This window comes from Triticum aestivum, chromosome 3B, assembly GCF_018294505.1.
Source record: "Triticum aestivum cultivar Chinese Spring chromosome 3B, IWGSC CS RefSeq v2.1, whole genome shotgun sequence".
NCBI classification, from domain to species: Eukaryota; Viridiplantae; Streptophyta; class Magnoliopsida; order Poales; family Poaceae; genus Triticum; species Triticum aestivum.
This window is the reverse complement of record NC_057801.1, coordinates 112,892,651-112,964,739: the sequence shown is the minus strand read 5'-3', so window position 1 is coordinate 112,964,739 and position 72,089 is coordinate 112,892,651.

Sequence of the window (72,089 nt, the reverse complement as noted above, 5' to 3'; positions counted from 1 at the left end):
GAGACTAGCATATGCAGATATGGCCTCGGAACACTGAGACCGAAAGGTCGAACATGAATCGTATAGTAGATATGATCAACATAGCGATGTTCACCATTGAAAACTACTCCATCTCACATGATGATCGGACATGGTTTAGTTGATATGGATCACATGATCATTTAGATGACAAGAGGGATGTCTATCTAAGTGGGAGTTCTTTAGTAATATGATTAATTGAACTTTAATTTATCATGAACTTAGTCCTGATAGTTTTTTGCATATCTATGTTATTGTAGATCAATGGCCCGTGCTACCATTCCCTTGAATTTTAACGCGTTCCTAGAGAATGCTAAGTTGAAAGATGATGGTAGCAATTACACGGACTAGGTCTATAACTTGAGGATTATCCTCATTGCTGCACAGAAGAATTATGTCCTTGAAGCACCGCTAGGTGCAAGGCCTACTATAGGAGCAGATGCTGATGTTATGAATGTCTGGCAAGCTCGATCTGATGACTACTCGATAGTTTAGCGTGCCATGCTTTACGGCTTAGAATCAGGACTTCAAAGACGTTTTAAACATCATGGAGCATATGAGATGTTCCAAGAGTTGAAGTTAATATTTCAAGCAAATGCCCGAGTTGAGAGATATGAAGTCTCCAACAAGTTCTATAGCTGCCTCAGTGAACACATACTCAGAATGTCTGGGTACCATAACCACTTGACTTAATGTTCCTGATGATTGTGTCATTGATAGAGTTCTTCAATCACTGCCACCAAGCTATAAAGGTTCATGATGAAACTATAATATGCAAGGGATGGAAAATACAATTCCCGAGCTCTTCGCAATGCTAAAGGCTGTGGAGGTAGAAATCAAGAAGGAACATCAAGTGTTGATGGTTAACAAGACCACTAGTTTCAAGAAAAAGGGCAAATGGAAGAAGGGGAACTTCAAGAAGAATAGCAAGCAAGTTGCTACTCCCGGGAAGAAGCCCAAGTCTGGATCTAAGCTTGAAACTGAGTGCTTCTACTGCAAAGGGACTGGTCACTGGAAGCGGAACTGCCCCAAGTATTTGGCGGATAAGAAGGATGGCAAAGTGAAAGGTATATTTGATATACATATTATTGCACTACTGCAGGATGCTCCTAACACGACACTACGATCAGAGACCCTTCGACGAAACTGCGTGCGATGCAATAATCGCAAACGATGTTGTAAAAAAATCATCAAAAAGGTGCAAAACGTTTGCGATGACGGATGCAGCAAACACGGTTCAGATTTTTGTTGCGTGTGTGATTCAGGGCATACAATTCAGTTCAATTAACTGTTTGCAATGATGAGGAACAAAAGAAACAGGCTTCCAGATAAAGGCGTGTGTGATGTAGAGCATACGATTCTCTCAGACGAATGAGGTGGAACAACAGAAACGAGCAGCCAGATGAAGGCGTGTGCGATATACGGCATATAGTTCACTCGGATGAACTGTTTGTGTTGAGCCAAGAGAACAGAAATGGTTCAACTTAACAAGATGTGTGTGATACACGACGAATAGGTCTGTAATAAAAAATGTGTGGGAAGACCGATAAGAACATAGACGATTCCTGTAAACAAGCCGTGTGTGTTGTGAGCAAACGATTGCTGTTATACAATTGTCAGTGATTGATGAAATCATCACCGATGGGTTCCCTTGTTTAGTCCGTGTGCGATGTGATTTTCTCTGTCTACAGAGCATCAACATATGTACTTGAAAAGACAACATTGCATAACCAAATTCAGCATACAATTACACAAGTGACTACACACATAACATTTTCACACACCAAAGTAAGCAATTACATGCATACTAAACTAGGAGAAACGAGGATCTAATCATCTACTTCTTGTTGCGATGATGCTTGCCATTGCTCTGCTTCCGGCTGGATCCCTGGCCGTTTTGGGGAAGGAGGCACTTCCTCATGTCAAGGATCCGCCTGTACATGTCGTAGCACATGTACGCCTCCTTGTCCGCATACATGATGTGAGCTTTGTCGAGTTTCTCCATCCAGGCCGAGTGCCAGGCACGCTTGTCGTTGTTGCAGGAATCCTTCATGTCTCTGTAGTAGGGGTCGATGATGGCCTCGGCGAGGTGAACCAGTGAGTCCTTCTCATGCTCCTTGCTGCCCCAGATCTTGTATTGGACCTGGATGTCGACAAGATTATGGCAGGCAATGCCCGAATTCTTGAGCACCTTGACATCATTGGTGATGTCGACCGTAGCGAACATGTAGTGGGGGCTGTTGACAAACCTGGCAAAACGCTTGCAAGGCCTTGTGGCCAGGTAGTAGTGGTAGATGAGGACGTGATGGCGCACTCACATCTGGGCAACGACGACCTTGGGACAAGACCCGACACGAGCACGGGTGTGCTCGAGGTCGAACCCAACCACCTTGTACTTCTCGTCGGCAAGCAACAACTCCATGATGCGGATGGAGTGCTCTACCTAGACCGAGTTGTTGGTGTACACCACCGAGAGCTCTGTGAACCTTCAATGGGTGTCCACCACGGCATGCATGGTGAACTGCTGCTCGTTGTCGGCAGCCGCTCGAAGCGCCATTGGAGCTACGCAGGATACTCTCTAAGAATTTGTCATGGTGGGTGTGCTTATTGCAATGGTGGGGCAAGATCGAAAGGTTGAAGAGACAAAAGGGTTAAATGGCCACTGTAACAAATGGGGGCCAACCGACCTGTAGTCGTCACGTCTTATCACGACGTTCATAGCGGAGGATTGCAGTGCATGCTTGCCAACACCGCACCGCAGTGAGGATTCCAGTGCATGCTTGACAACACTGCACTGCAGTTTGACCACGTGTGGGCTCGAAGAGGTGCCAAATGTATCGTCGGTGAGCCTGTTCCTACACTACCGCGGAAGCTTCCCGCCCGGCTTGGTTTGCCCTGTGTCGGATAGAAGAGGGACAAACCATGGGCGTTTATTGGCAAAAAGCTTTGTAAAAACGAAGTGTGTGGAATGACTTTGGTCATAAGTTAACCCGTGGGTCATGAGGTCAAAGTTACGCAGAAGGGTGATGATGTACACTCGAGTGCGATAATTAATTCTGCGCTCTACAGGGCACATGGTGGAAGAAACCAACTGTGTGCAATAATGTCCAAGATCGCAGTCGAGTTAGCTATACAGATCGTGTGCTTTGAGATCGACAAGGTAAACAGATTCGAGAATGGTTGATAAAATCAAATCTAAGATCATTGCATATTAAGGTCAAAATAGTGCTACCAATATACGAGTCTCATACGATGCCATTTCAACGATTGTACCACAAAGTCTCGAAATATTACAAGGTTCAAATTCTAGAGTTATATGGCTCAAATTCGAAGATTACAAGGTTCAAACTGATATTAGAAATGAAATTCAGCTCATCAGCTGCAAATGCTCGCGCTGATCCGCTGAACATGGATATTAGAGAGGTTCAAACTAATATTACCATTTCTAAGTCTGGTTTCGAAACCTCACAACTTTTGCAAGGGGTCAGCCACTAAGAAGTCATGTATGGGGTTGACATGATGAGTTTCGATTACTCTGTCATCTAAAGTTCCAAAATGAAATTCAGCATTTTTGGAGCCTATTCCATTCTGCTGCAGGCGCCGGCGTTGATCAACAAACCATTCATTTTTCCGAAATAAATGTAGGGCAAACCTCATTACCTTTAGCACCCTTGCTCTGACAACAAAGAACCCAACAAATATAATCTCCGGTAAGGTCCCTCGGTAGGAGTTCAAAGTAATTTATGAGAGAAGCAGATCTAGGCATTCAACGTGATTGTTATATTATATCACATTATCCACAACTGGGCCTAATCTTATATGCAAAAGAAGAAAACGTGTCAGTGCCTAGATGCTGTTTTGAACACTACTACATGCCTATTTGGTTTGCAAGATTTGTAAAATGCACTAACATGCCATCTTGGATTTGACATAATTAACATGGGCATTAACATGCCATCTTCGATCTTCACAAGATGTTGGAGTGGATGAAAAGTTCCCTAAGAAAACTAGTACAGATGAACCCAAAGGAGAAATGCATATGGATTATAACCATATGGATCAAGCATTGTCATTGTAAACTTGGAAAAGGAGACATGTATGCACTGAAATCCTCCAAAAGAATCCTACAGAAATCGTAGTACATTGTCATTGTAAACTTGGAAAAAAGTGTCACAAACTGAACTCCCTTATGGTTAACGTTTAACAAGAAAGGAACATCACCTTGATATATAGCTTCTCCAGGCACGAAAAGCATCTCAGGAAAGTGACAACTTGCTCTAGGTTGGGGCCGATAGATTCTAGTGCCAAGACCTTCACTGTGCACAGTTTCATGGTCAGGCTTGTCGGAATCATTTTCTGAATGACAGACGAACAAACATCTTCAAAATTAGAAATAATGTTAATTTGTAGAAGGAGAGGTAGAAGGCGGCTGTTGTACCTGAACGGGTGTGGATCCAATAACAAGTTCGGAGTATGTCAGACGAGTAGCCCAACACTGTCAATTTCGGCGCAGAAATGACATTGATTCTTGTTGGACCTACTTCATCAAGTACAAGTAATCTCTCAAGTGCAGGTGTGTCCTCAATGACCATACCATGGTACACATCTTGTGATGTCTTCCTGCCGAACCAGCAACACACATAAATAGTCCGGAGAGTCATGGAGGTGATGTGGAATGTACTCAACCCATTGATCGCCTGAAGACGAAGGTACTCGAGTGTAGTATAGCCACAGAACAAGTGCTGCATGTCACCGTTTGAGAGGCAGATGGTGACAAGCTCAAGGTACTTCAGTCGTGGTAGAATAAGAGTGGGCGCGTCATTATGTGTGTGTGTGTGTGGGGGGGGGGGGGATGACAGTTCATGAACTTGGCAACATGCAGCATGGGCGCGAGGCATAGCACGGACGTTGGCAGCAAGCACATATGCCCATCATCAGAAGTGAGCTCCTTGAGCTAATCTAGGGCGGGGGATCCAAACCAGTCGTCAAGCTTGGCTCGGTCCCTGTCGTTGGAACAGAACTTGCCCATTCTAAGGCCTCTTGTTGGGCCAGGGTGACTGCCGAGGATCTTAGAGAATGCATCCAAGCTTTTGCAATAGACATGGCAGAGCTCGTGGGTGTCAATGAGGTCGAGAGGGGTGAAGTTCCATAGGGGGCGCCACCGCCGGGAAAGGGCAGTTGTCCGCGCCCCACATTTGATTGGGAGGAGGGAGATGATGACTCTCAACATATCATCGGGGAGGCTGCTGATGAAGTCTATGCCTGCTGGAGTCGCTTGTGGTTCTAGATCGCCCCACCTTCGCTTGTTGGCAGCACCGTTCTCCACCTTCGGAGTCTCCTTGTCAGCGATGCTTTCTGATAGAAATGAGAGTACATGGAATATTTAGTTAAAATAGGGCAATAGAAAAGTGTATTGGTAACTAGAAGTTATTGGGTAGGAATATAGTAAGAAAAGATTAACAATTGGTTGCGTAAATACTACACAATTCATTTAACATTGCTAGGTAAGTCAACATGCATATAGTTGAAAAGTAAACTTACTTCGAACAAAGTCAGGACGGATGATTTTGTCGGGGAAGTTAGCATATATCTCATGACCAGGCCCTTTTATGTGCAGTCCAATTTTAATACCAGCTTTCAGTACATAAAACTTAGAAATTTCTTTCCAAAAGCCAGCGCCAAAATAGGAGTCACCACGTTCATCAAGTCTTAGAGTAGCAACGATTGTAAATCCATGGTTTATGTGCAGTATGACATCCATGCAGCCTTGATCTATGTAAAGGGAAAAAATTGTGCACTACATAATCTGTTGCATAGCAAGGTATGCACTGCAGAAAATGGTAGGATTGTTAATTAAAATATGGTAACATGCAAATATGGGCCCAAATTGAAAGAACTGCACAACAGTTGAAATTGAAGGACAAAAATTCTATAATTAATCAGATAGGGTAAACATGATGTCATGGAAATATGAGAGCAATCGAAAGAACAATACATTATTAATTTGCGTAATATAGAAAGAAGAGGGGGAAAGATCCCCTTTGATGTATATGGTGCATGTGGCACCTTTTATCCAAATGTAGCAATATTTAGAATATCTTTAGGAAAGTAGGCCATGCCAACCGATTTAGGGTGAGATTGAACATACCGCGCACATGCTCAAGTCATCTGGTATGGTGAGATGGAATCCTTGGCGGAGGTCGCAAGGTCCTGATGTGTCAGTGCACTGTACACTCTATGAATGAAAGAAAACCCTCAAATTAGCTCGAATGAAAATGAATTCATGGCAATTTCCACTGGGTGATTAAAGGAGGCAGATGAACCGGGATCAGAGATGAGATAACATCTCATTAAATTAGTTACCTTGTCGTGCATGAGAAAAAACCCTTAGTATGGCAGATTCCCCAACCGAGCGGAGCTGGCTCGACTGCAAGCAACGCCGAGAAAGTCGATGGCGATAGGCGGCCGCAAGTGGAAGTGGCGAAATGTGGTGGGGTTTGTCGGCAGCCTGGCGGCGGCGGCATGCGTCGAGCTAAGTGGTTACCACCGCGATAGGCGGTGCCATGCATAGACGCGGAGGAGCTTGTGTAGGTGTGAATGGGGACTTTAGGCATGGGGTGGCGGGCGGGGGGTGAGGGTTTTTGTGACGTGGGGATGTTGAAGGTTTTCTTTTTTTTTCTTTTTTGAATTGGGTGGTGAGGGTTTTCTGTCCCACAAAGAATCTCGGAGGCAACGGTTTGCTAGAGCCAACCATGTGTGATTGACACAACAAGCAAAATGAAAGTCATTGCACATGGTTCCAATTTTGGGAACCGTGTGTGATTGAAGCAACAGGTAAAATGAAAGTCATTGCACACGGTTCCAATTTTGGGAACCGTGTGTGATTGACGTACTACCTACATCCTGGTTTATTGGTCCCCTCTGTAATTTGTACCAAATTTCGACCAAATATTTGACTAAGAAATGTTTATCCATGTCACCAAAAATTATATCATTGAACACTATGTTCATATATGCATCCAACGATATAATTTTTGCTAACCTACACTAACATTTTGTTAGTTAAATCTTTGGTCAACTAACACAAATTACAAAGGGGACCAATAAATGAGGAAGGAGGTAGATTCCATCAACCAAACTGATTGCATCCATATCCCATAGTTAGACATAAGTAAACATAGATTAAACATACTCAGACATAGATAATAAGCGTACACGTACACATGCATAGTTCTACCGTTGTTAAGCATGCTCAAGTGTACATAGTTTGATCCCACATCTCATCTCACATGCCGGCACAATCCTGAAGCTTCTCTAGGTACTCGGCATGGGCGTCATGCTCCACCCTGCGAGAATACTTCTACTTGAAGGAGCCAACGGCCCGTCCTCTTGCATGCACCAGAACAATTTGATACACATCATGAAGCTTGTGGTTGCAAAATGGGCATCAATAGCCGCCGTCCCAGGTCCTAATACGCCTCTTATGCATTCCTGCATAAAGCTCCCTCAGGATTTACCTCTTGTACCTCCTCTGGACATCTTCATCCTCGTTTTCCACATTGTCAGACATCATCTATACAAATAGGAAAAATGTGGCGTCAAATTAATGGTTACAAACTAATCTCTAGCGAACATTTGGCAGTTGCCAAAAATTGGCATCAAATCAATGATTACATGCCGTGAAGTAGGATTAGGAATTTATGGCTATTTATTTATACATATCCAGAGATTATGGTTCGATTTTGAAGCACATTCATCTATGTACATACCAATCTTGAAGAAAATAATGACACAAACATATATAGGTCATTCAAAATCAATTGTCAAGTCCTGGCTAGGCATTATTAGCACAGACACTAACCCTAGTCGGATTACTAGTAGAAATCATTTCCACAGATGAAACAACTAATCACTTATCACTTGTACCATTCAAACAATCAATACACTACATGGATCTAACGAAACTTACTCAGATTTCATGGATTGGGAGAACATAACTATAGGATTTCTATTCCAAAAAGGGGGGAGGCAAGAGTAACCAGAGAAACCCTAGGATCTATTTGACACATAAATGGGTATAGATGACTAACCAGTTGTCCGTCATCATCGAGTCGTCGCCAGAGTGGTCGTCGGAGTCGTCGCCCGAGTCGTCACCAGAGTTGGTGTGGAACTCCGCCTCCGGCTGTGGAAGCTCGACGCCGTCGACGACATCAGGTTACAGCAATAACACCCCGACGGTGACGGCAACCTCTGTCTCCATCTCCATGTCTTGCTCCGGTGCTTTAGCAGCCCCGGCGTCGCCATTCCCTTCGATGGGGCGCTTCGGTGGCATCCTCATACACTGACGGCTTTGATGACTAAGAGCGGCGTTGAGGATGCAAGCAGAGAGAGGGGGTTGTGTGTGTGGCGAGGATGGCGGTTGTGGCCGCTCGGGCGCACCATTAATATGGGAGAGCTCTTAATATGGAGTAGTTGGAGAGAGGCGGACGACGGTCAAACCACTGGCTCGCCTCCTGATGAGCCTGCGCACCAGACTGCTGGTATGCCTACCGTTGTTTCACACAGCTACTCACACGCCTCCCGATGACACTGCATAGCAAGCACACCTCCGTCAACACACACCTGCACGCACGCCTCCTGGTCTGCCTATGCGGTGGACTGCTCCCATGCATCCCATCAACTCACGCCTGCTTGCACGGTACATGGGTCGCGTGGTGGCACTTATATTGTTTTTCTATTTGGATGATTAATGATGACGCTTTATTTTTTGCTTAACCGAAGCATGACACGTATCCATTGTTGGTCTAACGCTCACGGTTCGAATAAATAGTCCGTTTGGGATATTGGTTCCCAATTATTAATAATCTCCCATTTGTAATTAGATAAAGATTACATAAAAAATGGTCTCAAATTTAACCAAAAAGGTATAATGCAACTTTGTATTGGTGTCCATATGACAACACAATAAGTTCGTGAACTTCAAATAAGTTTTGGATGTACTAGAATTTAAAAATCAAGATTCTCATTGTTCGAAATTTGTTGCACAAGGAGTAAACATGCACCCAGTGAGACACATGTGTTTTTGCAATCCATTTAGGTGCACTATCACGTCTGCATGTATCTCGAATTTGATTTCTGCACATTATACCCATAGAAAATCAATAATTAATGTACTAAAACGTCTTAATGATCTCTAATTTTTTTCGAAATTAAAACATCCCTCCTTTGGTAACATATATATGTTCACCGCGGGATAATTAATTTAACATGCGTCGTAGTTGCGATGGATTCGCGGTGTGTGCGTCTGGGGGTGGCAAGTGACTCGCAGTACACTACCAGTTGTGAGCCACCGTGTGGGTTGGACGTTTTGTTAGGTAGGCCAGTGCCACATTAGAGTCGCGAATTCGTAATTTAAAACACAACCCTTTCATACATACATGTTTTGTCCACATGCAGTCGATGGTTGTCCTACACGACACTCGATACTCGCGTATGACGCTTTCTATGGGCCCGCGAGGTCATCGTCCATCACTTTGACGAACAGCCGGTAGTGAGGTTAATTTGACCAGCAAGGTAGAATCTTTTTTGTTTGTGTTATGGTGGTATATAGTACACGTCGAAGAGGTGGGAGGGGGACTATATATATATGTACGAACCCGACCTTCGGGCTATCTTCGCAACCGTGGCTTCCCCCGCGAATTATTCCGGTCGGTGGTGTTGTCTGGGATGTGACTGTAATCCAAATACCCATACTTGCATCTAAATGCTCGTTATGATTCGTAATTTTGCATTTTGGCGAATTCGCTCTCGGGGTGGATGAACTTGTGTCTGTTTACAAGTTTGATTCATTCACTAGATGTTCTCGAACCTCTAACATGATGGGAATTTGGTGTAGGTACGAGTTTCATGGACAATTTTTCGTTAGTTTTCAACGGATTTGATTTCGGGTTCTGTGTTCTTCGTCCGAGGGAGTGCTTTCTGCGGCTTTTGTGGATTTCTTGTTTTTCTGTGAATATAGAGGGCGGATTTGCTTGCAGTAGTGAGATCGGATCCTTCATACGTTGTTAATTTGGTTGGGCAGGCGAATACACCCTGAAATCGGGCGATTGGATCTCGTGTCTGCCCGTGTTGGTTCGGTTCTTTGATGAGACAACCTGGTGGCTTTATCGTTTTGATGTTAGGGCGGAGTAGGATATCCTTTGAGGTCGCGGACTAAGAAGGTGTAGTCACCCAAGTGATTAAATCCAAAAACCAAATTCGATAGTGTGTATTTTTCCAATGATTCTATTGTCTGTCTTACACAGTTGGACTTCTGCACCTTTTGTGCTTGAACTTCCCTCATTTTTATGCATGCTATTAAGGTGATGCTGCAATGCGATATGTTCAGTTGGTGTTGTTATAAAAATTTTGTGTATGTTTTTTTGTTTTTCAGAGTACTCATATGTGTAAATGTGGAGTTGGTCTGTAGACACACCGATCCTATTTTTTATATTTTATTTTGTCTTTGGGATTAGGTTTTTGGATCATCCAAGTTCTCTGGTAGTAGTTGGACTTGTATGGTACGAGTGATTGAACTTCCTGGTTTCCACATTGCAAGGCGGTGCATCATTGCGCTCTATATTTTTTTTTGCTTTTTTTGTAATTTTCAATTTTTGAATTTGGATTTGAGTTTGTTCCTGGGAAACTATGGGATTATTCCCAAATATGCATGCATACCTTTTTATTTTTTTGTAACATGTTTGCATACTTCGAACAGTGGTAGAACTTCAGTATGTGTTTAACCTGAACTTACAAGATTTTCGCTTCTGTTTAATTTATTTTTTACATGTTCATTTGATGTTTTTTCAAACCCCCAAACTTTTGTGTTTTTACAATTTGAACTTCATCAATAATTGTTGATAATTTTTTTTGGATTTTTTTAAATCATTGATAACCGCATTGCGTCCTGTCAAAACGTAGCGCGTAGCAATGCGGTAGCGCGAGGCCGAGTAGGGGGGAAGGGGGGAGGGACTCCCTCCCCTCCCCCTTGCGAGGCCAAGACAGGAACGAGCTGGAGTAGGCGACGACGTGGCGTGCCGCGTCGTCGCATGCGGAGGTGAGTCTGTCACATCCGTGACCCCACTATCTATCTTAGGGTTTAGGGTTTAGGGTGCATGCGGTGGGGGTGGAAATAGAATAACTGCATTGTGAACTGTCAAAACCTAGCGCGCAGCAATGCGGTAGCGTGAGGTCGAGCAGGGGGAGGGGGGGGTCGGGACCCCCCTCCCCTCCCCCTGCGAGGCCGAGATAGGAACGAGTCAAAGCAGGCGACGACGTGGCATGCCGCGTCGTCGCATGCAGAGGCGAGTCCATCACATCCGTGACCCCACTATCTATCTTAGGGGTGTGGCTCTGGGGTGCGTGCGGTGGGGGTGGAAACAGAATAATCGCATTGCATCCTATCAAAACCTAGCGTGCAACAATGAGGTAGTGCGAGGCCGAGCAGGGGGGCGGGACCCCCCTCCCCTCCCCCTGCGAGGCCGAGATAGGAACGAGCCGGAGCAGGCGACGACGCGGCATGCCGCGTCGTCACATGCGGAGGCGAGTCCGTCACATCCGTGAACCCACTATCTATCTTAGGGTTTAGGGTTTAGGTTTTAGGATTTAGTTTCTAAGTTGTGTATTTTACTTTGTTATATGGACTTCATATGTTTCTGTATTTGAACTTCTTCTGTTTGTTTATTAGTGTTTATTTATTTATTTATCTTACTTCACTTGATAGTGTACTTGAACTTCTGTTATTTATTTTGAATTTTGAACTTCTATATGTTTTCTAAGTTGTGTATTTTAGTTATAGATGGACTTCATTTGTTTTTGTATTTTAACTTGTTTTTATTGTTTCTTACTGTTTATTTATTCATATGCCTTGACTTCCCTGATTAGTGCACTTGTACTTCTGTTCTTTATTTTGTGTACTTCTTTCTCTTGTTTATGTAGGTTCATATTTGTGTATGTATTTTTATTCCCTTGGTAGTGTATTTGCCATCAATTTTTGGTTTTAAGGATACCAGCAGTTTTGTTGTGTGATCTTATCAATTTATAATAGATGCATTCAAATGGTGCATTCATTTATCAATAGGGCAGTTACTTTTTTACTTGTTGGGGGGGGGGGGTAAAACTGTAATTAATCCGGCGCTCTACACCCCACTACATGGAGGCATTAAGTGCCCGACTCCCTCACCACCACCTGTCAGAAAACCCCCCTGCCACGCGCTCTCTTCTCCCTCTCCGACGCTCTGCTGCTCTCGTCTCCTCCAACCTCCCCAACTTCTCCGCCGCTGTCCCCTACGCTCGTTTGTGGAGTAACTGCCACGCGCCACGCTCCTATTTCTCCCCATGCCCCGCTCTCCCTCGCCCAGTCTGCACTTTTCTGCTCTGAAGCGAAGCCGCAACTGCCTGCGCGGTTCCAAACTGTGCATGGCATTGTGGGGGTGGAAGAACCACCGCGGATTCGTGCGTGCCGGGGGTTGTTTGGAGAGGTATGAATGCTCCCCCCTAATGCTTGCTCTTAGTTTCGCCAGATCTGTGGAGGCCTGCCTGTTTCTTCTGTGTGCTCTCGCATCCGCCTCCTACTCCTTCTGATAGTTGGGTGGGAGATTAGGTAGGGTTCTTGTGTTGTGGTGGGTGGATTCCATCCCCCCGTGGTGAGATTTGTCTGTGAGATGCTTGTGTGTTCTATTTCTCCCTTGAGACTTGTGTGGATTTATTCCCCCTTTGGTTATTTCAGCAGTCAGATGCATGTAAGAGAGGGTGCAGTGTGATGGTTGATGCTGGATCTAATGTATCTCATTGCATTAGTTGTTGTTGATTTCAAAGTCTAGATTGTGTCTGTGACATGCTAGTTAGTTTATGGATACTTTTGTTGTTGTGCTTGCCTAGTTGTGCTACTGTTCATGTTTTCATACTTGTTGGTATGTTCTAGTTGTTTCATCCTATGGTTTGATTTAGTTTCTTTTTATATCTCTTGTATGATTTTCTACTTGCTAACTATATGCAATCTATCCCCTGTTTTTAGTAGGTTGTTCTAGGGTTTGGAGGTCCATTCATCAAGGGGTTCTGTTCTCATGGCTTGAAAACCTTCTCTAGGCATTTTAATGTAGTTGGATCTTGTATTTTAAGTAGCAGTTTTCTTATATATGTCTACCCATATCTTCACTTAGTTGTCTTGTTGGACTACCCTTTCTTAATAGTGTCAACTTCTAACAAAGGTCATGTGTATGCATTTTACCCTTAGTTTAAGTTAGTAGAGTGTTGCTTAGTTTTTATTTGATGAATTGCTGGTGAACTATGTCACTAAGTGTTGTTGGACTTCCCAAATGTTTCATATTTATAGTGTATATCTTTGTTTTTTTGTGATCATTTTCATGGTATTGATATTTAGTTTGTGTGTGAAATATTATTTCTTCTCATGCTACATCTTTTTTATGTGGTACTTGCTTGGTCACATAGTTGAACTTCTGGTTTTAATTATGTTTGTTTATAATGAAATTTGGTTGAACTTTTGTTCTGCATATTTGTTTTACTGCTTTCTTATATCTTGTTGAACTTCTAGACATTCATCTTATATGTACTACCCCTTTGATGTAGATTGTTCTATATTTAGTAGGTAAATTGTAAATTGTTCATTGTGCTTACTTCTTTCTTAGGTATTGTTGAACTTCTGGGTATTGGATATTGATGCAAAAGTAGAACTCCCTTTGGTGTAGGATTGTGGATTAGAACTCAACTTCCTTTTTACTTGCATTTTTTGTAGTTGATGATGAATTGAATAGTTCTGAAAAAATGCCTGTGATCAAGATGGAGCTTCAGAAGTTAATACTGATGCTCCAATAGCTGATGTGTCTAAATCACCTATTATTCCTTTTACTTTGATTGCTGAGGTTGCTTCGAGACTTGAGAATAATTCAAGCCTCGAGGAACTTGCTTCTGCAGCTCTTGCTTCACCTAGTATGTGCAACTCCTTTTCTTTTTATTTTAAATTCTTGAGCCATGTTTTTTAACTTGTTCCTGTCATGTGTTTTTGTCTTTTGTTACTGACTATTTTTCTTTTTTGCTATGCTTTTTGTGTTCTTTGCAGATGTTTCCACAGAAGAGGAAGCTGTGAACACCATCAACGATATTCTATCTGAGATGGGTTTATCAGAAAACACTGCTGTTGCCGAGCAGGGGGCTTCATCAGTCGAAGGTTGTGATTCCGTTCCGGATACTTTGTGCTCTGTTCAGATGTCAGATACACAGTCGCAGTCTGTTGATGGCACTGAACCTGTCATGCAACCTGAGGATGTGCCTCTTCAGCTTCTTCTGGAGGACCAACGCAAGAGGAACAAGCAAGAAGATTTTGACAAGAAGATGGCGGCCCGCCTTCGGAAAGGTTCTGATGTTCCTGAATCTGTTGATGTTGTTGAGCTCACGGTTGGGCATTGCTCTGTTGCTGAGGAAGACGTGCCGTGTGGCACTGATGGCCTGGCTGTCCCCGTGAAGAAGAAAATCAAGAAGACCGTTGCCAGGAAGAATTTAGTTGGTGAACTTACTCATCGGAGGAGCCCACATGTTTCAAGGGCTGCAGAACTTCCTGAAGAGGAAGGGCTAGCCCTCGGTGGTACGCCATGCCGTAGTTCTCGTGTGCTTGCCACTGCGGCGCCTACACCTTCTCCGCTTGGTCCTGGTGCATCTGGTAAGGGGAAGAAATGCGGCGTTAAGCGCAAGGTTGCACCTGCAAAGGTCAACAAGGGTGTGAAGAAGCATTCTCGTGTTAATCCAGAGGACAAGGATGATGCTGATTTCAACGCTGATGACGAGGATGACGATGATGATGACGCTGCTGCTAATCAGGTATGAATCTCTCATGTTTATTGCTTTTGAGAGCATTTGTAGATTTGTTGTAGTTTTTGTGTTTGTAGCACTGCCTTGTCGTACATAGTTGACCTTCTACTTCATATAGACGAATAAATTAGCTGAACTGTTGGCTTATATGGTATTGCTGTCTTTGTGTACATAGGTGAACTTCTAGATATATACATAAGAAATTAGCTTAACTTGTTGTTGTACATGTTTTACTACTGCCTTTGTGTACATGGTTGAACTTCTGCTATGTAAATTTCTAACATTTTGAAAGCATGTTAACTTCTGGTCATACATGGTTGTACTGCCTATGTAGACATGGTTGGACTTCTGAAATGTACTTTGTATATAGGCATTAGAGGAATTTTGGTGTAGTTTCTGTATCTCATTGTTCTGACTTTTTTTCCTTGCCATTGTATTTTTTTCAGTATTAGCTTGTGGAGCGGCCTGAGAGGAGGAAGAGAGGAGGCAAAGCGCCCAAAGAAGGTGACGAAGGAGGAGATGAGGCGAAACGTTTTAACAAGATGGTTCGCTGCTCACTGAAAGAGGTCAAGACGTGTGCGAAAATGGTACAACTTAGGCACACGACGAGGGCTATCAAGGCTGGTTTTGGTTGTGTGTTTGACTTGACGGTTGATTCCAACATTTCTCGTCCTTTGATGGGCAACATCTACACGAGGATTGACCCTACAAACATGATTTTGGACATGGGTGAGACGAATAAGGTTCTGCATATTACAAGTGATGCTATTCACCATCTTTTTGGATTCCCTCAAGGTGATCGTACCCCTCCTAGGCCCTCGAATGATGGGTTTGATGATGCTGTTATGAGGCTGAAGGCCAAACTTCGCTACGCTAGGAGTGACGACATCAAGACAAAGGATCTAGGGAATATCCTCGGGAAACTTGTGAAGGATGAGACGAATGGTGATCTGGCTCTGCAGATGTTTTACCTGATTCTTTTCATGAAGGTGGTTATTCCTGGAATGTCTACACGAGTGTCCAGAGAGGCAGCAATGGCTGAGAACCTTGTCTCTGAAGATATGGCGGATATGGACTACTGCCAGTTGGTTGTCGATGACATTTAAAGGGCTGTTGTTAGGTATCAGCAAGGGACTAGCATAGGAAAAGCTGTCATAGGCTATGCCATCGTGCCGTTCCTTATGTATTTGGACTGCCTTATCATTGGCAAGAAGCCTATTGTTAACTTGAGGACCCTCACATAAATTTCATGGATCAGGCCAATCTTCTTGAGCTTGCTGCAGCTGACTTGGTCAGGAAGGGTGATGATGACCCAGCCAACTGGGTGTTTGGGAAACTGCCTGTGAGTGTTTCTTCTTTCCTGTGTAGTTTAACTTGAACTTCTGGTACTGTCTTCTACATTTTTGTTTCCATGTTCTTTCATTTGTTTTCTGACTTGTTGACTTCTGTTTTTGTTTGTAGTGGAAGACACAGGCTGAGGTTGTGATCTTTAGGCGTATTGGATGTCCTGTTCTTACTATGCCTCGTGCCTCTGGCCTAGGGAGTGGAACTTCCCCAAGATTTGAATTCGCCCGGGATGTTAATACAGGTGCCCCTATGGATCCAGGAGGTTCTTGTGCCCGTGTGAGTGCTGCAGGTGGTGTGTCTTCCGATGATGCTGCCAATTTTTCCCTGGTTAGGATTGACGGTCTTCTTGAAACTGTTTGTGGGGAGATGGCCCGTGTTCCGATGACTGTTGAGCATCTTAGTCGCGTCGATGGGATTCTTCCTCCCGACCACAGTTTTGATGCTGAGTCTTCGAAGGAGGTTTTTTCAATTGAAGCTAGATTTCTTGCTGAGCTTCGTCACAGCGCATCCCACCTCTGGACTAGCTTTGGGCTATTCAAGGAAATGCAGGATGTTCGTTGCAAGCCTTTTCAAGATGAGGCAAGTGTTGTTGTGAGACAGATTCAGAGGCAAGATCCTATTCGTTTGGGTTGTGAAGGAGGCCATGTGGAGCATACCGAAGAGGTTTGTTTATGTTGGATTTTTGATATTTTTGTGCATTAATGTTCATTGTTAGCTTTCAGTTATTACTGTTTGTAGTCATAGGTGACCCTTATTGATTTCATGTGTCCTAAACTTTTTCTTTTTAGTGCTTGTGTTTCCTAGGTGACCTTCTCTGTTTAGAGTACCTGAACTTCATGGGCTATAGCACCCGAACATCTGTCATTTCCATAACTGGCCCTTTTTGTTACCTTTTGTATTAGAGTAGTTTTCCATCTAACCTTCTATGTTTACTATATTTGGACTTCCACTATGTGTCAGTTGTCATAGCTGACCTTCTTTTATTATGTAATGTGAACTTCTGCTGATTAGGCATTTGTGTTCTACATGATTTTTTTGTAGGCTGTTGATGATGGTGCTAGGGTTGAGGAGGATGTTTTACCTGAAAGCGCAACTGCTCCTGTGCATGAACCTGTTTCCGCGAGTGATGTATTAGTTGATGAGATTCATGGCAGTGAAAATAAAGTACAATTTTTCTTGTCCATTTGTCTCATTTTTTATTTTACTTTTTTTTGCATTTTATCACTATGTGCCCATTTGTAATGACTTTCTGTTCTTTGCTGCAGAATGATGATGCTAGTGTTCCTTAAGAGAAGGCTGCAGACAAGACCGTGTCAGGCACCGACGGGGTGGAGCCAACTGAACCTTAGTCGTCCATTGGCACTGTGGTTTCTGATGTTGAGCAGGGCAAGACAGCTGGAGATATCATTTTGGAGAAAGATCCCATCGAGGCTGCTGTTGAGACTGGTGGTAGTGCTTTTGCACGCCCGGAGAAGTCTCTTGCAGCAGAGCCATCAGTTGTTGTTGATGCTGGTTCTCCAGCTCTTCCTAGTGCATCGCAACCAATAGTTTTTGTTGTTTCAGATTCTCCAGCTGCTCCAACTGCTGCTGGTGTCCTTGCCGACGATGCTGCAATGTCTACTGGAGATGACGATGAAGAGACTGAAAGCGATAGCGTGGGAGAGGAGGATGATCATTCCAGTGCTGCGACTAGAGTAGGCAAGAATCCATAAAGAGAGGAGCATGCTTCTCTCTTTTCCCCCATCCCCGTACCTTTTGTTTTTGGTTTTGGTCCATGATATCCCTGTGAACTGCCTGTGTGGTGCAAGTTGAACTTCTAGTTTGTGCTTTGTCATGTGGTTTATAAATAAAGTTAAGTGAACCTGTTTCTATGTGGGGGAAGGTCTGTAATGCATGGGTTGTGATGTTTATAATCCTGTGGTTTTATCTTTTCTGGTGTAGCAGCTGAGATGTGCTTGTGTTTAAATGTTGTGCTCGAATGTTGCTCTTAATTTCTATTTCTTTTGCTGAGCAGATAGTGAACTTGCTGTCGTCCGAAATAAGGTTGATGACTTTTATTTCAGTGTTAATAGGATAAAGAATGATCGTTCTAAGAGGCGAGTGCAGCTGGCCAGAATTTACATCCATCTACCACTATGAACTGCCTGTTGTTTCATACCTGGACTTCTTTACTCTATGTTGCTAAGCTTCTATTTTCTTCTCTGGTGCTGAACATCTAGTCTTTTTTGTACAGCCTGTTGTGATCTAGCCGAACTTCTGTACTTATATGTGTGATGAACTTCTTGAGTTCCTGATGCTGAACTTCTTTTACTTTCTATTGCTTGTTTTAGATCAAATATCATGTTCCAAAACAATGAGTGTGAAGCTACTATTGAAGATGTTGCAATATCTTTTTTTTGCTCGCGGAATGCTTTTATCTAATGTAGCTGAGATTACATTGTATTGTCTACGTGCGAAATACCAGGGATCAGATAAACTCATTCTGCCGTATTGGGTTTGTGTAAGTCAACCCTATAGTGATATCTTCTCTGTTTTGTTCCTTACCATTTTAGTTCAAACTTGTTTGTCTCATTTGTATTTTCATATGTTGTTGTTGTCTGCATTATTTTAGAGAAGATTTTCAGAGGTCAATTTGATTCCTGTGTGAGGAAGTACTTCTTGGCGACTGGTCCAGATAGCATGGATGCACTCGATTCTGTAAGCAATATCTTGTTCTTTGTCTTTGTATTAGTTTGCACTGCGATCCACTCTGTTTATTTTGTTTTATTTTTCTTTGTACCGTTTGATATTAATTTTCAGTTTTTAATGATTTGTGTGTTTATTTGCTTCAGGTTGTTTTCCCCACTTTTGACCCACCTGAAATGCCTTCTCACTTGGGTGATGTTGGTCATTGGGTTTTGATATTTATTGAATGAAGAATTCAAGGTTCCAGCTTCTTGACTCGTACTATGGACCAAACAATGACTCGTACTATGTACGCCTGTTTCGGCGGATGACTGATAACATCAAGAAGCTTTGGAATGATGCCAGCATTGACAGGGAGAAACCCTTCAGTCCTCCTTCTATTGAACATTTCCCTTCGGATTGGATTGATGTGCCCCAGCAGCAAAACAAGTATGAGTTCCACTTTTTCTTTCCATCTCTTCTGTTTTAACTGTAGTTGTACGTAAGTTGCGACGTCTTTTATTCCTTTGGCTTTGTTTTTGTTTTAACACTGTTATTTTTTTGTTTGTTGACAGCATCGACTGCGGATTCTTCATGCTTACAAATGTTAATTCATTTCATGAAGGGGTTCTTGCAAACTACTACCATCATAATATCACGGATATCAGAAAGACGTGGGTGTACTCTATTGCTTCTTCTAACCTGTTTGAAACAGACTTCCAAGTTCGTTTGGCTACTATACATGTAAGCCTTGACACTTGGACTGCTTGCATGTACTTTATCTTTTATTGTACATGAACTTCATTTTTATCCTTTTTATTTTGCTTGTGTGTTTTGTTTCAGCAATTTTTTCCTTTCATTCCTTACTTGGATAGGAGCATGTCTTCTATTTTGTAATTTAGGATATGATGCCTTTTTATGCTTTTGTTAGCTCTAGTTGATTGTTTTCTAATTCATCAATTTATGTTGAACTTTGCCTTTGGTTGTCCCTAAACTTCATTTAGTTTTAAATGCAACACATTTTTTAGGTCGGCTTTAGTAGTGACCATGTCATCTATATTAGTGGACTGTACATTGTGTTGTACCTGAACTTCAGTTATAATTAATGGTCTTTTTTGTCTTCCTTTTCTTTGACAGTGGATCTGTTGGACTTGACCGATTACCACTACTCATTCCTCGGGTCACAGGAATACCAACCTAGGGAGGAATCGATGAGTACAACTCCGAGAGAAGATGATAGCACTTGAACCCTTATTCCTTCCAAGTTGGGGAGGCAGGTTGTCGGTATTTGTGGTGCTCCAAACACCCCTTACTCCAGGAAGGTTGGTGCAGTCAAAGCAGAGGTGATTTCATCAGATGATGATTTTGAGAAGGTTGCTTACCCGAAGAATGGTAAATCTGCTGCAGGTACTATTGCTGGGAGAGGTGGGAAGAATGCTATCATCACCAGGAGGAAACCAACAGTTTAGTCTGGCAACATAACTTCCTCCAAGAGAGCATCGAGATTGCCTTTGAAGTGCGTTCTGCTATCTCTTCCCTAAATAAGTACATTTACCGTCATCTATCCGAGGCCCGGAGTGTGAAACAATATGTGCTTAGTGATGATGGTCTGGAGAAATATTCTGAGTGAGTTTTCTTCTTATTATTTTTGTTGCCGCCAGAGATGCTACTTTGTTCTGAACTTCTGTTGTATTAGTATCTGAACTTCTGTTCATTTCTCCTTGCCTTTGGAGTTCTAGTATCTGAACTTCTGTTGTATTAGTATCTGAACTTCTAATATTTTTTCCCATCCTTTTAAATCTGTAGCACAAGCTACTGCATGTTTACCATCCTTGGGAATGTGATTGACCTCACATGACGTGTCCTTTATACTATTTTTGGTGAAGGGCAGCAAATGAAAGGAGATGTAATGGATTATCTCATAAACTTGTGGAAGGATAAGCCGGAGACCTCTGATATCTTCTCTTCTACTGACAGGGTTGTACTTAGTCCCTACTTCATACAGGTTTTAGTTCTTTGCACCCTTGTCTCCCTTTTTTGCTCTAGTTTTGTCGTAGTGGCATTTGGGAGGCTGTTTTAATTCTGTTTTTGTGAATGCACAGTACTGCCTGGAGTATGATTTTTTCGCTGCAACAGTTCCAAAGTTTGATGCAAAAAAACGTCTAAACTCCTCCCAATGTTTGTTCGGAAGGAAGAAGACCTTCTTAACGCAAAGCTGGTTAGGTTTTCATAACTCTTTGCTTTTTTAATTTTATGTACATCCTTTTGCTGAGTTTGTCGAGAAGTTTGTGTTCATCCCGGTTGTTCAATACCTATGCTTTACAGTTTGTGTTCACCATTTATTTCATTCTTGGCAGTTTTTTTGATACTATTCAAGCCAATTAACACAGTAGCGCACTACAATGTGTATGTGCTGAATAGGTATCGTGGGAGCATTGACATCCTTGATTCACTTCCTTCTAGTAATAAGGGAATGTCACAAACAACTTTCCATGGAGACTGCCAAAATATCGTGAGTGTTTCTTAGACTGAACCTCCTTTCATATTTTCTTGTTTGACATGAAGTTTATTATGCCTTCCGATGACAAAATATCTTTCTGTCTCCGTCTTGGTAATACTGCTTGAACTGACTATGATTTGACAGTTGAACTTCTGGTATTTTGTTCAGCTGGATCTTATGCAAGTGTCGCTTTTATGTACCCGAACTTAACAATTTTGGTTAACATGTTTTTGATTTCATCTTATTTTTCATTTCTGGAAGATCAAGAGATTTGTTGGGTTGCTTGAGGAGGTGTACGACAAGGCTGTGTACAAAGAAAGCAAGCAACCTAACTGGGTGAATATTGCAAAGAGGCCGACCTTTATCGATGTTCCAAAGCAAGTGAATAATGATTGTGGTTTCTTTGCCGTGAAGTTCTGCTCTACATATGATGGCGATGAGCTTGTTGATGATTTCAGTGATGTGGAGGTATGTTTTGTCTCATCATCCTTTTCATTTTTGTTGTGTGTTTTTGCTGAGATGCTCCTGCTGTGGTTTTAGTTATCCTTTACTAAACCATCATTTCATTTCTTGTTTGCAGGCTGCTGCAGATGACTGGAAGGCCGAGTTCATGCACACTCTAATCTTTAGTGACAAGAATGAAGTCTTGCGTACAGAGCTTCCTAAAGAGATCCAGTCCTTGTGCCCGTGAATTCGACGCATTAGTTTCAGTGTAGATTTGATTTCATAAAGATTTAGGATTGATAAGGATGGGAACGATTCGGTAAAGATTTGATTGTAAGAATGGTGTAGTAATTTGTGTATCTATAGCTGCAGCACTATTATTTATGATACTGAGGACAAATGTATCTGTTGTGAAGAATGATTTGGCTTTGTGAATTTCAATGTACTGCATCATTTTCAGTATCCATGTGTTGTCTGTTTTTCCCTGACATATGTACTTGAACTTCTCTCTGGGCTATGGTTGAACTGCTGGTTTTTTGTGTTGTTTAAATTTGGGCCCAAACATATGATCTTTGACTTGAACTGATGCTTGAGATCTTGCTGGGCTGCTGGTTTCAGATGGGAGAGGATTTTTTGTGTTGTGTAATGTATTGTTATTTTTCAATTCAACCTATATGTAGCCTTTTGCAGAGAATCTATATGTGCTCTTTTGTGATTTTTCAACTGCAAATGGTTTTAAATTATAACTTCGTGCAAAAATATTGTCGTACACTCCTTTACATTTCTTTATCTTTTTGTTGGCATTCAACATGAACTTCTGCACGTATCCAAACAGAAACTTCACATCTGAACGTGTTGTCTTAGGCTTGCTAACCTTAGTTCATACGACAATACTTTTTTTGTAAGCATATTTTTTCCTACATCGATTTATATACCAGAACTTGTTTTGTAAGCTGACCTGAACTTCAGACTGTATAATTATTCATGCTTGCTTGAACTTCTTATGGATTACAACACCAGCACATCCTGTCATAATATACCAGAACTTCCACTGTAAGCTTACTTGAACTTCATAGTGTATATTTTTTTCATTTGTATTCTTGCTTGCACATTTATGGAATACATCACCAGCACAACACTTCCTCTCATAATATACCAGGACTTATGCAGAAATATTACTTGAACTTTACAATGTATTTTTTCATTTTATTACTACTTGCTCTTTCATGCAATACATCACCAGCACCTCCTGTCGTACTATACTAGGACTTCTACAGTAAGCTTACTTGAACTTCTACTATATAATTTATTTGAAACTTCAACAATAGAAGTTCAAGTAAGCTTCTTCTCCTAAAATACTGTTTCAAAAGTGGAATAACATTCTGCACATTGACATGACATAAGTTTGCTTTGTTTAATTGACCTAGTCTAATTGTTCATCAGCCTTGCGCTCCTCCTAGGCTTTGGTTGTAGTGGTTTTTGCTTGACATGTACCACTTCCTTTTCCTTTTCATCTTCCTCTTCCTCTTCCTCTTCATCGTCCTCTTCCTGTTCATCATCCTCTTCCTCTTCCTCCTCGTATTCCACTTCCTCTTCCTCTTCGTCTTCCTCTTCTTCGACGGTGTCTTCATCTTCGCCTTCTTCTTCATCTTCCTCCACTTTTTTGTTGCTGGCTCTAGGTTTTGCTTTCTGTTTCTTCTCTGGCTTTTTGCTTGTCTTTTCAGCATCAACGTGGTTCCGGCATGTTCTTGCATTATGTGGTTCATACTCCTTGCATATGCTACAATGTCTGCTGCTTGCTTTCTGTGGGTGTGGTCCCTTGTTTTGTTCTATAACTTTGGGGTGCTGTTTTTGAACTTTGGGTTGCTTGACCTCCTCTGCATCGTTTCTTTCTAAGAGTGTTGGACATGTGAGCTTGTTGTGTCCTGCAACCTTTTTGCACACACTAAATTTCCTATGTCCAAGTGGAAATCTGTTCCCATCAAGCACGACGGTTTTTCCTGCAGATGGTGCCTTTATTTGAGATCCCTTGTCACTTTTCTTTACTGTAGAAATTTTCTTCCCACCCTTTGTTTTAGAGTACAATGGCAGTTTCATCATCTCTTGCTGCTGCTGCTGCATTAATTGGCCAACACCCTGCTTGAATTAGTTGGCTTGAGCAACGGCCTGGAGCATTTAAGCTGCATAATAATGAAGGTCATCTTCAATTTCAGCATCCTCTTCAGCCATCCTTTGGTCAGCATCCGGTCGATTTGCTGAATGTATTGCATCAAGCTCTTCCACTAGCCTCTTGAGAACATAGAAGGCTCTGTCATATTGCTGGTCACATCTCATCGCTTTCTTGTTAACCATCAAATTTAGCTGCAGCAAGATGTCTTGCTTCGATAGTCTTGAGCTGCCATCCGATGCAGTCGTGTTGTAGTCCCTTGTATCAAATGTTGGTTGTGATTCTGTAGTCTTTGTGTACCATTTGAGGATATACTTGTCTGGAAATTTGTCAGGCTTCAGGTAGTCCAGTATGTTCATGATGTGAAGGTAGAACAGGCCGACATTTTTGTGATGAATGCAAAATACATAGTTTGTGAGCCAGCAATGAGTTTCATATATTTGATATGATACTACTAGTTTAGGTATTTAATCAGTTTGTTTTTCTGCTCACCTGTGTGTGTCCAAAGCTTGCATTCACACTCGTATATTTCATTATCTAGTTCAGCTACAACCTGGAATTCATGCTTTGACCAGGAAAATCTTTCTTCATCACCATGACCAGCCTTGTTGTGGTAGTACACAAGGTACTTAGTGGGCTCTGCTATAGGCTTTGCACGAAATAGCATGGCTTTTCTCATCCTAGTCCTCATCTTGATGTACACGGCTCTCGTGGACTTGATAGCCATGTCTTCCTTGTAGCCGTAAGTTGTTTTTGTCACAGGATTGGTCTGCACACATGTCAAAAAAATAAGATATTAGTCGAAGCAGAGTCATGAGTTTCATTTTTTAAATACAGTGTGCACATGTTGAAGGAAGTCACAATATGATAGGGGTGTTTTTTTGTCTTAATACCATGCTGGTCATTGTTTGCTCGTTCTCCTTCTGCATCCGAGTTTGTATGCATGCATTTACCCGCCTAGCAAACTTGTGTAGGTTCTGGGTCCCCTTGACAAACCCTCTCTTGAGCATGTGATTCATGCTCTTGCTTCGTTGTGTGGAAGTCATTCTAGCACAGAAAATGTTCTTGTAATATGCTGAAATCCACATCTTCCTATCATTCCACAACTGCATCATCATCTGGTTGTTCTACAGGTTGTACTTCTGCACGAGTGTAGCCTAGGCAGTTTCAAACTCTGTAGGCATTAGCGGCCAGTTTAAGATCACCGTGAAGTCCTCTTTGAATGTTCTATACTTTTTGTACAACAACGCGAGGTATTCCTTGAACTTCCTCAGGATGTGCCATCGACATAGCTTGTGTATGGTGTTTGGGAATGATTGTGGTATGGCTTTCGCCATCGACGGCCTCTGGTCTGCATGAATTAAAAAAAAATGAAACTTGCTTCTTTTTACCGACGGTGAACTTATGTTATACAAGTACTTGAACTTCATAGGTAGCAATAGGACTAACTAATAATGTCACATATTTTTTTCTTACAGCAGTGTTGCTGAACTTCTGTGGTACCAGTGCTTGAACTTCACATACATAACTATATTTTTCCTGAACATGTTTCATATGTTTTTTCTAACATCAGTGTCCTTCAACTTCTATGGTTCCTCTATTTGAACTTCACATCCAGAACTATATTTTTTCTAAACATGTGACATATAATTTTACTTCTTATATTGTTTTGTTGGACTACTGTGCTAACAGTGGTTGAACTGCTTGCTTTACATTATTTTCAGATAAAACCAGTGTACCTAGATACAAACCCATAGACTGAAAAATTGATGAAACTTGTAGAGTTTTTTTTGAACTTACCAGTTAGAATGCAAGTTGGGTGTTTGTTGTTCATGCACCATACAAATGTATCGAACAACCACTTGAATGACTTTGCATCTTCGTCTCTAATTAGGGCAACAACAAATATCGTTGACTGCAAGTGATGGTTTGTTCCAACAAACACTCCCAGAGGCATATGAAATCTGTTATTCTTGCAAGTTGTGTCGAATATTATGCAATCACCAAAGTCTTGATATGCTCCTCGACAACTTGCACCAGACCAGAAAATGTTTTTAACTGTTTTGTCGTTGTCTACTTGTATGTCATAGAAAAACTCATCATTGATTGCCTTCATGTCTTTAAAGAAAGATACAAGTTTCAATACGTCATCCAAATCATCTTTCCTTGCATTCATTTCTATCCTTCAAATTATATGTGTCGGTGTTCTGGATATGGGGGTATCCAGCCCTGCCTGCCTGTGGCCCACAACGTGGCTCCATCGACGGCCTGGTACGGCCCAGCTTCATCATCAATAGCTCAAGACCCTCGCGAGGAGCCAAGCCTCGCGAGGCGGACGACGCCAAGACCCCCGAGGGAATCGACCTCCTCAGGCTGGTTCCCAAGGGGCGGAGTGTTCTATGCAAGGTTTATCTCACGAGGCTCAGCTGACGTGAGCCATGACAACCAATGCCAGGCAGGCGCAGAGCGCAGGTTTCCTCTTCGGTGCAAGGGAGGCAAGCCACAGGCGCGGAGTCCCGAGGAATCATCCAAAGGTTTCTATTCTGGTGCAACGAGACCAAGACTGCCAGGACGGCAGGACGGAGGTCATCACCGAGCCCATCGCAGCGTCATGACCAGATGTTTTGCGCACACGAAGACTACTTTTGTCAAGATAAGCTGCACTGCTTGTCCCCTTTCGAATCCGACCATTGTGGGATAACTTCCAGCCAACATTTGGGAAGTGGACCAAGGCCACTATAAATAGGACTGAGCCACCACCATAGAGGGGAATTAGATCAATTCTGACCGAACCACCTCACCAGCTCTCTTGAGCTCAAGAACACCTCACCTCCTGAGGCCAGTTCATCCACTGTACTAGTTCATCCTTAGCCCTCCGAGGCAATCCACCAAAATACTGGAGTAGGGTATTACACCACAAGGTGGCCCAGACCAGGATAAACTGCTGTGTCTCTTTGTCTCTTCGAGCTCGTCGCGCTAGGCTTAGAAGGATGTCGAGTAGGCAGGCTGGGTAGGTTGAGATCGCTGCACGCACCCCAGAGTTCAAACCTATCAAGGGTTTGCGGAACCTGTAATCCGACATTTGGCGCGCCAGGTAGGGGTGCGTCGGAAATCTTCTGCCCCGACCGCCAGATCGTGCCGCCAGCTCCGATGGCGGGAGCTCCTCCGTCGACCCGGCAAGCGCGAGCTTCTGAAGAAGCGCTGGGGCAGTGCTGTTTCACGCTCTCCCTACGGCAGGTGCAGTGGCCACACAAGTTCCGACCGGAGATCACGCTACGACGGTGTGGCGGATCCGGCCGCCTTCCTCTATGCTTACGAGGAAGCAGTCTGGGTGGCCGGCGGAGACGACAAGGTGAAGGCCAACTGGCTCCCCATGGCCCTCATAGGTGCACCACACGCCTGGTTACTCAATCTGCCGGCATCCTCTATGGCCTCCTGGGAAGAGCTACGTGACCTTTTCCTCGCCTGCTACGCGGCATCGCTCGCCTGGTTACTCAATCTGCCGGCATCCTCTATGTGGGCGAAGGTCTTCCATCCGCGACAGAGATACATGACGTGAGGGGCTGGGAAGTCAACATCAACCCGCGTGCCGCTATTCCCACAACCTCTCATGTGCAATCTCAGTGTCTGCAGCGGGTCGAGCTCCATCTCCCGAGCAAACGGTGTGGGGAGACAAATACGGCAACGTGCTAGCCGGCGTAGCCTGATGAAGAACTCACGAGGCTGGTCCCCGACGTGACCCTCCATCGGGGGAGGGACTGCTGGCGGAGGCGAGGCCGATGCACCACCCCGTCCTCCTCTTCCCCGAGCGCCGGCGACTTCGGCCTCGCCCCTCCCCCTTCCCCTTGTGGATTGCTCTGCCACCGCGAGATCTTGGGAAGGGGGGGCGCGTTGACGGGCGGCGACCCTCAACGCCACCGACGAGGTACCGGTGCGTCCTCTCGTCATCGCCGAAGGGGAAAACATGCCAAGAGGAGAAGAAGCAGATGGCGAAAGATTGTGAGTTGTCACCCCTCCTCACCCCTCCTTACAAAGGAGCAGGGTCGGGGTATGGCCGCCTCTCTCAACTAGACCAGCCCATTAAGATGGCAGCAGGCGGAGCCGTCGACTGCCCTCCTCGCCCAATTAAAGGCACGTGGGCGTTGACCCGCGCACGCACGCCTTCCCATATTCCATGCGCAAGTCGCCCACCCCGTGCCATGCATGCAGGGTACATGGCACGAGGGGCGGGCGTAATGGGAGACGTGGAACGGCGGCCCTGCGGTTTCCAATGGACACACATGCTTCCCCTTCACTGTTCACTGCAGGGTGATGCATGCGTGCTTTGGTCATCCCCGCATGTGACCCCCACGTCACGCACGATCCCCATGTCGCGCGTCCAACGCGGCTCGTGGGGAAGCGCAACAGACAACAAATTACTATGCTAAAAACCGCCCCACCTGCCCCTACACCGTTCTGGGCCCAGCCCAACAAAGCGTTGCGCTTATGTGTGGCCCAGGCCCGGGGGATCTTGTCAGTGTACTAAAGCAGGGGACTACTTTGTACCCCTTACTAAGTGCACGGGCAGTCAGAGCTGCGCCCACAACCACACTAAGCAGGGAAGAGGGAGGAGTCAAAGCCACAGGATGGTCAGAGCAACGCCAAGACCAGAAGGGCAAGGAGGCAAGGTGGTTCTCCCCAGCAAGATCCATGCCAGGGCAGCCTTCGCGGCCCCGGCAGGAGCCTTGCCGGGGCAACTTGCCCAATCCCACATCAGCAGAACGCACCACCTTTGAGCCCAAGGTTTCCAAACACGATCAACCTCATTAGAACCAGGGCTCGGGAGGCGCTTCTGTGGTGGCATGCAGATCTTTGTGAAGACAAAGAATAGAATACGACGATCCTTGGCAAGATCCTTGCCAAGGAAACCCACAAGACCTCCGGCAAGATTCTTGCCGGGGACGACCACAGCGCCACGGCAAGACCCTTGCCGGGGCCCCGGCAAGGCCCTTGCGAGGACATCTGCGAGGCCACAGCCAGGCCCACGCCTGCCATGATCCCACTACTCCCATGCAAGTGCCAGCCCATCAGCTAGGCAGGCACTTGCGTGTCAACAGAAGGCCTCTAGGCCAACTCAGCGACGCCTACGTGGTGGCATGCAAATCTTCATGGAGACCTTACCACCGTGCCACCTCAGTAGCCTGCCAGCTTACATGGCACCACATGCCCCGCTGGCTTGGACGCGTGTCGGAGCAGGGTGGAGCAGTGACGGACGGGACGGGGGTTAGTTTCCGTCCCCAATAAAGTGAAGGGACACCTAAGGGATGCATTAAATGCATCTTGTCCCGTAATGGCTAGAGATAAGCTTAGCCGTAGTTCACTGATGCCACTTCCTGTGTGCCACTGTGGCAATCCCCTTGACTATAAAAGGAGACCCGAGGAATACTTGAGAGGGATTCGGACCCCTTGACAAGTTACTCATGGTAGCTAGCTCAAGAACTCCAAGAACACTCAAATAGACACCAAAAGCAGGACTAGGGTATTATGCATGTCGCGGCCCGAACCTGGGTAAATGATATGTGTGCTTGGACTCTCTGTTGATCCTGCTATTCTCTCAACCCTGTGCCCCGCAACCGTAGTAGGGATCCTAGTTGATCCCATAGGTGTGGTTTCCACCGACAGTCTACTTGAACTTCACTCTGTTTTTCACATGCTTTTTTTTGCTCGTAGCTCTCCATCCACTGCTTGTAGCTCTCCATCCACTCACTGGAATTGAGCAAGTGATATACTGATGGAAGGCTGCTGTAAACACACAAGTTTCCCGTGTTGATCATTTTTTCATAGTCGCGACGATTTTAAAAGTTTTTTCATCTGAAATTTGTTCAGTGTAGTAGTTGAACTTCTTGCTGTTTACACGTTGAACTTCTATGATGTATTTTCTTTTGTAATTTTCTCATCCATTCATTAGCGTTACACAAATGATATTCCTTCTGTAGAAACCACTCTGACAATGATTTTTTTAACTTTCTCCGTCCAAGTACTTGAACTTATAACAACAACAAAATTGGACCTTGACTTTTCATTCATTTTTCTCGTATTAAACAAACACCATGTAGTACATGAACTTTTTCCATTTTTATAATTTGTATTTTTATTTTCTTTTTGAAATCAAATTGCTCCTAAATAATAACTAAACTTCTTTATGGATTGAGAGAATTATTTTAAAACGCAAAAAAAAAACTTCTTTGAACTTATCAAACTTCTCCATGTTTTTAATTAAATATCAAACTGCTCCACGTTTTTAAATTGAACTTCTTGTTTTCATTCTTCAGTAACGAGAAAAACTGAGTTTTTAATGTACATTGAATTACTCTTTTTTAAAAAAAAAATTGAACTTCTTGGTTTAATCTTTAGTATCGGGGAGAATCCAAATTTAAAAAAAAACAGGGAAAATCTTTTTAAATCTTTTTTTGTTGTTCCCTTATTTTAATTTTAACTTATTAGTTATTCTTTAGAACGAGAATCTAAGGTTTCTATAAACTTTGAACTTCTATGTTACTTTAATTCAAACTTCTTAGATTTATTCTTTAGTAACAAGGAAAATCGATTTTTTTGAACTTCTTTGTTTTAAAATTTTGAACTTCTTTGGTTTTATTTTTTGATAATGTGAAAAATCCAAATTTCTTATAGACATCGAACTTCACCATTTTGAAAAATTGAACTCCTTAGTTTTATTGGTTAGTAACGGGGAAAATGTTTTTTATATGAACAATGATACCGCGCCATTATTTTAACTTGAACTTCTAGTTTTTATAGAATATGGAATATCAATTCTATACAATCTTTTGAAACGCTCCTATTTTTAATTTGAACTTCTTTGATTTTTTTACAAACCCGGAAATCCGTTATAAATGTTTTTGAACTACTTTTTTTACTTCTTACTCAAATGTTTTTGAACGTCCAAATTTTTCTTTTAGATATTAAAATGTTCATTTTTTTAATGTTGACCTGCTTCGGTTTTTAAATTTGAACTTCCTATAGAATTTTGTTGCGACATTTTATGCATTTTTTGCTTTTCGGTGAAATGGCCTAGGTGGTCCCTTTTTTCATTTTGATAACTTTTCTTATGTATGTGGTACACATGTACTTCGGAATTTCTGAAACATGAACTTCGTGTGCTATGATTATTATTCATGAAACTCCATAGTTTTTATTCTTTTAATTCCATTATGATTTTTTTACATGTTTTTGGTTTGAACTTCGATGTTCGTTACACCTGAACTTTTGAAATCACACCTTTTTTATACACATTTCCCTTGAATCCAACATGTGCAAAAACAATAGGAAATTTTGGGCATGAAAAGCAACATTTTAAAACATCTAGTTGGAGGTCAGATATCCCGCACTAGAAATTCTGAACCGTGCATGGAGGTGCACGTGAACTTCTTACTTTTATTTTTCCTAGAAAATGAAAAGAATTTGAGTTTCTTGTAAACATCAAACTACTCCTTTTATTTTAATTTGAACTTATTTAATTTTATTCTTTAGTAATGAAGAAAACCTGTGTTTTTTTATAAATATCAAACTTCTCTATTTTTATAATTTGGACTTCTTGGTTTATTTGGTGCCAGGAGGAGGCGGGGGAGGCGGCGCCAGGAGGTCATGCGATGGTGGGATCTGGCAGAGTGGCGCATGGGGTTACAGGCGCTAGCGGTGGCGGTTCCATGGGCTGGTGCCGACGGGTCGGTGGGGATCGAGGGAGTGCGGGAGGTGGGGAATGGTCATTCTTTTTTTTTTCTTTGTGCCGGCGGGTTCAGGAGTTCGGGAACACTGAATCGGGCCTATATAGGGTGATCGTGATCCAAATAACTATTCTAATCCTGGGATTAGAGTAGTGTTGTGCTATATACGCATACTATATACACATTATACGTACACGTCCGTGAACAAGTACACCTCACTCAGTGTCGGCACTTTTCGGTTTTCGAGGCACGTGCCACATCAAAATTGTGAAAATGGCTATTCAAACATCACACAACACCTCTTTGTGGCACATGCATGTAGGCCGTGGTTATCCTATCTAGGAAACTCACGTGTGATGCTTCCATCTGTGGGCCCATGAGGCCATCGTTGATGCATGTGCATCACTTTGACCTACATTGGGAGAGGTTAATTAATTTCACCATCGATGAGTATTCTTTTTGGGTTTTATTACGGTAGGATCATATAGTATGTGTTGAAGAGGGGGAAGGGGACCATCGTATGTAGTACGCTTCATGAACCTCGGTCTGTGTGGGTGCATGGTTTACGGTTTTTGAGGCATGTGTGGCATATCAAAGTTGTGCATTTTATGTATTATATTCAACATATGTTTGGCCCACTTGCAAAGCGATGGTGGTTGTCCTCTCGCACCCACTTAAGCGGTTATCAGCGATATTAATGCTTTCCATTTGTGGGTCCGCTTGGTCCATCACTACTTTTTGCCTGACAACGAGAGTGGTTAATTTGACTTAGGAGGGGGTTATTTTTTCTTGTAAATAGGGTGTATATATATTAGCACACACGCATGCATGTGTACTCATGAATCCCTCCCATCGAGTCGAAGTGGCTAGTACAATGACACGTCATGAACCGATCTCGCTCTGTGTGGGAAGAGTGTACAATTATCGAGGCATGCACCACATCAATGTTGTGAAATGGTATTCAAACATGCATGCATGCATCACCTCCATACATATGCATGTAGTGGCTGTCTTTGAACGGTACACTCCCTCGCGTGGTTATCAGAGACAAGCCTATATATTTATGGGCTCGCGTGGACATCCATGATCACCTTGACCGACAACAAGATAGGTTACCATGGCATATTCTTCATTTGGTTTGTTTTATTGTAGTATAGGTCATGGTGAGATTCAGACCTAATTAAAGTTTGAGCGCATATACTATGCCCGCATGCATGCATGCATGAATCCCTGTTGTCGGCTTGAAGTGTGGTGTAACATACATATGCATCATCAACCTAACCCTCACTTAGTGTGGGGATTTCTAGTTCGAAATCACGGTGCCACATCAAAGTTGTTCCATTGTGTACTAAAAAACACACCTGATCCATACATATGTTTGGGCTACACACATGCAGTGGTTGTCTTCGGGGACTAGCTACTTGCGTGATTATTGGCGAGCTAGCCTATCTGGGGTCGCATGGACGACCATCACTTTGACCAGCAACAAGAGAGAGGTTGTACGACCAAGGTGGATTATTCTTGGTCCGTTTTACGATCAATCTTGGTGAGATGCCTCTCTGATCTTCCGACTAAAAGTGTGTGTGTGGGGGGCTACTACTTTGCACTTTGCTAGGTGAACCTCGGCTGGGGGGTGTGTGTGCATTCATAGTTTAGAATTCCCTTTGTGCCGACACGAGGGGGGGATGCTAGCTACTTCACACTTTGCTAGGTGAGGTGAACCATGGTTGGGGGGGGGCATCCACTCATAGCTTAGGATTCCCTTCATGCAGACACGAGGGGGGGGGGGCTGCTAGCTTCTTCGCACTTTGCTAGGTGAGCCTCGGTTGGGGGGCATGCATTCATAGCTTAGAATTCCCTTTGTGCCGACACGAGGGGGGGATGCTAGCTACTTTGCAGTTTGCTAGGTGAACCATGGTTGGGGGGCATCCATTCATAGCTTAGGATTCCCTTCGTACAGACACAAGGGAGGGGGGGGGCTGCTAGCTACTTCGCACTTTGCTAGGTGAGCCTCAGTTGGGGAGGGGGGCATGCATTCATAGCTTAGGATTCCCTTCGTGCCGGCACGAGGGGGGGGGAGCAATACCATGTGCTTTTCGAGATAGGTGTGACATCGAAGTTGCATTTAGTATTTTAAAATCAAACCACCCTGTTCATACATAAATTTGGTCCACACACAAGTGTGTACGTGTTCTCACCCTCTCCCGCGTCACTTTTCGCCAAATTTATGAACATTAGATAAGTCGGATGACGTAACAGACACGGTTCACTCAAACTAACCGTGTGCCACACTGGTGCCCCTATCACACACACATCCGCACAGTACATTGGGCTCCCTGAAGCTCCCCCTCTCAAAAATATCTGCCCGCCTCGAGGGTTTTTCTGTTTCATGACACATAGTTGTTATCTCCGGACCGTGTGCGATGTTTCTTCTTCCCAATCCCACCTGCATCCCTAGAAAATATTTGCTTGCCTGGAGGAAGGTTTTTCTGTTTCATAATACGCGGTTGTTATCTCCCGACCGTGTGCGATGTTTCTTGTTACCAATCAAGCCTGCCCCTGGAAAATATGTACCCGCCTCAAAGGTTTTTCTGTTTTATAACACACGGTTGTTATCTCAGGACCGTGTGCGATGTTTCTTGTTCCCAATCCCGCCTGCCCCTAGAAAATATATGCCCTCCTTGAGGGTTTTTCTGTTTCATAACACACGATTGTTATCTCTGGACCGTGTGCGATGCACCATCATCAAAATTTTCAATAGCCCCGGCATTACACTCCCGCGTAGTAAAAGTTCCAGTACCCGCGTCATTTCCTCAAACACACCCCGCCCCCCTCCACACACACACACACACACACACACACACACCAAAACCTCCTCGGGTTCGCACGCGCACACACACCCCCTCCCTCACTCGAAACCCTAGCAAGGTCCCGGCCACCGATGCGAGACCTCCATTATCAACATCTGCCGGTTTGCCCGTGGAGCTTACCCATCGATCTCCATACCAAGGATGCCCTGAGTTTCTTAGATGACGCCTGCCAAACGCCCATTTTCCCTTAGATCCCCATCCCCATCCCCATCCCCCACTCTAGAGTGTCGCAGCCTAAGCCCGGCTATGCTTCCCATGGAGCTCAAGGAGCGAATTGCCCAAAAGAGGTGTATCGCGGTCTCTTCGCCCGATGTCGCCGAGGAAGCTGACGACCATTATTGGTGGCAGGCACTCAAGCAGCGGGCTAGAGTATGTGGGTATGTCACGGACGCTGGCTACGACATCGAGGTCTTCGACAGCGATAGCCTGAGGCAGGCTGTGTCACAGGTTAAGTGGCCCACCCCCAACCCCTTGGGTTCAACCGCCGTCGATCTCATCCATGGCCCCGCCGTTGATCTCCTCCGGCTCGATGTCAACAACTTGCCATCCTACATCACCATCGAGTCCTTTTTCATTTCTAGAGGACACGTTCTACGGCGCTCGCTTGGGATCCACAACTTCCGAGTCAGACCTCATCAACGGCGACCACGAGGAGGGCACCCTCTCCGGCTCTTCCAAGGGGAAATAGCCCATCTGCTCTTCCGAGGGGAAATAGCCCGTCTGTGACATCACGGAGGGCACCCCACAACCATGCTCTTCCAAGGGGAAGGAGCCCATCTGCGACAACATGGAGCACATCCAGGGTCCGTGCTCTTCCCATGGGAACGAGCCCATTTGTGACAAGTGAGGAAACCCATGATTTGTTTTGACGTGCCTCTTCACAGGGGGAAACCCATGATTTGTTTTGTCGAGTCCCTTTTGTAGTGTAGTGAGAATATGTCCAATTTTAATTGCTATATGTGGTTGTTTGCAGTATGCCTTTTTTATTTCAGTTGTTAACAATGCGATGCTCTGTATGTGCAATTATTTAATGTGCAGTACATTTCATCAATCCAGTTTTAAACATACCGATCGGAATGCATATATTTTCTTGTTGTTAAGCCTGTTATAGCTAGCATATGCCTCTTTTAAAGTTTTTTGATTGTTCTGTTGTTTGTAGTTAGCATATGTCCAGTTTCAAATGCTATCTTTGGTTGTTCATAGTATGCCTTGTTTATTCTAGTTATTCACAACGTGATGTTCTATATGTGCAAGTATGAAGTGTGTAGTTCAGTTTCATCAGTACCAGTTTCAACAATACCACTATGGCCCTATTTGTTTCGAATTCTGGGACCAGATTCAGCTTTCCAGTGAAGCTGAATCTGGAATCCGAAACAAACAGCTATTTGGAATCACCTTTGCCAGTGAAGCCGAATCTGGATTTGGGTCATTTTTAGTGCAATTTCCTGAATCACCTCAAAGTGTACTTCGGTGGTGAAGCTAATTCGCAGAAACAGCTTCGCCACTGAAGTGAATCATAGGTGATTAAAATCCAAGCGAAGCTGAAACAAACAGGGCATGAATGACTACATTTGGTTGCTGCATCTTGTAGTTAAACATGCCTTTTCATTTTTATTTAACAATAACCAGTGTACTTAGACCGGCACAATACCAATTTGAATGACTATGTTTGCTTGTTGTTAAATGTTAGGCCTATTGCAGTTAACACACCTTTTCACTTGTTTTGCTTTACTAGCGTGCTTAAACCTGCACACTAAAGCTATCTTTTGGAGATTATTTTGTCTGCCATGGATAATTTTGGTCGATGTTTAGCCTGTTGTGCTTAACATGCTTCTCGATGTACCTACACAGGACAATTTTGAGAACGACTGCTGTTTTCCATCGAGGTTAGTTTCATCCCATGGCTTATATATGCTCACTATTCAGGATATTGGTAGCTGGTACCATATAGACCGAGGGCTATTAAGGGACTAACCGGTGAATCAGACTTTTAACTGTATATATCTGCAACCCATTTATCCTTAGGTTAAATAGGGCCATATGTAATATATCTGAGGCTACATAGCAACATGCACTGTACTTAATGTCTACATATGCAATCCTAGGCTACATAGCAACAAGGAAGAGTGTTACCTTAATGTCTGATGATGTCTAGATACACATAGAAGAGCAGCAGCAGCAACAACAACAACAACATCACAACCCTGCTTGGATACTCAACTTAGCTTAGAGGTTAGAGTTAGTTTGTAGCTCATGACTAACCCTAAACTAACTCCATCCAAAGAGGTGTTTGGATGACAGGGTTAGATACTTAGATTGACAATAAATGCACTAGGAGAACTAGCTCCAATTAGCACCTCTTGGGTTGGATAGTTTTTTTGGGTGGGTTATAGATGCAACTAGCTCAAACTAGCCCTCATGTTTAGATATACTTTAGGGCTATTTGAGCCAGAACTATCTCAAACTAACTCTAACCCACAGATACATCAGTAGTTAATCAACCGATAATTTGTAAGAATGGAATAAACTCCTTCCGGCCCATAATATAAGATGTTAATTCATCTAATATGTGAGTATATTGGATGTTATAAGATATTATAAAAGAGTGTTGTACTACATCATTGTGTAATTGGTGTTTAGCTTCTAATACTAACTTAGTGCTTTTAGGTACATATGTCATTGGTAAAGATCCGCGCTTCGACCTTTTCTGCGTATGGAGAAATGAGATATTGATGAACCACTATCAAGTGAGGAAGCTGATAAAGATTGTTAGTAAAATGAGTCAAAAGATGGCAATTAAACTATTTGTTTACACTTTATCCAATACAACAATAGACTGCAGGATGGTAAGTAAGAACTCTGCAACCTTATTTTTACTGCCCATAATGAGTTGTGTTAGATGACAATGTCTGAATCTTTTTTCCTTTGAAGTGGTTCCCAAAGCAGCTTACTAAAGATTACCTCTCAAACTACATGATTGGTGGGCATGCAAAGGTTAATGTATTTCTACCAGAACACGATGATTATCTAGGTGTTTTCATGAAGACCGTGAAGGATGGGCGGTCGGCCATTACAAGGGGTTGGACTAGAGTCGTGCGTGCCTTCTGCATGGAGGAGGGCACAATATGGGCATTCTGCTTCACCTTGTTCAGCAACCAGAATGTATTTCGCCTCTTTCTTTATTGTCTTTAATAGTACAAGTATACAACAGTGGTTAATCATTCTTTACTTGGTTCTTATGTAATTCTTGATGTGTACCTATGAATCGTATAATGCATTGGTTGTCTAAACCTGATGGATATGAATAAAGCTATAGCATACATTCAAATTCAAATTCAAATTCAATTTCAATTTGATATAGCAGCAATTAAATTACAGTGAAATTACGCTCTCCAGGTTGTTACGGCACACACGGTTGGTAAAACACAAACGTTTGTGATATACACCATAATCCGAGACGGTTCACAGAGAGGAAACGTGTGCAAGAGTGCACACAGTTGCTGTTTGCAAAGCGTGTGCGATGTCAGACAATATCACAAATGGTGCTGGCAAACTAACCATTTGCGATAGTTGCCTTATGGTACACGATTCACAACCATGAACTGTTTCTGATGAAGTATGCATCGTAAACGTTGCACCACAAAATAGCGTGTGCAATAGTTGCCTTGTCGTACATGATTCACAACCATGGACTGTTTCTGATGAAGTATGCATCGTAAACATTGCACCACATAATAGCGTGTGCGATAGTTGTCGTGTACGATGATGTTACGACGGTCCGATGTTTCGTAATTCTATCCAACACTCATATGATGATTAGCTAATATTCTTAATTAGTTATCACATACGGTTTGTGAAAAGCGAATGTGTGTGATTGTATGCTTATCATACACGTTCTATAATAGTGAACCGTTTGTGATGGGCCGCGCATCGTAAACGTAGCACCACAGAATACCGACTACGATGGCAATGCAAGCACAAACGAGTATGAGTACTATACATGCATCTTGGCTCCATATCCCTGACGGTTTCTGGGTCGTGTGGGAAGGACCCCCCTATTGCCCACACTCGCTTGGCGACGGTTCCAAATGCCATCATGGAAAGGGGTTAAAAACCGTTTGTATAGCACCGACGCTTACCAGTGTTGATGTGTACTTTACTAATGCTCGTAGTAATGCCTGGGTATTTGATACTGGTTCAATTGCTCATATTTGCAACTTGAAACATGAGCTACGGATTAAACAAAGATTTCCTAAGGATGAGGTGATGATGCGCGTTGGAAATGGTTCCAAGGTCGATGTGATCGCCGTCGCACGCTACCTCTACATCTACCTTCGAGATTAGTTTTAGACCTGAATAATTGTTATTTGGTGCCAGCGTTGAGCATGAACATTATATCTGGATCTTGTTTGAAGTGAGACAGTTATTCATTTAAATCAAAGAATAATGGTTGTTCTATTTATATGAGTTATATCTTTTATGGTCATGCACCCTTGATGAGTGGTCTATTTTTGTTGAATCTCGATCGTAGTGATACACATGTTCATAATATTGAAGCCAAAAGATGCAAAGTTAGTAATGATAGTGCAACTTATTTGTGGCACTACCATTTAGGTCATATTGGTGTAAAGTGCATGAAGAAACTCCATGCCGATGGGCTTTTCGAATCACTTGGTGCTTGCGAACCATGCCTCATGGGCAAGATGAATAAGACTTTGTTCTCCGGAACAATGGAGCGAGTCGCTAACTTATTGGAAATAATACATACTGATGTATGCGGTCCGATGAGTTTTGAGGCTCGCGGCGAGTATCGTTATTTTCTTACCTTCATAGATGATTTGAGCAGATATGGGTATATATACTTTATGAAACATAAGTCTGAAACATTTGAAAAGTTCAAAGAATTTCAGAGTGAAATGGAAAATCATCGAAACAAAGAAAATGAAGTTTCTACGATCTGATCGTGGAGGTGAATATTTGAGTTACGAGTTTGGTCTTCTTTTGAAACAATGTGGAATAGTTTTGCAATTTACGTCACCTGGAACAGCACAGCCTAATGGTGTGTCCCAACATCATAACCGTACTTTATTGGATATGGTGCGATCTATGATGTCTCTTACTGATTTACCGCTATCGTTTTGGGGTTATGCTTTAGAGACGGCTGCATTCACGTTAAACAAGGCACCATCAAAATCTATTGAGATGACACCATATGAACTGTGGTTTCACAAGAAACCTAAGCTGTTGTTTTTTAAAGTTTGGGGCTGCGATACTTATGTGAAAAAGCTTCAACCTGATAAGCTCGAACCAAATTGGAGATATGCGTCTTCCTAGGATACCCAAAGGAAACTGTTGGGTACACCTTCTATCACAGATCCGAAGGCAAGATATTTGTTGCTAAAAGTGGATCATTTCTAGAGAAGGAGTTTCTCTCGAAAGAAGTGAGTGGGAGGAAAGTAGAACTTGATGAGGTAATTGTACCTTCTCCTGAATTGGAAAGTAGTTTGTCATAGAAATCAGTTCCAGTGATGCCTACACCAATTAGTGAGGAAGCTAATGATGATGATCATGAAACTTCAGATCAAGTTACTACCGAACCTTGTAGGTCAACCAGAGTACGATCCGCACCAGAGTGGTATGGTAATCCTATTCTGGAAGTCATGTTACTAGACCATGATGAACCTACAAACTATGAGGAAGTAATGATGAGCCCATATTCCGCAAAATGGCTTGAGGACATGAAATCTGAGATGGGATCCATGTATGAGAACAAAGTGTGGACTTTGGTGGACTTGCCCAATGATTGCCAAGCCATAGAAAATAAATGGATCTTCGAGAAGAAGACTGACGCTAACGGTAATTTTACTGCCTACAAAGCTTGACTTGTTGCGAAAGGTTTTCGACAAGTTCAAGGAGTTGACTATGATGAGACCTTCTCACCCATAGCGATGCTTAAGTCTGTCCGAATCATGTTAGCAATTGCCGCATTTTATGATTATGTAATTTGGCAAATGGATGTCAAAACGGCATTCCTTCATGGATTTCTCAAAGAAGAGTTGTATATAATGCAACCAGAAGGTTTTGTTGATCCAAAAGCTGCAAACAAAGTGTGCAAGCTCCAGCGATCCATTTATGAACTGGTGCATGCCTCTTGGAGTTGGAATATATGCTTTGATAATGTGATCAAAGCATATTATTTGATACAGACTTTTGGAGAAGCCTGTATTTACAAGAAAGTGAGTGGGAGCTTTGTAGCATTTCTAATATTATATGTGGATGACATATTGTTGATTGGAAATAATATATAATTTCTGGATAGCATAAAAGGATACTTGAATAAGAATTTTTCTGTGAAAGACCTCGGTGAAGCTGCTTATATATTGGGCATCAAGATCTATAGAGATAGATCAAGGCACTTAATTGGACTTTCACAAAGTACATACCCTGACAAAGTTTTGAAGAAGTTCAAAATGGATCAGTCAAAGAAAGGGTTCTTGCCAGTGTTACAAGGTGTGAAGTTGAGTCAGACTCAATGCCCGACCTCTGCAGAAGGTAGAGAGAAAATGAAAGTCATTCCCTATGCCTCAGCCATAGGTTCCATCATGTATGTAATGTTGTGTACTAGACCTAATGTGTGCCTTGATATAAGTTTAGCAAGGTGGTACCAAAGTAATCCAGGAGGGGATCGACAACGGTCAAGAACATCCCGAAATACCTGAAAAGGACTAAGGATATGTTTCTTGTTTATGGAGGTGACAAAGAGCTTGTCGTAAATGGTTACGTCGATGCAAGCTTTGACACCGACCCGGATGACTCTAAGTCGCAAAGCTGATACCTATTTATATTGAATGGTGGAGCTGTCAGTTGGTGCAGTTCCAAGCAAAGCATCGTGGCGGGATCTACGTGTGAAGCGGAGTACATAGCTGCTTCGGAAGCAACAAATGAAGGAGTCTGGATGAAGGAGTTCATATTCGATCTTGGTGTAATACCTAATGCATCGGGTCCAATGAAAATCTTTTGTGACAGTACTGGAGCAATTGCCTTGGCGAAGGAATCCAGATTTCACAAGAGAACCAAACACATCAAGAGACGCTTCAATTCCATCCGCGGTCAAGTCAAGGAGGGTGACATAGAGATTTGCAAAATACATACAGATCTGAATGTTGCAGACCTGTTGACTAAGCCTCTTCCACGGGCAAAACATGATCAGCACCAAGACTCCATGGATGTTAGAATCATTACCATGTAATCTAGATTATTGACTCTAGTGCAAGTGGGAGACTGAAGGGAATATGCCCTAGAGGTAATAATAAAGTTGTTATTTATATTTCCTTATATCATGATAAATGTTTATTATTCATGCTAGAATTGTATTAACCGAAAAATTAGTACATGTGTGAATACATAGACAAAACATAGTGTCCCTAGCATGCCTCTACTTGACTAGCTCCTTAATAAAAGATGGTTATGTTTCCTGACCATAGACATGTGTTGTCATTTGATGAACGGGATGACATCATTAGAGAATGATGTGATGGACAAGACCCATCCGTTAGCTTAGCATAATGATTGTTAAGTTTTTTTGCTATTGTTTTATTCATGACTTATACATGTTCCTCTGACTATGAGATTATGCAACTCCCGAATACTAGAGGAACACCTTGTGTGCTACCAAACTTCACAACGTAACTGGGTGATTATAAAGATGCTCTACAAGTATCTCCGAAGGTGTTTGTTGGGTTCACATAGATCGAGAATAGGATTTTTCACTCCGTGTATTGGAGAGGTATCTCTGGGCCCTCTCGATAATGCACATCACTATAAGCCTTGCAAGGAATGTGACTAATGAGTTAGTTGCGGGATGAAGCATTACGAAACGATTAAAGAGACTTGCTAGGAATGAGATTGAACTAGGTATGAAGATACCCACGATCGAATCTCGGGCAAGTAACATACTGATGACAAAGGGAACAACGTATGTTGTTGTGCGGTTTGACCGATAAAGATCTTCGTAAAATATGTAGGAGCCAATATGAGCATCCAGGTTCCGCTATTCGTTATTGATCGGAGATGTGTATCAATCATGTCTACATAGTTCTCGAACCCGTAGGGTCCGCACGCTTAACGTTCGATGACGATTTGTATTATGAGTTATTTGTTTTGGTGACCGAAGTTTGTTCGGAGTCCCGGATGAGATCATGGACACGACAAGAAGCCTCAAAATGGTTCAGAGGTAAAGATTGATATATTGTAAGGTTACATTCGGACACCGGAATGGTTTCGGGAAGTATCAGATAAGTTTCGGAGTACCCGGAGGTTACCGTAACCCGCCGGGGGAGTATTGGGCCTTCATGGGCCCTAGTGGAGAGATGTGACGCCCGGATAATTATGCTACAGTAAATCTATGCTAATGGTGCCACGTCACCCCTGGTTACTGTTGCTAATCCCGTGTTAGTTCAAACGATTCAAATTCAAATCTTAATTATTGGCAAACATCAAAAAATTTCAAATGTTAAAAATAAAATGTTCAGAATGTGGCACTAATACATATACTAAATTAGGGACTACTCTTATAATTTATAAAACTAAGAATGTGAAACTAAACTAAAATAAGAAAAAGGAAAAGAACAAAAAACAGAAAACAAAACTAACCAAAAAATAAGAAAAAAATGAAAAGCAAAGCCCCCCCTCCTTGGGCCGAATGGCCCAACTGGCCATCCACGCCACTAGGAGGCTCACCCCATCCCACCTTATCCCCCCGCACCCTGCAAACCCTAATCCACGTCGCCCCACTTCCCCCCACTCCTCGCTCTCCCTCCCCAATCCAGATCGGGATCGGGGGCGCGCGACCTCGCGCCTCATCGGATTGCCGGAGCCGCCCGACGCCGTCCATCGCTGCCCGGAGCCTTCACGACGGCCCGCACCTCGTCACCAAGTCGCATTCGTCTCCGTCTCCTTCCCATGCCCCACTGCCCTGATCCCTACAACCCGCGGTGAGGCCCCGACCACTCCTCTCCCCGCACCCGTCATCCGCTCTGGCTGCTCGTCCCGCGCCGTGATCGTCGTATCTCGCCCGTGCAGACCCTCCCTCCGCGGCCACCAGCACCACAGGCCGCGCCCACGGCTGCCTCGTGCCCCTGGATGTCCTCTTCCCCACGCCGCCCACTCGCCTCGTCACCGTGCCCATGGCCCACTCTCCGCCGCCCACGTGCCAGCATGCGTCTGCCCGCCTGCTCCCGTACTTGCTGTTGCTGTTGCGCGGCTGCTGCTGCTGCTGCCCCGCGCCATCGCTGTTCGCCTACTACACTGCACCGCCGCTGCTCACATGCCGCACCGCGCCCTCCCGGCAGACCCTGCTTCCTCTCTGCCCCGCGTCCTTGCCCGACCGCGTCCCCGCGTTGCCTCGTGGCACTGCCCCACTCTGGCCGTGTCCACGACCGTCGGCGACGGGCCACGTGCTCGCCCCCTCCGCAGCTACCCGCGGTCGCCGCTCCGGCCGCCTGGCCAGCGTTGTGGCCTCCGGCCCCCCATGCTCCAGCGCCTGTCGGGTCCGCTCGCCCCTGGGCGTGCGCCTGCTTGGGGCTGCGGCTTCGCCCACACCCGCTTGCCCGTTTGGCCCCCAGGGGCCTATGACAAGGGGGCCCCGCCCTAGAACAGTTAAAAAAAGAATTAAAAAATGAAAATATAATTAATTAGGACAATTAATTAACCTATGTTAGTTAATCTAATTAACTAACTAATTTAGTTAAACTGTTAGTTAGTTAGTCTGTCAATGACAAACAGGCCCCACTTGTCAGTTTGACCCATTTAACGGTCAGAGTTGACCACTGACGTCATGCTGATGTCATAAATTGATTTTTGATTTAATTAATTCGGTTAATTCTAAAAATGAATTAAAAGCTTTAAAAATTAATATAAAATAATCCGTAGCTCGAATGAAAATGCTTTGTTCATGAAAGTTGCCCAGAACGACGAGAGGAATCCGAATACACAGTCCGTTCGTCAGCCACACGTCCCTAGCATAGCGAACATGCAACATTTCACCTCCGGTTCATCTGTCCGAAAACGCGAAACACTCGAGATACTTTCCCGGATGTTTCGCCCCTTCACTGGTATCACCTACTACCGCGTTAGGGCACACCTAGCACCGCTCATTGTCATGTCATGCATCGTCATGCTTATGTTTGCATTATATTTATTGTTTCTTCCCCCTATTCTCTCCAGTAGACTATGGGACTGACGCCGCTGCTGCCCCGGTCGATTACGGTGTTGACGACCCCTCCTTCTTGCCAGAGCAACCAGGCAAGCCCCCTCCCCCACTTGATCACCAAATATCGTCTATTCCTTCCCTCTACTGCTTGCATTAGAGTAGTGTAGCATGTTACTGTTTCGGTTAATCCTATTTTGTTGCATATATATAATGTCATTGTTGCTACAGTTGTTGGTATCTTACCTGCAATCCTAAATGCTTAGTATACACTACAAAAAAAGACACATCCGCGACATTTTGGTCCGAACGAATTTTTTTCCTGTCATACTTATGACACTTCTATGACGATAATTGTGACAAAACCCCGTATCATCATAGATGTGGTGGGCTCCTACTTCTATGACAAAAAAATATGACAGAAAATGGGCTTTTCGTCCTGGGTGGGCCGGAGACGCAGCTGCATGACATTCTTTGGGCCATCCATGACGGAAAAAATCGTGGTAGAAGCGAGGGCGAGGAAAATATCGGGGAGTTCCCGGTTACGGTGGGTGGTCGGGGGCTGAGCGATGCACATTTTTCTCATACACGTGCGTGGGTGTGAGGCATTGGGCTCTAACTGAACCCGAGCGAGGCGTCGCCTAACTAAACCCGAGCGATTACATTGCAGGCTACGCGTTACTGAACCCGAGCGATCGAGCGATTCCTTCACTACTGCTGCTAACTAAAGCCGATCGGTGCTGCCTCTGGACGAACAGTGAGCGTTGTTGGGGGGTGTTTGGATGAACAGTTCCCAGTGGGGTTTGGATGAACAGGATCCCGTGGTGTTGCCGCTGGATGAACAGGACCCCGATCGATCGAGCCGGTTGGGCGTGGATGAACAGGACCACATGGAGGGCTAGATGAACATGACCCCATGGAGGGAAGGTTGAACAGTAGCCGGTGGAGGGCTGGTTGAACAGTAGCTGGTGGAGGGCTAGATGAATAGTAGCCCGTGGAGGGGTGGTTGAATATGACCCCGTGGACAGGGCTGGTTGAACAGTAGCTGGTGGAGGAGCGCGCGGTGGAGGCTGGATGAACAGGCGCCCGTGGATGAACAGTCGCAGGTGGAGGCTAGAGGAGGTCGACGGTGGATGAACAGTAGCCCGTGAAGGCTGGAGGAGGTCGACGGTGGATGAATAGTATCTCATGGAGTCCTGTTTTGCGGTACGCCACACCCCTCCCGATGAACAGGACCCCGTTTCGACCGTAGGAGGTCCAACAGAAGTCTGTTTCGTCTGTTTTGCGGTTCGCCATAGCCCTCCTGATGAACAGGATCCCGTTTCGACCGTGGCCGATCGAGCATAAGGCCGTTTCCTCCGTTCTGCGATACGCCCGACCTCGTTTCCATCGGCTGTTCCGTCCAAGCCCTCTTGATGAACACAATGATGCATTCCATTCCGACCCAGCCGGTTGGCTCCCCATGAACACGACGACGATGCAGTTTCTCCGTTCCGACCCAGCCATGTACACATGCCCTGGCCATACGTATGCGCGAGTAGGCATTTGAGACCCCGCCCATATGTACGTACGTGGCCGTATTTTCTTTCTTGCACCCTGGCCACTGTAAGTACGTGTACATGCTATCTGCGTGCCTCTACTACGACACATGTGTGCCTCTACATCGACCAGTATGTACGTACACGTTCGCGACCAGAATGACAATGCTATGTACGCTTCGACCAGGTGGGTCCCGACTGTCAGGCACCTCCTTGTGTGCGAAGATGTAGCTGGTGGGTCCCAGCAGTGAGGGGCGAATCATTTTCTTCGTAATATGGACGCACTTCCTTGCGTGCGAAGATATAGCTAGTGGGTCCCAGCAGTCAGGGGGAGAAAAGATTATTTTTCAGGGTAAAAAGGATGCAGTTGCATGCATGCGTCCATGGGCGTGGTGCATCCCCACTGTCAGCCTCTCACGTACAGTCATCTTCCGATGACTCTCGATTGTTGATCACGTTGACCACACCGTGCCGAGCGCACCAAGGCCGATGGACGACTGCGAGGCCCCAGACTGGAACGACCCGGAGATGGGGAACATGCAACCGTGGAGTCGCAGATGAAGAGGAGTGGGAAACTTGACTGGTTCGGGTGCGCGGCAGCACTACCGTGGTGGCGCCCACGGGAGACAGGAGCAAGAACAGAGGTTGAAGAAGGAGCACAACTGTTGGATTAACATCCAATGGTCTAGCTGCTAGAATCATTTGTTGATTAAGTTGACAAAGCCCTGTGTACACATCCACTTAGTAGGCCCACAAGTCAGCCACCGAATCTAACGGGTCCCAGCTATAGACGGGAGGAATAATTTTTTTTGCATAACAAGGAGGCACTTCCTTCTGTGCAAAGATACAGCCGGTGGGTCCCAGCTGTGAGGTGGAGGTAGGGATGGAAATTTTATCCATGGATCTGGATACCCATGGATATCCGACCCGGTTGGGCAAGGGTATGGAGCACATTTCTGCCCATGGGTCCGTGGATATGGATACCCATGAACAGAAGGGTTGGGCATGGTTATAGTTTGTGCTCCATGGATATCCAATGGATACCCATATGACATGTGGGGCCATATGACAGTGATAGTAGAAAGAGCGAATCAATGGGAAATGGCAGGAAATATTCAACTTGTGCCATGAGCTATATGCTGCAGAATCAACCTTTGGTATGTCACAGTTAAGGAATTATCGTATTACTTGTTGCCTACTTATGCATGTAGCTTATGTTGTCATTTGTGAGTGAATGATGATGAGTTAATTTGATCTTTGGGAAGGCTTCATGCTGACTTTTCTATGCCCATGGGGCTCCATGGGTACGTGGGTATCCAGCGGGTTTGGGCATGGGCACAAGTCGTGCCCATGGATAATTTGGTGGATGGGCAGAGGGTAGCAGATGGGTCATGGATTGGATTTGGACCAGCTCCACCCGCCCCAAACCCGACCCATTGCCATCCCTAGGTGGAGGAAACATTTTTTGGCTTAATAAGGAAGAACTTTCCTTGCGTGTGACCATGGACCTCGTGGGTCCCAGCCGTTAGGCTCTCCACGTACAGTCCTCTTCCGATGACTCTCGTTTGTTAACCACGCTGCACCGAGTGCAGCGAGGCGGTGGACGATGGTGAGGCCCCGGACGGGAATGACCCGTAGATGGGAAGACGCGTCAGTGGAGTTGCAGATTGAGAGGAGGAGAAGGGTTATAACAGGTTCTGGTGCAGCATGGGGCTGCAGTTGGTGGAGAATAACAGGAGGTGTGGAGGGGTGGAGGGATAGCCTGGCCGACGGTGGGGTAGCTCTTTGTAGCGATGCATGCTAAGAAGAGCCGCTAGCCGCCGGAGGCTGGACCAGGCGGTCCCCGCGACGCTGGAGGAAGAAGACAAGAGATTGAAGGTGCATGCTGACCGTTGAATATAAATCCAATGGCTGTGGATGTCATAATTATTTGTTGACCAAGTTGACAACGCCCTGCGTAGGCTTCGACCTGTTGGCCCACATGTCAGCCTGCAAAAATGTGGCATATATTTAACCCATGTTTTCTAGAATGTACAGTCCATTTGCTGGGCTGGGTGAACAAATAATTCGCGTCAATGCGGCCCATTTATATTTTCTTAGAAATCCCAGCCCATTTGCACTTTCTTGAAATACACGAATTAGCTGGGCTCGTTCTATATATAATGTTATGTTAGAAGGAGCAATTAATATCAAAAAATAAATGAGAGAGGCACATTTTCTACATATAAAATTAACAAATTAGCGAGTTATTGCACAAAATAGAAATGAGCGCGTTATTATTACATTGTTCCTTAAAATCTTCGCAAGCTTTTGTACGCAATCACCAGGATTTTCCTTGCCCGTGAGTCAAAAACAACCAGGATTTTCCTTGCCAACTTCTGTTAAACATTTACTTTCATAAGTTAATAACACGTGGGATGTTTTTATAATGTATTTATAAGTCTCTATAAAATATATGATAATAGTAACAATATAAGTATATATAATGTGGTTAGAAGGGAAAACATAAATTGGACACATCATTATTATTCTTATATATAGATAAATAGAACAGAGGTATGCGTTTTATTAAAAAAATACATTGGGCTGCCGATCTTTAAGAAAAAGACCATAGGCCAGTATGGACCTCAAAAAATAAGTTGAAACCACTGTCTCCGTAAGTTGTGGGCTATGCATGTTAAAAAAGAAAACCTAGGCCTAGCTGATACTTGTTCGCCCTCTGGAAAAAAATGATACCAGCTAGATCCCCGAGCGAACTGGAGTAAAGAGGGGGCCGGAGGCACGACTGAAGAAGCACATCAGGAGCGATTTTTTTCTTCAGTGGATGGCTCTCGATGGCGTTTTTTACTTGCCTTTGCACCATACAACTTGTATTTTTAGCCTCCCAGTCCGTGGTGGACTAGCAACCCATTTGCTAGGCGAGCTAACCTACAGAACTAGCACTCGATTTTCCATCAAGCCCCAAAAACAACACAGTACTATGTTTGTTTTGAGGCCGAAAACATTACGGCAGGGGTTGAGCGTGGGAGGGAGAAGAGAGAGAAAAAAGATTAAAAAGAGCTGATGTGCCATTGCTACCCTAACAAAGCAGGTGCAATTCTTCTCGGGAAGAAGGTGTGCCGTTGACACCCACACGTCACATATCCCACAGTAGGCATACTAATAAGTTCACACACAAGTACAGTAGAAAAGTTAAACATTCGTATCAAACTCAGGTTCACAGGACACATTCATATTCATAGCCAACATTCACAATCAATAACTCAAAAGATTCATATATACACAAGTTCAGCATGTCTATGCATCCAAATGATTGATAGATCACACAACAATATTCATAGATAATTCACAAAAAGATTCAGATATACACATCTTCAGTATGTTTATGCATCCAAATGATTTGAGATCACAGCCAATATCATCCATGGATGAACTTTAATTACCTAGGGTACAGACTGGTAAATGGTGTTTAGTCGGAGGTACTTCTTGCTAAAATTAATGCTTGTACGAGTAAACTTTCAAGTACATAAGAGGCAGCACAGACAATCTGAACTTTGCTTGTAGCTTTATCCTCGAATAGTGGCCTCGTGCCGAGGGAGGTTTGAGAAACTTGGCCACTACTTTCATCCAACTAGTTTACTGGCTCATCTTGGTCCTGTAGCTCACCAAAATTATACATTACAGACAAGAAAGGAGGCGGTTGAGAAAATGAACCACCCAATTTTTTTGTGAAGTTCAACTGAAATGGAGCATCCCTGGTGTGCAGACAGATTAAGTGCCAGATGAATATACGCGTCAACCAACTTGTCTAGAATATTTAGACTCCATGCCATACAGTTCGCTACCATATCTGCCGATAACCAAAAGTCACAAGTTGGGACTAAAGACTGGACTGTGTTTTTTTGGGCTATGCGCCAAGGAATATTTTTGGTGTTCACTCTCCTTATACTTGAAGTTTGACAACTGGTTGATGCCAGTTGATACTCGAATGAATATAGGCACTCCTTCTTGTCAACATCGACGCTTCTCTGAGTGAACTTTGGAGTACATAGCAGCAGTATAAGTATCTATCCATCTGATCTTTTTGTGCAGTTCTACTGAAATCACCAAATGTAATGATTTGCCTGTGAGTTCAGGCTCCAAGTTACTCCTTTATAAAATCGGCAAAGAGTAGCACAATACCAAATTACCAATACATATGACAAGCACAATGATCAGGATAAAGACCAGTACCAACCTGTGTGAGGTAGCATATCAATTACTATTTCCTTTGACTGGAAGCTGAGATAAGTGAAGCGACTGACAGCAAAGGAAGGAAGCAAGCCCAGATTAGCGACCGATAGGTAAGGATGGAAGCTGTCGAGGCAATGAAGCACCCAAAGTTTTTGTGCAGTTCCACCAAAATCGAGCATCCCTGTTGGCACATATATTGAGAGAGTGAGATTACTGTCATAGTGGACTAGTTGATGAAACATACACTAACAAATAGAAGCACCCTCATTATCTTAATGGGTAAAGTTAGAAACATAGTAGTCTTGCTTAAAGAGAGGTATTAGTTTATTTAATCAGTGCCAATTAGCTCAACACTCAAAGCATTGGCATGTATCATAGGTTGCGAAACTTTAACGTGCAAAGATAAAGGAGTTTCTCATGACAGTAGCATGATACAAATAGAGATGACAAAAAACTAATATGGATGAAGGCCTTAGGCCCGTACCAACCTGAGGAAAAAAGCTTATTCATGTAGTCCCATAAGAGATGATAAAGCACTCACTGGAATCACTCAATAATATATATTTTTGTGCACTTCAAATGTATGGTTGAAATCACTCTTGTTTACCAGTGCTAAGATTATATCAAAAGATTATCAAGAACTTCCAGCAGAGCTAAAGCACTGGCTGGGATACAGTTCATTGTATTGTCTTGTGTAGTTCCACTAAAATGTATGATTGGCACAACATGATCCCTGTTTGCACAAGTAGGAACAAGGTGAAACCTTCATTAGCTTAGTGAGAAAGGATAGAACGACATTAGCATAATACTCTAACAGTAGCATCAAATTCATGATGGACAATATGCAAAACATTGCATTTGCATTTCTGCCCCTAACTCGAACCACCTACTCAGATTTGCCCCTAATTTCAAAGCATGCTCAAATTTGCCCCTCTGCCGTTAAGTCACTACTCAGAAATGCCCTTCCATCCAGTGAAAGGCCTTTGACCGTCAAAGGCCCATGTGTACTGTAGCAGACTGAAAGTGCTACAATATTGGGCAGAAAGTGCTACAATACTGTACGGAAGGGCATTTTTGAGTAGTGACTTAACGGTGGAGGGGCAAATTTGAGCATGCTTCAAAATTAGGGGCAAATCTGAGTAGTGGGTTTGAGTTAGGGGCACAGATGTAAATGTCCCTTGAACCAATGGCAATAAATTGACATGCAAAACAATAGCACTATTATGTCATGACACTAATAATATTCCCTCCCTGCTCCACCACATGATTCACCTCCATAGACAAACATACACACGTACATGATTCAACATAGGGTGCTACTAAAGATTTGTTTGAGTCCGACAGGAAAATTAGGCAACAATAAATTAGTGGTACTTAAGTACTCCTAATTAATTAAGTTAGACATCAGAAGTGGAAGGGCTCCCTGGAGGATCGTCTCACAGGTAAGGTAGACGTTGCCGGAGCCCTTGAATGGACTCGATTGAGGTTTCTGGCTTCAGCAAGATCACCTTGGCACTGTTTATTCTTCTTCCTCCTCCTCTTCATGCTTCGTTTCTCTTTCTCCTCACAAGTTGGTGAAACCAAGTACATGATTGACCTTCTATATCAGAATTAGTTTTGTCAGTGAGGGTGTACAAGTGTACTAGTAGAAAATAGCATTATTTTCTCATGGCAGTCGCAAAATAGAGATGAACACATGCATGAAATATCATTCTTACCTAAAGGAATGTTATGGTGCCAATATGGATGATGAGGATTGGTACACAGATCTCCCTTTGTGTAGTTCCACCGAAATGAACCGACTGTTCCATTCTGGCATTCCAGTTAAACATCACAAAAGTCACTTCTTTTAAGAAGTGTTTTGTGCAGTGCACCAAAAGGTCACAACAGCAACCTGGTGAAATGGATATCCCTGTTTGCACAAAAAGCTACAAAGGAAATAGTTAGAGTCTCAAACAATTACGGGCAAAATTATTTGGCTAAACTTGTCATGGATTATAACAGTGGCATGGCTTCATTTTACTAGGGGCATTAGATTAAGAATAGCTAAATATTTGGTATAAGGGCATGGGACAGTGGGTGCACCAGCAGTCCAACACCATGTTCCTAAATAGGGGCATAAAGTCGTGATTCATAGTTTGTTGCCCCGAGAAACAAATATGTAAGAAACATATCTGGGTTGGTCCCATTTTTGTTCACTCTAGCCACCTACTCGTATGTGTGGATAGCAAATCTAGTCCTGGTCATACCACTGTGTACATCGTTACCCCTATATTTCCCTTTTCTACCAAGAGACCGGTTGGATGACCAGTCCGTACTACTTTCACCCCCTTTCCTTCCTATTTGTACCAAGTCTGATGTACATACTAAATTCCCCCAACCCCACTTTATTTCTTGTTTGAACCAAGTATGAGATTCGACTCCATGAAGTAGATTTACGTCTAACAATAAAAAAATAGGTGATGTTGGACCATCTGATCGAGAGGGGCTGAGAGGTAGAAAATGATGCACATGCAGCAATGTAGCAAGCTAGGGAAGTAGAGGTAAGGCAGTTTCGAAGGAAGATATACCTGAAGGTTGTCGGGATGTGGATAGGTGGCCGGAGGGAGGCCGGATCCACCCACACTAGGGCAATGACGAAGGGATCAGAGGACCTCCCGTGCCGGCGCTCAGCTAGAGATAACGGTGCAGCTGGCGGTGGGTCTCCTCCCTCGCTATCGATGACGGCCTAAATGCTGCCCCTTCTCCCCTTCACCGGCGGAGGGGGATACTTCCGGATCTGTAACCAACAGTGAGGGTAGAAAGAAAATGTTTTTTGAAGGGAGAAAGATAGTGTTACCACAGCTATCTCGTTTAGATCTGGAGAGGATGAGAGTGCGTGAATAGAGCAACCCTAGCAAGCAAGCGCGGAGGCTCCGGCCTATATATACTTAATGGGGTAGTTTTCCTTTTTCACTCCATCAAAACAATCGTTTAAAATTGTGTACGTGCCAGGTCGCCATTTTTTAGGTTTTGATTGTTTTTTGAGATAGCTACCCGCTTATTCCAAGTGGTGTTACAGTGTGCCAGGTCGCACTTTGTATCATTCAAGTCTGGTACAAGTCCCTCGATTAAGAAGAACCACCCCCTCATTAAAATTGTGAACAAGCCCACGGCTAAAATTATCGGAAATGTGGGCTGCCCCAACATGCATTATTATTTATATTTTCTACTCCCTTCGTTCCCAAATATAAGTCTTTTTTATTAGCCACACCTAAGACAAGAATTTTTTTATTAGCAGTGAACCCCACATGTCATAGACACAAAAAGTGTGGCAAGATTCCCTTAGGCAAGCCAAAGTGTGTCTAACAATTTGAGCAACTCAAGTTAGGCAAGTGTGGCAAAAATAATGTGGCAACATAAGACAAACATAATCACAATCCAAACAGCCCCGTAATTTTTTGTGACATGCATGAACATTTGGTTAGTTAAATTTATAGTCAAAATTTCGCAAGGTGCATCAAATCAACACATGCAAGTATCAAAAGGAAAGTCACAACATGCATGCATGCGTTGTACTCCCCCCATTTTTAAATATAAGTCTTTTTAGAGATTGCAACAAGTGACTACATACGAAGCAAAATGCGTGAATCTACACTCTAAAATATGTCTACATACATCCGTATGTTGTAGTCAATTTGAAATGTCTGAAAAGACTTATATTTTGGAACAGAGGGAGTAATTAATGCATCAGTAAACGGAAATTATTGAAATATACCGAGTGCAGTGCTTTGATGTGTCGCGTCAACTCGTACAAGACTGAGAAGTTTGATTACTACAATGCCCTCTCCCTCGCGGACTGAGCTCCGGCGCCTTAACTGCACCTGCCTTTGACTGCATGACCGGTGAGCCACCCACCTGTTAGGCCCACCTGTCATAGACGCTAAGGCAGGAGCAGTAAGTCAATGAAGCTGCTGATAACCCGCAAGCATACGGAATAATTGTAGCCTCTTTCGATAAGTAAGAGTGTCGAACCCAATGAGGAGCTAAAGGTAGAACAAATATTCTCTCAAGTCCTATGTGCCACTGATACGACTCTACGCACGCTTAGTGTTCGCTTTACCTAGAACAAGTATGAAACTAGAAGTACTTTGTAGGTGTGATATGATAGGTTTGCAAGATAATAAAGAACATGTAAATATAAACTAGGGGCTGTTTAGATAAAGAAGCAATAAAGTAAATATAGCGAGTGTGGAAAAGTGGTGGTAGGAGTTGTGGAATTGTCCCTAAGCAATTGACTATGTTACTAGACCGGTAATCACGGTTGCAATTCTATTTGAGGGAGAGGCATAAGCTAACATACTTTCCCTTCTTGGATCATATGCACTTATGATTGGAACTCTAGCAAGCATCCAAAACTACTAAAGATCATTAAGGTAAAACCCAACCATAGCATTAAAGCATCAAGTCCCCTTTATCCCATACGCAAACAACCTACTTACTCGGGTCTGTGATTCTATCACTAACGCCACGCACCATAAGAAAATGATGAACATATTGCAAACCCTATAGCGGGGATCCCTCACGCTTGTGCGACACGGAGGGCACTATAGGACAACACCAATAATAAAACATGCAACTCAAACCAATCATAGCAATTCATCAATCACCGGTAGGACAACGAATATCTACTCAGACATCATAGGATGGCAACACATCATTGGATAATAATATGAAGCATAAAGCACCATGTTCAAGTAGAGGGTACAGCGGGATGCGGGAGAGTGTACTGCTGAATATAGATGGGGGAAGGTGATGGAGATGTTGGTGAAGACAACGGAGGTGTTGGTGTAGATCGCAGTGATGATGATTGCCCCCGGCAGCGTTCCGGTGCCACCGGAAGCAAGAGGGAGAGGCCCCCCTTCTTCTTCTACTTCCTTGACCTTCTCCCTAGATGGGAGAAGGGTTTCCCCTCTGGTCCTTGGCTCCCATGGCGTGGGAGGGGCGAGAGCCCCTCCGAGATTGGATCTGTCTCTCTGTCTCTCTCTATTTCTGCGTTCTCAGATTCTGCCCCTTCACCATTTGTTTCATATCCGGAGATCTGTAACTCCAATTGGGGTGAATCTTTCGCCCAGATTTTTCTCATAAAATTAGCTTTCTTGCGGCAAAAGAAGGGCATCAACCGCCTTGGTGGCCCACGAGGGTGCCAGGCGCGCCCAGGGGGGAGGGGGCGCGCCCCCCTGTCTCGTGGCCACCTCGGACACTGTTTCGCGTTGATTCTTCCTCCGGAAATTCCCAAATATTCCAAAATAATTCTCCGTCCGTTTTTATCCCATTTGGACTCCGTTTGATATGGGGTTTCTGCGAAACATAAAACATGCAACAGATAGGAACTGGCACTGGGCACTGGATCAATATGTTAGTCCTAAAAATAATATAAAAAGTTGCCAAAAGTATATGAAAGTTGAATAATATTGGCATGAAACAATCAAAAATTATAGATACGACGGAGACATATCAGCACCCCCAAGCTTAACTCCTGCTCGTCCTCGAGTAGGTAAATGATAAAAAAGATAATTTTTGATGTGGAATGCTACCTAGCATAATCTTGATCATATATCTAATCATGGCATGAATATTAAGATACGAGTGATTCAAAGCAATAGTCTATCATTTGACATAAAAACAATAATGCTTAGGGCATCCCAACAAACAATCATGTCTTTCAAAATATCAATGCTTCCAGAATGTTATCCCTACAAAATCATATAGTCTTGTATGCTCCCTTTTCTTAACACAAGGTACCCCTCATGCCTATCCCGGTGTCAGCCAAGCAATTGTTTCATACTTTAGTATTCTCAAACTTTTTCAACTCTCACGCAATACATGAGCGTGAGCCATGGATATAGCACTATGGGTGGAATAGAATATGATGGTGGAGGTTATGTGGAGAAGACAAAAAGGGAGAAAGTCTCACATCGACGCGGCTAATCAACGGGCTATGGAGATGCCCATCAATTGATGTCAATGCGAGGAGTAGGGATTGCCATGCAACGGATGCACTAGAGCTATAAGTGTATGAAAGCTCAAACTGTAAACTAAGTGGGTGTGCATCCAACTTGCTTGCTCATGAAGACCCAGGGCATTTGAGGAAGCCCATCGTTGGAATATACAAGCCAAGTTCTATAATGAAAATTCCCACTAGTATATGAAAGTGACAATATAGGAGACTCTCTATATGAAGAACATGGTGCTACTTTGAAGCACAAGTGTGGAAAAAGGATAGTAACATTGCCCCTTTTCTCTTTTTTTTTCCTTTTTTCCTTTTTTTCTTTTTCTTTTTTTGGGTGGGCTTCTTTGGCCCCCTTTTTTATTTAGGCTTCTTTGGCCTTTCCTTTTTTTATTTTTTCTTTTTTTTCTTGGGGCAATGCTCTATAATGATGATCATCACACTTTTATTTACTTACAACTCAATATTACAACTCGATACTAGAACAAAGATATGACTCTATATGAATGCTTCCGGTGGCGTACCGGGATGTGCAATGATCTAGCGTAGCAATGACATCAAAAAACGAACAAGCCATGAAAACATCATGCTAGCTATCTTACGATCATGCAAAGCAATATGACAATAAATGCTCAAGTCATGTTTGTGATGATGATGGAAGTTGCATGGCAATATATCTTGGAATGGCTATGGAAATGCCATGATAAGTAGGTATGGTGGCTGTTTTGAGGAAGATATAAGGAGGCTTATGTGTGATAGAGCGTATCGTATCACGGGGTTTGGATGCACCGGCGAAGTTTTGCACCAGCTCTCGAGGTGAGAAAGGGCAATGCACGGTACCGAAGAGGCTAGCAATGATGGAAGGGTGAGAGTGGGTATAATCCATGGACTCACATTAGTCATAAAGAACTCACATACTTATTGCAAAAAATTATTAGCCCTTGAAACAAAGTACTACGCGCATGCTCCTAGGGGGAGGTTGGTAGGAGTTAACCATCGTGCGCCCCCAACCATCACGCAAACATAAACAATCAAAATACAATGCGCGCCAATTTGGTTACATAGTTAGTAGACCATACGTGCATGCTTCAGGAATCACAAACCTTAACACCAATATCCTTACTAAACACAACCATCTACTAGTACCTCCCACATATTATCACCTCTATATCGCAAAACTATTCCAAGGAATCAAATATATCATATTCAGTGATCCACAAGTTTATGTAGGATTTTATGACTAACCATGTGATTGACCAATTCCTGTCATCTCTCTAAATTGATATAAGTGAAGCAAGAGAGTTTAATTCTTTCTACAAAATATATGCCCATGCTCTAACAAATATAAGTGAAGCAAAATAGCATTCTAAAAATGGCGGTTTTCTATGTGAAGAGAAACAGGCAATCCAGACTTCAAAGGATATAAGTGAATCACATGAAGCATTCTATAAAGCCATACTCAAAAGATTTAAGTGAAGTGCAATGAGCATTCTATAAATCAACCAAGGACTATCTCATACCAGCATTGTGCATAAAAGAAAATTGAAAACTAAATGCAAAAGACGCTCCAAGACCTGCACATATCGCATGAATGAAAAAAATCCGAAAACATACCGGTACTTGTTGAAGAAAGAGGGGATGCCTTCTGGGGCATCCCCAAGCTTAGACGCTTGAGTCTCCTTGAATATTTGCTTGGGGTGCCTTGGGCATCCCCAAGCTTGAGCTCTTGCCTCTCTTCCTTTTCCTCCTATCGAGACATCCTTCGATTAGACACTTCATCCACACAAAACTTCAACAGAAAACTTGGTAAGATCTGTTAGTATAATAAAGAAAATCACTACTCCAAGTACTGTTGAAAACCAATTCATATGTTGTTTTTTCATTGTGTCTACTGTAATATAACTTTTTCATGGCTTAAATCCACTGATATAAATTCATAGATTCATCAAAACAAGCAAACTATGCATCAAAAACAGAATCTGTCAAAAATAGAACAGTCTGTAGCAATCTGAACAATCACCATACTTCTGGTACCCAAAAATTCTACCACAATTAGGAAAAATAAACAATTTTTACAGAAAGACAGTGCAAAAAGAATCAGAACCGTTTGACGTTCCAGTTAAAAATGTAAAATCGAGCACTATAGCCAAAGTTTCTGTCCTGCACCGTACAAACCAACAAGCATTGTAAACATCCTAAAGGCAAACCTTGGCACATTATTTTGATAATACAATGGAATTATACAAGGGGATAATTATTTTTTATGAAAAGTTTCTGTAATCAAGATTCACAAAGTTTCCGTGAGCATGAACAAAGTTCAAGGAGCTCTCCCACTTCAACAATGCTTGTCTCTCTTACTTTCACTTTCCTTTTTGAAAAGTTTTGGGTTCCCCCCTTTATTTTTTTGTTTTTAAACTATATGAAAGCACTCAACAGAAATAAATGACTCTCTAAAACTTCCAGGTTGTCTCGCTAGTAGCGCTTTCTTTAAAGCCATTAAGCTAGGCATATAGTGCTCAAATAATGGATCCACCCGGATCCCAAGGTATATCAAAGCCAATTTTAATTAACAATGATTTGTAATTTAGTAGTGAGCACAAAGTAACATATATCATGCAGTAACGAAGCCTAACTCTCTTCCTATGCATCGTAATGTCATAAAAGAACAATTCATGCACACCAAGTAAAGGCCAATGCATAGTACAAGCCGTTTCTTGCAATTCTATCGTGTTGGAAACATAAAGAGGCGGAGATGTAGTTCCCTCTCTCATAATAATTGCAAGTAGGATCAGCAAGCACAAGCATATTATATCTATCAAAATCATCATGTGCAACGGTAAAAGGCAACCCATCAATATAATCCTTAATAAGCACAAACTTCTCCGATATAGTGTAGTCGGGAGAATTTAAAAAGATAATAGGACTACCATGCGTTGGTGCAATAGCAACATTTCATGTTTAACATAAGGAACTATAGCAAGTTCATCTCCATAAGCATAATTCATATTGGCATCTTGGCCACAAGCATAGGAAGCATCATCAAAAAGGGATATTTCAAACAAATTCAAGGGATCATAGCAATCATCCTTCGGTAAGCACGAAGGGGAATTAAAAATGTATGAGTTGAAGAGTTACTCTCATTAGAAGGTGGGCACGGGTGATCAATCCGCTCTTCCTCCTTTTGTTCTTCGCTCTGCTCATCGTCTTTTTCATCCAATGAGCTCACAGTTTCATCAATTTCCTCTTCCATAGCTTCATGCAAAATATTAGTCTCTTCTTGGACAGCGGAGACTTTCTTAATAAATGCATTAATATTGTAATTGTATTCATAATTTTCATAGCAATATCTAAGTATAGCAAAATTTTCTGGTCTATAAACTGAATCATCAAAATCGTAAAACGCTTTAAACATAGATTCAATCTCATAAGCACCCATAAAAGCAACAAATTCTTCTATTTGTTCCACATCATAGTAATCATATCTACCATTAGCAAAAGAAGCTAAGGTTTCACTATCATTGAATTTGCATGAAAAGGGAAGGTGTGGAGCCTTCATCCTACAACAACAAGTATAATCATGTATCAAGCATAGTTGACGAGCATACCAACGCAACATAGAAATTTGATCCCATAATAGTTTCCCTTTTTGTGTCAAGCGATAATCGCTAAAGTATTCACGTTGATCCAACGTGTCTCCCATAACAAAGTTGAATGAGGTTTTCTCAGGATTATTAAAGTAGTACATAATTTCTTTCACATAACGAACATCGAGGGTTTTAGGAGGTTCCCCATCTCCATGAGTAGAATCTACACCTATTTTTTTGGTATTTCGTGTTCCATATCCATAAGTAAAGATAGATAGCAACTTAGAACAGCAAATAAAAATTACTTAGTGATAAAGCAAACAAGCACACACGAGAATATTCACCCCACGCTATGACTCCCCGGCAACGGCGCCAGAAAAAGGTCTTGATAACCCGCAAGTATACGGAATAATTGTAGCCTATTTCGATAAGTAAGAGTGTCGAACCCATCGAGGAGCTAAAGGTAGAACAAATATTCTCTCAAGTCCTATCTGCCACTGATACGACTCTACGCACGCTTAGTGTTCGCTTTACCTAGAACAAGTATGAAACTAGAAGTACTTTGTAGGTGTGATAGGATAGGTTTGCAAGATAATAAAGAACACGTAAATATAAACTAGGGGCTGTTTAGATAAACAAGCAATAAAGTTAATATAGCAAGTGTGGAAAAGTGGTGGTAGGAGTTGTGGAATTGTTCCTAAGCAATTGACTATGTTACTAGACCGGTAATCAATGTTGCAATTCTATTTGAGGGAGAGGCATAAGCTAACATACTTTCTCTTCTTGGGATCATATGCACTTATGATTGGAACTCTAGCAAGCATCCGCAACTACTAAACATCATTAAGGTAAAACCCAACCATAGCATTAAAGCATCAAGTCCCCTTTATCTCATACGCAAACAACCTACTTACTCGGGTATGTGCTTCTATCACTCACGCCACCCACCATAAGCAAATCATGAACATATTGCAAACCCTACAGCGGGGATCCCTCACGCTTGCGCGACACGGAGGGCACTATAGGACAACACCAATAATAAAACATGCAACTCAAACCAATCATAGCAATTCATCAATCACCGGTAGGACAATGAATATCTACTCAAACATCATAGGATGGCAACACATCATTGGATTATAATATGAAGCATAAAGCACCATGTTCAAGTAGAGGGTACAGCGGGATGCGGGAGAGTGGACCGCTGAATATAGATGGGGAAGGTGAGGGAGATGTTGGTGAAGACGGCGGAGGTGTTGGTGTAGATCGCGGTGATGATGATGGCCCCCGGCGGCGTTTCGGCGCCACCGGAAGCAAGGGGGAGAGGGCCCCCCTTATTCTTCTTCTTCCTTGACCTTCTCCCTAGATGGGAGAAGGGTTTCCCCTCTGGTCCTTGGCTCCCATGGCGTGGGAGGGGCGAAAGCCCCTCCGAGATTGGATCCGTCTCTTTGTCTCTCTCCGTTTCTGCGTTCTCAGATTCTGCCCCTTCACCATTTCTTTTATATCCGGAGATCTGTAACTCCGATTGGGGTGAATCTTTTGCCCATATTTTTCTCATAAAATTAGCTTCTTGTGGAAAAAGAAGAGCCTCAACCACCTTACGGGTGGCCCACGAGGGTGCCAAGCGCACCCAGGGGGAGGGGGCGCTCACCCCTGTCTCGTGGCCACCTCGGACACCGTTTCGCATTGATTCTTCCTCCAGAAATTCCCAAATATTCCAAAATAATTCTCCGTCCATTTTTATCTTGGTTGGACTCCATTTGATATGGGGTTTCTGCGAAACATAAAACATGCAACAAACATGAACTGGCACTGGGCACTCAATCAATATGTTAGTCCCAAAAATAATATAAAAAGTTGCCAAAAGTATATGAAAGTTGAATAATATTGGCATGAAGCAATAAAAAATTATAGATACGACGGAGACGTATCAGTTGCGTCCCTCCCTCGTGCATGAGCATGGCGGATGGCAGGACTAGGAGAATCTTTCAATACACGCTATCCCTCCCGCACGCGATGGACGGACATGCAACAGTGGATGCGATAATGTAGAAGTAGTAGTAACATCATTGTTCGTCTTCTCGAAGAGGCGAAGAGCGAAGCACAACCTGAATGTGGCAGTTGCGAACGCTCGCGTGGCAGTCTTTGTGCAGGGGTGGGGCATGGTGCGGTGCCTTGGCGCATGCATATAGCCAGGATCTTGCATGAGACAAAATTTCTATTTGAGCCCACTATTATAGTACTAGTACTTGCTAGTATTGCCCTGCAAACCGGAAAGGAGTATTTGCCTTTCTAGAGATTTCAACAAGTGACTAGACTACACTGCGTGCAATACTCCCTCCCTTCCGGTTTATAGGGCTCAAATCTCAAATCACATCAACCAAGGCATTTTTTGATTGAAGTAATGTATCTCATACTTTACAAAACTACCCTAATTAACTAATGCATTAATTACATAGTTCTCTCGATTTCCTCTCTGCCTTGGTCGCGGTGCACAATATTGAGCACTCCTATATGACTAGCCGCTCTATCTACACGCGGGACATCAAAGCATCCGGGTCCGCGTGCCATCCAGCAAATCACAGCGAGGTGCTACAGTCAAGACTCACTGGTCACCCCGGTGTGGCCCTCATGACCCATCATATCACAAAACCCACACCTTTACCAGCAGTGGTAAAGTGGCCTCGAATTGGACTGGACGAAGCAACCATCATTTCACTGGAATGCTCGTTGAAGCTCTTTCTCCCCTTTATTGAACAAACCTCACTCCAGGCTACTCACTTCCGCCATTTTTCTTCTGTACCGACGAAGGAAAGGTGGGCGAACCAGTGATGGTGCTATATTTTCATTCCAAGAATCTTCTTTTTGCGAAGCACCGACCGATTCTCACAGCCTATTCTTTTCCCATTTTTGCGATTGTGGTTTCCTTTCGATTGCTTTTTGTTTGTCAGTTCATTGATGGATCCTGGAGCACTAGGCAAAGCGTCCCCGATGGACAACTGATACGTCTCCAACGTATCTATAATTTTTTATTGTTCCATGCTATTTTATTACTTGTTTTGAATGATTATGGGCTTTATTATACACTTTTATATTACTTTTGGGACTAACCTATTAACCGGAGGCCCAGCCCATATTGCTGTTTTATTGCCTGTTTCAGTATTTCGAAGAAAAGGAATATCAAACGGAGTCCAAACGGAACGAAACCTTCGGCAACGTGATTTTTGGGAAGATTATGATCCAGGAGACTTGGAGTGCAAGCCGGGGGTTATCAAGGAAGCCACGAGATAGGAGGGCGCCCCCCCCCCTATAGGGCGCGCCCCCTGTCTCATGGGCCCCTCGAGCACCTCCCAACCGACTTCTTTCACCTATATAAGCCTACGTACCCTAAAACCATCAGATATCAAGATAGATCGGGAGTTCCGCCGCCGCAAGCCTCTATAGCCACCAGAAACCTCCCGGGAGCCCGTTTTGGCACCCTGCCGGAGGGGGGATCCTTCACCGGTGGCCATCTTCATCATCCCAACGATCTCCATGACGAGGAAGGAGTAGTTCAGCCTCGAGGCTGAGGGTATGTACAAGTAGCTATGTGTTTGATCTCTCTCTCTCTCTCTCTCGTGTTCTCTCTCGTGTTCCCTCTATGGCACAATCTTGATGTATCCCAAGCTTGGCTATTGTAGTTGGATCTTATGATGTTTCTCCCCCTCTACTCTCTTGTGATGAATTGAGTTTTCCCTTTGAAGTTATCTTATCGGATTGAGTCTTTTATGAGAACACTTGATGTATGTCTTGCCGTGCTTATCTATGGTGACAATGGGATATCATGTGCCACTTGATGTATGTTTTTGTGACCAACTTGCGGGTTCCGCCCATGAACCTATGCATAGGGGTTGGCACACGTTCTTGACTCTCCGGTAGAAAGTTTGGGGCACTCTTTGAAGTACTTTGTGTTGGTTGAATAGATGAATCTGAGACTGTGTGATGCATATCGTATAATCATGCCCACGGATACTTGAGGTGACAATGGAGTATCTAGGTGACATTAGGGTTTTGGTTGATTTGTGTCTTAAGGTGTTATTCTAGTACGAACTCTTGAATAGATTGATCCGAAAGAATAACTTTGAGGTGGTTTTGTACCCTACCATAATCTCTTAGTTTGGTCTCCGCTATTAGTTGCTTTGGAGTGACTCTTTGTTGCATGTTGAGGGATTGTTATATGATATATCTATGTTACTATTGTTGAGAGAACTTGCACTAGTGAAAGTATGAACCCTATGCCTTGTTTCCTACCATTGCAATACCGTTTATGCTCACTTTTATCATTAGTTACCTTGCTGTTTTTATAATTTCAGATTACAAATACCTTTATCTACCATCCATATTGCACTTGTATCACCATCTCTTCGCCGAACTAGTGCACCTATACAATTTACCATTGTATTGGGTGTGTTGGGGACACAAGAGAATCTTTGTTATTTGGTTGCAGGGTTGCTTGAGAGAAACCATCTTCATCCTATGCCTCCTACGGATTGATAAACCTTAGGTCATCCACTTGAGGGAAATTTGCTATTGTCCTACAAACCTGTGCACTTGCAGGCCCAACAGCGTCTACAAGGAGAAGGTTGTGTAGTAGAAATCAACAACCCACTTGAGACAGCGATCTCCAGGAAGCGAGCACCGACCAACGAGTTGACCATGTTGGCGGGCCAACTCATGTAGACGAAGAACTCCAAGAAACAAGCACTGGCAAAAGAGTTGACAATGTTGGTGGACGAACTCCTGAAAGAAAGTTGGAAGAATAGCAAGGGCCCCACCGTGCCTACCCCAGAAACTCTAATGGCCACCTATGCGAGGCTCAAGGCCGAGTTTGAGGATATAGTCACCGTTGAGAACCAGTATTTCCCTGGCAAGGTGATGGCCCCCATCGAGGACGAGGAGATGGCCCCCGGAGGGATGGGATCCCCCGGTGAGCTGCACAAGGTAAAACATAATGGCTTGTTGTCAGGACCCTGACTCAATGCCACATCGATCTAGCATGTAACACCTCATATCACTTTGCGGCCTCACGCACGGTATTCCCACGGGTGTCGCCTTACCTTAGCCCGGGACCGTTTGCGCCTTTGGCACACATATATCACAGTGTCGCTAGCATCCATATGATAAGGAGCCCGGGCTGACATGGCTAGTCATAAACCCAAAGTGGCACAGACTTACAGGGACAGGCATCCATGACCCAGCATCGAACGTGTCGGTCATCAGCGAGTGAATCCAGGCTGTAGCACTGGGCTAGCAGGACTCCGGTGAACCGGGCTGTAGCGGGCTAACAGGACTCCGGTATTCATCGCGTGACATTTCCCCGAAGGGACAGACACAGGAACGAAGAAGGACACATGCCGGCCAGCCTAAGTGTTCCGGAGCAGTAGCAAGCTACCATGGCTCGGTGGAAACACTAGGAGACATTTCCCCGTAAGAGAGGCTACTAAAGATAAACAACTAGATGGTCAGATCCCACACATACCAAGCATTTCAATAACATACACACAATATGCTCGATATGTGCAAATACAACATGGCATCACAACATGACTCTACGACTCAAGTAATTTATTCAATAGGCTCCGAGGAGCAAGATATTACAAACATGGGTCTCAATGACCCAACAATCAGAGCATACAAGTCAAAGCACAAGCGGAAGCTATCATGTCTGAGTACAGACATCTATAAATGAAAAAGGCTGAGAAGCCTGACTATCTATCAGATCCTGCCGAGGGCACAAGATCGTAGCTGAGGTATCAAGCTAAACGTCGAAGTCCACGTGGAACTACTAGCGAGACCGAAGTCTCTCTGCAAAAACATAAAATAGGCAAACGTGAGTACAAATGTACCCAGCAAGACTTACATCAGAACTATCTACATATGCATCATTATCAACAAAGGGGTGGTGGGGTTTAACTGCAGCAAGCCAGCTTTGACTCGGTGGCTATCCTAAACTACGACTGCAAGTAACTCTTTTGAGGTGGCGCACACGAGTCCACATATTCACCATATCAATACACCACTATGGATCCGCTCCCGTCTCCCTACGAGAACGCCATCCATAGCACTCACGCTTATCTTGCGTATTTTAGAGTATCCACTTTCACTTGTCTATGAACTGATATAAGCAACCCAGAAGTCCTTTTCCGCGGACACGGCTATTCGAATAGATGATGATAACCCTGCAGGGGTGTACTTCTTCATACATGTTTCCACCACTTAGCGTCTGCACACGACATGTGCTCGGCAGACTTCAAGCGAAAGCCGACGTGGGTGTAGACCACGACCTACCTAAACACTCAAGTCTCTAGTCCAGGTTTATCGCCTATTCGGGTTCCATCCATGAGGAGATCCGGCCGGAGTTTCGCTCACAGCCCCAAACGATGTGAACAGGGTTCCGTGACACCAAACGGGCGCCCGGTTACCCGGCCACGTGCCTACCGCATCACAGCCCACCCCTACGGTCAGCGCTGTCCACGGCCTCCAGCATACTACAAACACCAGAAACTACTTGCAACTCCTGGACAGAGGACAAGGGTGAATAAGAAGTCGAGCGGGGTCATATTTCAGGGCCCAATGTATGGTAGTAGCTGAATCATGGATCACAAACACAGAACTCAGTTCCTGAGGACGGCTGCAATGAGACAACCCACCATGTACTCCTACATGGCCTCTCACCGCTACCTTTACCAAATCGTGTTCACACACTTAGCTCACACACAGTAGGACATGTTCACACACCTCTGATTCATCCCCGATGAATCAGACCTGACTCAACTCTAAGCAGTAGCAGGCATGACAAACAAGCATGAATGAGTAGGCACAACAGGGCTCAAACAACTCCTACTCATGCTAGTGGGTTTCATCTATTTACTGTGGCAATGACAGGTCATGCAAAGGATAAAGGGGTTCAGCTACCGCAGCAAGTAACAGTTGAATCGTTGTTGTCCTAATGCAGTAAAAGAGAGCAGGAGCGAGAGAGTAGGATTGTATCGGAATGAACAAGGGGGTTTTGCTTGCCTGGCACTTCTGAAGATAACATTGAGTCTTCATCAGTGTCAACGATCACATCATCGGTATCGCGTCTATCGAGAGGGGACAAATACCGGCAACACAGAAAGGAACACAATCAATGCAATGCACAATATGATGCATGCTCATGACATGGCAATATGAATGTGTTTTGGGCTAATGCAACTAGCAACAGATTAAATGAAGTTGGTTTGAATACAAGATTCAAATTCAAACTCCATATGTGATTATTCAAATGCCATTTAATGACTTGTGCTAAACAGCAGCTATAAGTTGTTCTAACATGCATGAAAATGGTACAGATGGATTCCTTGAATTTTTCTGATAATTTTTCATATATAAATTATTTAATTTGGAGTTACGGTTAATTTTCTATGATTTTATGAAGTTTATACAATTTTCTGGAATTTTCTGAAATAAAATAAATCCAGAAAACACTTATTGCGTCAGCCTGATGTCATGATGACGTCAGCAGGTCAACGTGGCACAGTCCGGTCAACCCCTGACCGGTGGGTCCCGAGTGTCAGTGTCTAATTAAACTAACCTAGCTTAGTTAAACTAACCTAACCTAATTAGCCGGGCGGGGCCCGCAGGTCAGTGAGAGAGAGGGGGTCAAACCCGGGTCAAACTCGCCGGAGTTGACCCGAGGCTCGTCGCCGGCGAGGCCAGGGACGGCGGAGAGCGTCGGGATTCGCCCTCCGATGACCTCCCGGGAGAAGCTCTTGCTCCTACGCATCCAAAGGGACGGACGGGAGGCCGCGAGGTGGCCGGAGTTGAGCACGGCGTCGACCTCGGCGGCGGCCGGAGCTCGGGCGAGCTCGGGGTCGGGGTTAGGGAGCACGGCAGGAGGAGCTGGGGTGTGCTACGGACTCATGAGATTGCGGTGAACACGTCAGTGGGCTCGGATACGAGCTGGGGTGGCTGTGGCCACGGCCACGCCATGGCCGGCGGCGAGAAACTCTCGGCCGCGGTGGAGGAAGAGGCTAGGGGATGAGTGCGAGCTTGAGGGAAGGGGAAAGAGGAAGAGGGGCTCACAGGGGTTGCATCGGTGGCCTCGGGGAGCTCGGGGACGGTCCGAAGCCGGCGAATTTGACGAAGATGGCCGGCGGGTCCGAGGTAGAAGACGACGGCGATGGCGGCGATGCAGGGCTTCCGGAGGGCTGTGGATCGGTGGGGAGGAAGAGGGGGTCGAGGCGGAGCTCCTGGGTGCATCGGCGAGGCTAGGGGTGGCCGGTGGCCATGGGTACGGCGACGATGACGGCGAGCTCCGCTCGGTCGCGGGAGGGGAAACAGAGGAGCGAGGGGGAGGGAGGTCCAGAGAGCGAGGGAGAAGTGAGAGGGGGTCGGGAACGTCTCCGTGGCGTCGCGAGGAAGTCGGGGAGGCTGCCACGGCGAAGCAGGAGGTGGCCGGCGTCGGCGCGCGTGCGTCCAGCACGCAGCTGCTTCGGGGCGAGGGGGAGGAAGATGACTGGCAGCTGGGCTGCACAGTAACGGGCCGCGCAGAAGCTGGGCCGGCTACAGGTAAGTGGCCCAGGTACGGGTCTTTCTCTCTGTTTTATTTAATTCTGTTCTGTTTTTCTTTTATTTAATTCTTTTGCCACTGTTTTGAATTAAAAATAATAATTCAAACAATGCCAAAGCTCCTCTGAGTATTTTATATTGCCAGATGGACTCTTCCAAAAGCTTATAAAATATTTCAGGGGTATTTGAATTTATATTCCAATTATATGAATATAATTCAAATTCAAATAGCTAATGAATTAAATCCAAAGTCCCAAAAATAATTCCTTAAAAATGTTCAATATTTTGGTTGGGACCAGAACCCTTACCAAAAATTATCAAACATTTAAGAAGAGCATTTTGGAACAATGAATGAGATTTTAGGGTTTTTGCCCTTCTTTTATTTAAGTTTTTGAGGCTTCCAAAATTCCCTCAGTTCAAATTTTCAGAATTTAAACATGATGCACACATGAAGCTAGCCTAGAGCACTACCAGCAGCTAGGGATGTGACAACTCACCCCCACTAAACAAGAATCTCGTCTCGAGATTCAAGCGTAGGGTAGGATGAAGGGGAAACGCAAACTAGTACAATCTTCACGATCCAGGTTGCACTTCAAATGAACATTGATTTGAACACCATCTTTGTCTTGTCGTCTTGCTCTGAGAAATCCTGTCAACATGACATGGAGGGAAGAAGGAGACTCTAGATGGGTCGATCTTCTCGAAGATCGAACAACTCACGGAATGAGACATAGGACCATCTCTCGGGTTGAGACACGAGTTACACATCAAGAGGGGTGGAAAGAGACGGATGACGAAGGTTCACTAGGTGGACAACAATTCCACACTTAAAAAGGTGGTAAACGGTTGTCAACATAGCGAGGAGTTGAATTGCCATGATACCACGACGAAAACATCCTGGAGGGGGGTGATTCGTAGATTATTATCTTAAGTGGCAAAAAGAATTACTTTTGATATAGAGATCATTGAGACTCTCTATATCAGTCTAAGGCAAATCACAACAATCGATTGGCGGGGGTCGGTAGAATGGCATACTCGGGCCAGAATGGATGATGTGGATTACCTTGTTGAAGACAACGTAATGGATGAATTTGCTTATCACCGGAAATGGAAGAGACCCATGGTAGAATGGCACATTGGCGGTGCAAGCTGGGAACAAAATGAAAATGATGGGAATGATTCTGGTAACTGGGGAAGAACCCAACAATAAAGAGTGAATTCACTGTTGGAGTGGTTATAGCATAACCGAAGAGACTAGGAGCAATCCCGGTTAGTGCCAATGATAACACGTAGCGCTTGTGCGTGCTCTCAAGAACTTGAGCATTTCCACATTCATCAAGATTTTACCAATATCCGTGTCAAGGATTCTGGCAACACAACTTACTAACATGATGAATGATGTTGGATGATGCAGATGCAAAGGAAGATAACACCTTCTCAGATTTCACCTTAGCGAGGCCAAGGAAATAAAATCTGGATGATCGACCGAGAGACATTTAGCACTCCGCTTCTAATGTTCTCCTTGATGTGCTAGTATAACCCATTCATAGATATGGTTTGATATCTAAAACATCGAGTAAAAGGTCGGACTTCGGGAACACAAAAATCCATAGGGGCAACTAGGGAGTAATCCTACGAAATCCCTATGGGGAGGTGGCCAACTTCCTCAATCAAGATACTACAATAATAGGTCTTTCGGATGGGTGGTGCTGGCCACGAGATCCACTTCACCAGTTATCGAGGGACCAATATTATAGTTCTTGGGGAAATGTTCCAACCATCATATCTGCCTGAGATTCAGATCTGGTTGGTGTCAGGATATTCCAGACTCATCGAGTCTAGGAAGAAAAATGAAAGTTTGCAACACAAATCGACGAGATGACGTTGCGAGATTCTCGGGGAATGAACTACGATAGTAAGCTACAAAACATGAGCTAGTTCTGCTACAAACATGTGAACACGTTGTCCCAGACAAGCATGACCACGTGGTAGTCTTATAATAAAACACTACCGAGTTCAGGTGGGGGAACCATCAGCGAGGATATCGAAGTTTTGTACAAATCCGTCTGGTACCTTCGGGACTAGCACTTAAAACTTATTAATCTTGAACAAATCAATCAGTGGCTTGGTGTGCTAGGGATACATATAGATTGAAGGTTGCAAGTCTTCAAACCACAGCATTCTTCGCACGTGTGCATGACTGATTTGGAATGATTCCAAAGAAAGCAAAACTGACTTTCTCAAATCCACGGTGGCAACTTTCACCAAATGCACGTGTACAAGAGGAAGTCACTACCTTCATCCAAACATATGCTTCATGAGCTAGCATGAACAAATGCTTTCAAAAGTTTCCAACACTAGCGTAATGTTCAACAAAATCATGGAGGAGATAAGGATGTTGTCAATGGGCTCAACAACAATTCATCTAGGTTTCCTTTTAGAAGGAATTCCATAGTTCAGTGAACACGGTGATAGCATTGGTCAGACCAAAGATGTAATGGTGTATGCTCGAGGGATCAACCACGAATAAGACAACATTACGAGCATCGTTGGTACTGATTTGATTTGACGATAGCCCACACTCAAATCAAAGGATTGATAAGACAATAGGTCCAGCAACTGATCATAGGGACCAATCGAGGAAGATATCATCGTTCTTCAACACACACTACACTAGAATATCCCTTTGGAATGAACTAAGTCAGGCAAGCTTTTATCTTCCAACTCTCCAAGTTGTTGTCTAGCTTAACCAACTAGCTCCGGGATATCCAACACAGATTCTTGGAGAGAGGGTGGTTCACAAGAAACCAACTTGATCACAAGCCCAACATAACAGTCATGAAATAACCCGGTAACGCTTCCAAGAAGATATTTGGAGAGTCACGAACCACCGGTATGTTACTAAGCTCGAGAGAAATCTCGCTTTTGAGGGCAAGACGATATGATCAAATGAGTGAGGACTTGACAAGATCCTAACTCATCAATCGAAGGGTGCACCGAAATAAGGACTAGGAAGCACGATCAGTCTTAGAAGGATGATTCAAAAATCAATACGCTGAGAATGAGGTTATCGTCCATTTAACTACCAAGCAACAGAGTTGCTAGCAGTATTGATTTCACACGCCACGATTCACTTGTCGGCATTCTGGTTACAATAACACAGGAACCGAAGAATGAACAATGATGGCAAGAAGTATCACTGTACCAAGAGTTCATAGGATGGTGTGCAATTCCTATAACAATCCCGATATAAAGATGGTAATACTTCAGGGTAGAACAGAATCAAAGGCTGGATTAGCAATTTGATCTGCGGAGCACAACTTCTTTGACCCAATCCTGGATATGGAAGAGGTACT